Source organism: Medicago sativa, chromosome 3, assembly GCF_051527215.1.
Source record: "Medicago sativa cultivar Bolivia chromosome 3, Bolivia_mono, whole genome shotgun sequence".
Lineage (NCBI taxonomy): Eukaryota > Viridiplantae > Streptophyta > Magnoliopsida > Fabales > Fabaceae > Medicago > Medicago sativa.
Window position 1 is genome coordinate 33,273,767 of NC_140751.1, and position 71,628 is coordinate 33,345,394.

Below are 71,628 nucleotides of genomic sequence, written 5' to 3' on the forward strand. Positions count from 1 at the left end.
AGACTTCAATTTGCCCGGAAACAACCTCAGTCTTGAATTGAAAAGTAATACCATTTGTCCCGGCATGAATTGTCTCAGAATGATCTTCTTGTCATGATACTTCTTGGTCCTTTCTTTGTAGAGCTTTGAAGATTCATAAGCTTGATTTCGTAATTCTTCAAGCTCATGCATTTGAACTTTTCTTCTTTCACCGGCCTTCTCTTGATCAAAGTTTAGGAACTTCAATGCCCAAAATGCTTTATGTTCGAGCTCGACCGGTAAGTGACAAGATTTGCCATAGACCATTTGGAAAGGAGTGAGGCCTATAGGAGACTTGTATGCAGTCCTATATGCCCACAAAGCTTCATCAAGTTTAGCCGACCAATCCTTCCGAGATGTAGAGACCGTCTTCTCAAGTATGCGTTTGACCTCCCAGTTAGAAACTTCGGCTTGTCCATTCGTTTGCGGATGATACGGTGATGCTACTTTGTGCTTGACTCCATAATGATCTAGGGCCTTGGCAAGTTGTGTGTTGCAAAAGTGTGACCCCCCATCACTAATAAGAACTCTTGGTGTACCAAAACGGGTGAAAATATTCTTCTTTAGGAACTTCACTACCGTCTTGCTATCGGCTTTAGGCGATGCTACGGCTTCCACCCACTTTGAAACATAATCAACAGCTACCAAGATGTACTCATTTGAATATGATGAAGGAAAAGGGCCAACAAAATCTATCCCCCAACAATCAAACACTTCCACTTCAAGGATGAGTTGTAGAGGCATCTCATTTCTTTTTGACATTGATCCGGTTCTTTGGCATTCATCACAATACTTGCAATGTAAATTGGCATCTTTGAATAAAGTTGGCCAATAGAACCCGGATTGAAGTACCTTTGCGGCTGTTCTCTCCCCGTTGAAGTGACCTCCATAGGGCGAATTATGACATTGCCATAGGATCTTCTTTGCCTCTTCATCATCCACACACCTACGCAAGAGATTGTCCGCTCCAATTTTGAACAAATAAGGCTCATCCCACACAAAGTGGTTAGCATCATGAAGGAACTTCTTGCGTTGTTGCCATTCAAAATCTTCCGGAATGAACCCGGTTGCTTTGTAGTCACCATGTCGGCAAACCACGGTCTCACATTGATTGCTAGCAACCGTTCATCTGGAAATTCTTCACGAACCTCCGGTTCATTCTTGGTTACCTCATTGTTTGTCAACCTTGAAAGGTGATCAGCTACAAGATTCTCCGTGCCTTTCTTATCCTTGATCTCTAAGTCAAACTCTTGAAGCAACAACATCCAACGGATGAGCCTTGGCTTTGAGTCGGACTTAGTAAGGAGATACTTGATAGCTGCATGGTCAGTATAAACAACAATTTTGGAACCTACAAAGTAAGAACGAAATTTCTCCATTGCATAAACTATTGCAAGTAACTCTTTTTCAGTTGTGGCATAATTGATTTGTGCCTCATTTAAAACCTTACTTGCATAGTGAATAGCATGAAAATTTTTATCCTTACGTTGACCCAAGACCGCACCAACAGCATAATCACTTGCATCACACATTAATTCAAAATTTAAATCCCAATTAGGAGCAATGATTATTGGTGCGGTGGTCAACTTTTCTTTTAAAGATTCAAATGCATCAAGACATTCATTATCAAAAACAAAAGACTTATCTTTGTTGAGCAAGTTGCTCATAGGCTTTGCGATCTTTGAGAAGTCTTTGATGAACCTCCGGTAGAACCCGGCATGACCAAGAAAACTCCGAACACCTTTGACATTCACCGGTGGTGGAAGCTTTCCTATGACATCGACCTTTGCTTGGTCTACCTCAATACCCTTAGTAGAAATCTTATGACCAAGGACAATACCCTCGGTAACCATGAAGTGACATTTCTCCCAATTGAGCACCAAGCTAGTTTCAATACACCGCTTCAGTACGGTATCCAAGCTATTCAAACACATATCAAATGACGAACCGAAAACCGAGAAATCATCCATGAACACCTCCATGCATTTACCAATAAGTTTGGAGAAGATTGCTTGAACACACCGTTGAAAAGTTGCGGGTGCATTACACAAGCCAAATGGCATTCTTCGATAAGCAAAAATACCAAAGGGGCAAGTGAAAGCCGTCTTCTCGTGATCATCTGGGTTCATGGCGATTTGATTGTAACCGGAGTAACCATCTAGGAAGCAATAAAAGGATTGACCGGAGAGTCTTTCAAGCATTTGATCCATGAAGAGCAAGGGGAAATGATCCTTCCTTGTTGCTTGATTGAGTCTTCTATAATCTATACACATTCTCCATCCGGTGACGGTCCTAGTTGGGATCAACTCATCTTTATCATTAGTGATCACCGTCATTCCTCCTTTCTTGGGAACTACTTGAATCGGGCTTACCCAAGCACTATCCGAGATAGGATAAATCATGCCGGCTTCAAGCAACTTCACTACTTCCTTTCGCACCACCTCTTTCATGTTTGGATTTAAGCGGCGTTGTGGTTGTGCTACCGGCTTGAAGTTTTCCTCCATCATAATCTTGTGCATACAATAAGATGGACTTATCCCTTTCAAGTCGGATAACTTCCACCCTATCGCTTCCTTGTTGGCCTTGAGAACCTCTACCAACTTTGTTTCTTCATCGATGGACAAGGAGCTACTAATGATCACCGGTTTTGTACCATCTTTCTCAAGAAAAACATATTTCAAATTAGATGGTAAAACATTTAATTCTACCTTGGTGTCATCAACTTTTGCTTCTTCCTTGGATTCTTCTTTCAAATCTTCAAGTATAGCTTGATTAGGAAGAACCTCCTTCAAGGAATCTAGCTCCTAGATAGGTCTATCATAAACGAAACCAAAACAGAAGTTATACAACATAGATTCTAAAGTAGTTGTGTTTGATGGATTACAAAGTTAAATTTTCAAAACGGCCCCATCATCTTCAATTCCAAAAGTAACCACTACCTTTCGTTCTTAACTGGCCGCGGATGTGTCTGACATACATTTTGGTTGGTGGATCTTCCAAATCAAAGATCAATCTGTCACTCTCTTGTAAGTCGCGGTCTCTGACAAAGTTAGACCACTCACCACCCAAAGATTTCTCAGCATTCCCCCTGCCAGCAGTTGTTACCTTGCAATTATATGTCTTGTGTGTCTCTACATCCTCTAAAGTCATCCTTAGATACTTCCTCTTCAAGACTCTCTTGGATATTTGATTAGGAAAATGCTATATGAAATCAAAAATGAATTACTGTAAACTGACATAGATCGCTTGAGCAGAAACTACTTCTTTAAGGCTGATGCTATGAGACGTTAATATATTACTGCTATAACACCATCTAAATCTAATGTAACAGAGGATATGTGGTATGTTATCTCTTTTCAATTGCTTTATTCATTTGCTACATTTGTCTGCATTTTTTGATAGTCAGCAAGTTTGCATAGCTTTATTTTTTGCAGTACTGGTTTCGAATACGGACCCACTCCATGATGAAAAAGAGCAATGAGGATGTGCCATGGAAATCTCATATTTATAGCAAGAATGATTTATTTCTATAATCAATATATTGTTGATTTCCAATATTATTCAAGAAAATTAGATTCCTTTTTATGGAAAAATTGTTTTGCATAGTAGGAATTTTGGATTCTTCCATTGCATGTATATTGGTGAATAGTCTTTTTTAACAATAAAAATACATGCATTGGATTGCCATGTCCTGCCACATTGAAAGCAAAAAAAAAAGAATACTGAATTATGGAAAGAGACATGTGATTGTTAATCCAGCCACAACTCCTATGACCATTCACGTGATTTTTCTGCATAAAAAACCATTACCCCATGTATCTTAATGATACCTATATAGCCATTCATGTGAGTTTTTTTTAACAAAGAAACCATCATATTGCCAACAACATAAATTTTGTGACCTTTTTTTGCGTTCTTTCCTCTAGCACTTTTTACTTGCGTTAAAAAAAGGCAAAAAAGATATCAATGTTAAAACTTGCTTGTTTTGCAGAAATCAATTATACCCTTGCAAATTGGTAGCCATTTTCTTAGTTGCTGGTCGCTAAGAAAAACGTCGATAGTTGTAGAGAAGAAGCGACTCCCGTGCTATTGAAGGGGAGAATGGAATAGAAATTGGATCTTTTATTCCGTTTGTTTTTCTGTATAGTTAATGGGTCAGATTATTGGGCTTTGAACAAATTCAGAACAGTTGGAACAAACTGTCTCAAACGTGACATGCTAGCATTTGTATTGGTGTAAATAACAAAACTATATATTAGGCATGAGTAGTTAATTTAAATTTTGCTTAAATGTCATTTTTGATTTTAAATATCAATATTAACTACTTTTATTTATTAATTAAATTGTGAACGCGTAGCCAGTTTTTCTCGTTCTCAATTATATTCGCACGGGTTGAATTACGTATCTTGAAAAAAATTTGTTCTAAAGGAAAAAATTTGTATTAAAAAAAAAATGATATAAAAAAAAGGGAAATACAAATGCACAACTTGGTGTAAAGGAGAGATGTTCAAATTAAGAAATATAGAAAATATACCATGACTTAGCCAAATAGAAAATTATCTTAGACATTTTTAAAATTTATTATTACAAATAAAAATCAAACTTTTCAAAGGTATTAGTATTACTTAATGTGCAAAAAAGTAATTCCAGCATTTGACCCGATTGGATCATTAACTGTTTTTTTATTTTTTGACAAGAGGATCATCAACTTGTAAAGCCTAAATAATAACCAGATTGATTCTTTGAAAAAATCTTAAATAATATACTCCATACCCCCACATCTATTGACTCTTCCAATCAAACCCCAATATATACTAAATAAAACAGTTGAACTAATCAAAAAGGAAGGTAGAAGCATGAATGAAGAGAGAGATTATTGTCGAACCTGAAACACATATAACCATCTCTCCTTACTTTATTGTCGAACTCTATATTATTTTATAAGAGCCTCTTTCTTTAGGAACAGAGTTAACATAATTTTGTTTGCACATAATTGCCCCTAAAAAAATGAACATATTATAACCTTTGACATCGATGAAGTGCTAGTTACAAACCCGTGCTTCACACGGGTTGAATAACGTATATTTTGTAAAAAAAAATCGTTCTAAAGGAAAAAAGGAGATAGTTGCATTTTTCAAGAGATTGTTGTTGATTATAAATGTGAGAATTAAGTAAGCATATTGCACAAACATTAGAAATGTGCACCTTTCTAAAATATTTATCAAAGGAGCATATATTTTGTTCATGAGACCAGAAAAACAACATAATAATTAAGATGAAACTAATTGGAACCAATGAAGGAACCAATAATGTACAAATTACGATTACATATTAGCCAAAATTATAAAAGCACACTATATACTATTGTGTTATTTCTTTTGAACTACCTATCAAAATACTAAATCCAAAAACTTCATTGAACACCCTCCAAGGCTGCAGCAACCTAGGAAAATTAGGACAAAAATTCAGTCTTTAAAAATAGTAGTTGAACCAATAAAATGTAGTGACTAATTAGGCTTACATGATCTGCAATCTCTTGATAATCTCTAAAAATGAACGGCCTTGTGGAGTGCATCAGAGTGAACCATCTCTGGCTAAAATCAGACCAAATAGCATCAGCCTTGGGCCCAGTCTCTTTCAGTGCTTTCACTTTCTCTATGAATTCCAACAGAACTTCCTCACCTGATAGACCTCAAGTGTTGGTCATTCTAAATGACCTCAGATAAATAAGAAAAGGAAGTGTTTTTTATTACATACATATTTTCAAGTGAAGATTTGTAACCATTCCTATTGGAAGGTCTGGAGAGTCATAGCCCACCTCCATCAATCCATAAGTAAGGTAGTTGTGAAAATTCAGGTAAGGATCATTCAAAGTAGTTTGAGTTATTGTGCTTACTTATATATCTTCTCACTGCACATAACCTTCATAAAATTTGCAACCATATAGGCTCAAGTTTACAGTGTGTCGCTGCTATCCCCGGCAGCCGAAGACCTAACGCCCCATGAACTTACACACGTAGCCAAAGAATACACAGTATAATGCTGCCATGATTGGCAAAGGTATAGAAGCAAAAAATGCTCCAAATTTTCCTGGTTGAAAAGGAAAGGGTAAGGCATCAGATATCACTAAAAGAATAACAACATTAAAAATAGAAAATTAACCTTTAGAAATGTCAAATCTGAATTTATGTAAAAAACGAACATAAAGTTACATAGATTAGAAAATATGCTAAAATTATGAAATGATGCAGAGCCTGTTAGCCTATCATACCAAATACAGAAAAGAAAATCATAAAACCAGCTGATAAGCACCTTGCATCTACTAATTATGTTTGCATTAGTGACATATTGGCATTGCTTATCTGAAAAATTTGTGAGGTTGATCTGTTGAGATTTGATACTCCATCTTGTTAGCTTGATAAAATCCAATGATTCCTTAGCTACCTAATGTGTTACATTCCAAATTTTCTACAGAACTATGCAAAAGATTAGAGACCCCATAGACACACAAATATTTTTATATGCAAAATACAACATTTTGTTGATGAATATTTTTATAGTAGATATACCTCTGCATATATTTTTCCATTTAAAGATGCTTAATTCTGAAATCTGAATTAAGAGTTAGTGATAACTTACTTAGTTATTAATGATGGCCTCAACTTACGATCACCTCACTTTTACTAAAAGGGTATTGGGTAAAAATAGGCCACAAATGACTACAAACAAAAGAAATATCCATGTTCTTATGCTTACAACCATTTGTACTAATGTTAAAAAAAAACTTTTGTACTACATCACGTAAAAAAAAAATCCATTTGTACTACATATAATTAAATGTACTTCAGAAAAAAATGTTAACTCATAAATAGAAATCTCAGTTATTTGGATATATTAATTTTTGTACTTGATTGCTTGAAATACCTTCATTAACAAACTTTTTCTTAGGTAACACTCATTGTAATGTTTCTTGTACATACATAGAATCTTATGAGAAAGAGATATGAGGTAAACGTACACTGATGCTGCACTTCCGGTTACAGAACCAAACATGCCTCGAGCACAAGAAGTGTGAACATGATTGTTTGTGAATTTTGTCATAATGCTGAAGTGTGACATCAGTCCATCATCTCCACATAATACAATCAAGTTATCAGTTAAATTTTGCCTTATATAATTAGCGAGGTTTGTCGGTAATATCTGGAAAAAAAAATGAAGTTAAATTAAAGATAGTGTTAAAGGACAAAATTATAAGAAAAAGTTTGTGTGAAATACAAACCAATTGTGTTTGAGGTCATATGATGTCATGAGTTAGCTTTTTGCAATCAACTAAAGACAATTCACAAAATTATTGAAAACTGTGATCCTGCTCTGTTTATATATGACAAAATATTTTTGTGATAGTTCAATTTTTTTTGTATGAATTGATCATTTCATCTGCTGCACTTCTAATATTTATATGATATGAATGGTAATTAGATTCAGCTGTGTACTTATACAAGATTATTGGCAACAAAAATTTTGTATTTGTAGAAATAAACTACTTTATACATTCTACTTCTTTCCAAGGGTTATATTCTAAAATATCTATATATCTCTGAACATTTTCAGACAAAAATTCGTGTCTGCCATGAATTCTTTGAACACTACTTCAACAAGCTAAAGAAACATCCTTATGCATGGCTCATACATGAAAATGAAATAAGTATAAGAGTAAGGTTTGGACAATCAAAAAACCAAAATTTCATCACATCTGGTATAAATGTTGCAAGAGCATTCCAGTGGAACAAACCAACGAAAGTTAGATTCGAATTTACCGGTAAATTCAATAGGTTCAAGATAGCTGTGGTCAACGAGAACAATGCTTCTTCTCAAAACACAACTATTAAGCAGGAAGTCATTGAAATTGATTCAGATTCAGAAGACGATGAAGACTATTATGATCCTGATTTGTATCACTTCGCAAAAAAGGTCACTAAGCCTTGGGAAAACAGACTGACATCTCAGATGATGGTAAGTTACACCTACACTACTACTTTTATATTCAATTTTTTAAATTCTAACCATTAACTGATTCATATTATTATTCCCTCTTTAGCACTTCCCCAATAAAATTTCCATCAACGTGCTTCCAGATACACAACACAAGGCATCTAAGCTATGATAAAAGATCCAACCCATTTTCAAGCCATACAAAAAAATTCTTTTATCATTTTGTCTAGCATATATTCTTCTTTTTTGCAGGACCATTCATTCCAGGTGGAGAACATCAGACAGAGAGCACCAGCAATTCAATAGATAACGAATATCAAACTTATATCATTGATTTTGAAATCAAATCAGTTAGTAATTCTATGTTTTTAAATCATTATTATTTTCATAAAAATGAAACCATATTAATACTGTAAATTGACTATTTATCATTCACTGTAGGGTATTCTTATGCTGCCAATCTCCTTCACTAATGACTTCAACCATGAAATTGATGACTATGTGATACTAATTGATAATAACCAGAATTCTTTTGAAGTTAAAATCGTTAGAATGGCTGGATGTGTAATTCTAACAACAGGTTGCGGTGCTCTGCGTGACTTTTACAAGATCACTGGTGGAGTGTGGATAACTTTAGCCTACATGGGACTCAGAAAGTTCTGCATCACATTAGTTGAAGCAGATTAGGAAGCATTCTTGTCCTTCAGGTGATGCATCACAGAGAATGGCTCATTACTTTGCAAATGCGATTGAAGCGCGCATGGTTGGTGCTGGTAACGGTACACAAATATTATATATGAGCCAAAAGATGTTTAGTGCTGATTTTGATTGTGTAGGTATGAATTTGTGATTTTGATTGCAAAAGGCAGTTACTTTCTTGCCTCAGGGGGACGAGATTGTATGATCCATCTCTATGATGCTGAAAGGTGCAGTTATCAGTCTTATAAGCTAACTTTATTGGCTGCTTGTGCATTTTGATGACTGTATGAATGTACGACTGTGCAGGAATTTTGGTAATATTGGCAGCGTTGGTAATCATTCGGCTGCAGTGACTTCTATCAAAATTAGGAGTGGCAGTTGCAAGATCCTTAGTTGTAGTGCTGAAAGGTATGTTAGCATGGGTTCGGTATACAAAAAAAAATGAATGGACTGTGTAAGTTTTGCTGATCAATTGAATAATAGGAATAGAAGTTTTACATAGAGGTTCTGACTTTTTTGTGTAAAAAACTACAAATGAATTTGAACTTTAACAACCTCTTATGGCTCATTGTTACAATATATTGGTTTAGTTCTTTCATATATACATGTGTTACAATGATTGTGCATTCAACTTAAGATATTTGGAGCCTGCTTATAAAAAAAAATGGCTGTATAGAATATTTTGTGTTGGTTTGGCTGATTAGAATACCAAATTTGGATGCTTTATTAACAGGAAATTCATGATATGCTAAACTTTGAGAAAGTAGCTAGAATGAAAGTTGAATACATAACTTATTCCTTGCTGACTTATTTACTATGTTTTCCTTAATTTTGGTCTAAACTAACAGGAACCAGCTGCAAGGAGAAAAACATCAAGCCAATCAAACTACAGTGATGGTACATTTTGCACAACAGTGAGTTTATTAATCAAACACCAGTTATAATTATTTATGTTCATGAAACTGATTGCTTTTTGAAAATTTAGAAGTCACAAGTAACAACAATAGGTTATGGTCAACAGTGGAGGTATGGCTAAAGATTAGGAGTACAATATTTATGCATGTCAATATGAATGGTACAAAAAGGTATTTGAGAAAGTTCTAAATTTATATTCAAAATCATAAAATCATATGATATTTTAATTTTAATGAATGACGATGCATAGATTTTAAAATCTCTCGTGTCTTTGTGCAATGTACCCTTTTGATATTGATTAAGGATGTTAATTGTTTTTCAGACTCATGGAGTGCTGAATGCAGTGAGCAGGGGGATCTTGATGCCTTTGGGAGCTGTGATTGCAAGGTACTTGAAGGTGTTCAAATATGCAGACCTTGCTTGGTTTTACCTTATGTTACCTGCCAATCAGCTTCCTATATAGTTGGTGTTGCTGGATGGGAAGTGACTTGGCTGGTGTTACATATTCAACTCATAGAACACTCGGGATCATCCTCTTCTACCTTGGAACCCTTGAGGTATGACATTACATGTTCATGTTCATGAATTGTTTACATGTAATATTTTAAATTGTATACGCGGTAACTCTTACAGTTGTGTCGCGTTAATTGATATTGCAGAAAATCAGTCAAATATAGCTGACGCAACTTCAACAGTTGTTGACGAGTAGTTTCTTAAACTATAAACTACTAATATACAAGGTTTTGAATTGTGGCTGTGGAAACTGTTGCAATCATTGATATTGCAGAGAATCACAGTAAATGTGACTAATGCAACTTCAATTGTTGTTGTGAAAATATAAAAAAGCAATGATGCTGCAGCCAGATTGCAGTGTCAAACATTTGTTTGAAGCCTTGCTGATATGCCTCTTTTGAATGCTATGTTATGCTACTAATAATTGAAATGAAATTAACAGAAGACTTCTGTTATTGAATACAGGTTTTTGCTGTGTTATTGAGGCCAAACAAAGATCACAAAATCAGATTCTACTGGAGCCTTTACCATTGGGGTGTCGGATACACAACTATAATCATCAGCATCGTCAACATCTTTAAAGGGTTTGAGGCCTTGGAGGTGTCTGCAGCGGATCGCTATGAGCCTACGATAACTGGAAGCATGCATACACTGGCATTATTGCAGCACTGGGTGGCATTGCTGTACTTTTGGAAGCTTACACATGGATCATTGTGATCAAGAGGAAGAAATCAGAGAACAAGTTGAGGAATGAATGTAACAAATGGTAATGGATATATTGGTCTCTATAATCCAATCCAAACCTTCTTTAACTAGCTATCACTATGGCCACCATCATCAAAGGTACTCTCCAGACTCTCCTATCAGCTGGTGAGGTTGAGAACAGCCCATTAACCATGTCCGATGACCAGATTTTAGATCAAATTTGCTCCACACATGTCCACAGTGACATAAAACTTTATGCTGCTTCTCTTTTCACCCTTACTCAGAACACCCTTGCACGTTCAACACACATTGTTGACAGTGTTGTGCAGGTCTATATACATATAAATATACATTCTTATTTATTTAAATTAAATATTCTTTATATATTCATAATATTTAGAAATTTTGACAGGGTACCAAAGTAAGTTTGAAGCAAGCAGATGACAAGTCCCTTATCCCGAATTTTAGTTCACCACTGTGTACTTTGAAGTCAATTTCTTCCTAATCTAATGAATCAATTATAATTAATTAAATAGGACACATACTGAAGTACCAAAAATAACATCTACACATGATCACACTCACACACAACATACTCACATATATAATAGTTTTTTTTGAGTGTTATCTTCATCCTCAAATTCTTCAAATAATGCCATGTTATTTTTTATTGCTATGAGTTTTCAGTAGCATTGTTATCTTTAAACTTATTCCAGGTTTCATCCACGGGCTCTTGACAAGAAGTGGAGATCAAAGCCTCACAAGAGGGACTCAAGGAATTTCAAACCTGAGTTTGTTTATGGCTTGCGTATAACAGAAGAAACTTGATTATTGGTGTCTGCAAGATAATTATGTAGCATATTTCAAGGGGTTTTGATGTAAATTATATCTGATGAAAAGTTTCACTTGAATCCATAAGGATCATGGTATAGATGATGCAAGTAACCAATTACAATGTTTAAGAATAAAATTAATTAAAATCTCCCTTGGCTTGAAGCTTGAGAATCTTTTGTGCGGTCTTCCTTTTATCAGTCCTTTAGTCAGTGGACATTTTGCCAGTGATGATACTATGGTGATTTTTCTCATTAACTTCTTATGTTAGAGAAAATGTTATGTGCAAACCTGTAGCACTTCTCTTTTTTCTTTTTGGAAAGTTGTCAAATATAGCTCTATACCTACTTGGTCTTTTATTATAGATAGTCAAAACAGTTTGGTTTTGCTAGAGGTAGGTGGCTAAAGATTGTCTTTTTAATCATGAGTATTTTTGATATTGTCTCAAAACTGTATTTTCTTTAAAGATTTTTTTTTTACAGAATACATTATTCAACCCATGCGAAGCACATTTATCTAACGGGGCGGGGACGGGTATCATATTATCCGTACCCATGGGTATCCATTGACATCCCTAGCCTTTCCTGTAGATCATGTGAAAAGATTTATATACGTTGAAGCTAAAACACAAAATGATATAAATAAGGTAGAAAGACTTTCAACTATCTGTCTGATGCAGAAGTTTGTTCACCTGAAAGAATTGGATACTAAATTGCAGTTAATATCTGTCTTTGTTGTAGATCATGTGAAAGGATTTATATACGTTGAAGCTGAAAGTCAAAAATATAAATCAGGTAGCTTTGGTAATAGGGTTTTCATTGGTTTATAGATAGATATCAATTATTACTAGAAAAGTGTTTCTACCGCTAACTAAATATGTTTTCATTTGTCACTTGTGAGCTTTGGTAATCTTCAAGCCATTTTGAAGATTGAATTTTGTAATCCGTAATGCAAGAGTACTCTAAATATTGTATTATGAATGAATATTTTTTGAAATCATGAAGTTATCCTCCCCTAAAGTTGCAACAGGAGCTTTTGTAACTCAAGAAATTAAGTTATATGGGATGCAAAAGATCTAACAAAAAATATTATCTTTGATGGACTTGGTTCAAAAAGCAAACCTTTCATGCATTATAATTAATCTTGTAGATTAGCCGTTAACAACTTGCATATATTCTATAATGTCAAACACATAGCCCTATATAGTATAACTATAAAATAATTCATGTGGTTTAATCAAGTTGTATATTTAATTGTAACCAGCTAACTGCCTTCAAACAAAACATTCACAAACATAACATAAGTAATATAACTATACCATATACAGACCAAACAACAAATTTCTATCGGCTCATCTTGTTACAATTCATAGGAAAATGAAACACGCAAGGAAGGAAAGGAAAAAATTGCTTAATAAGAGAGGGAGAGTAAACTCAGAGTAGCTGCAATTTTGCAAACACAAGGGAACAAATTATAAAATTAACCATATAGGATATCTTTATACGGAAATAAACGCTACACTGTTTTTCAAAAATCATTTCATCAGACACACCACTATGTTTAGCCCAACAAAGCTAAAACAAATCCATGAAGGACATCACCAAAGGTTCTACCACAGCACATCTCCAAACTTATTACTGCTGAGCACACTGTACTCTTTGAGCACCACCAGGCATCTCATCATCTTCATCATATGCCTCTTGCTGAGCTTGCTGCCTTCTTCTTGTCTCTTCTTCAATGTTGACATCATGAAGTGTTGTCTCCTCACACTCATCCAGCTCCATGTCTGTCAACTGTGATACAGGCCTTGCTGGCAGAATTGTCTCCAAAGCCTTAACTTGATCAAGAGTTAGAGACTCAGGGAACTCCACAGTGAGATAGTTGAATATTAATCTACTTAATATTCATATTAATTAGCTAATTCATGAATATTAATTAGCCTTAACTGTGAAGATTTTCTTATTGTTTGTTTACGTAATTCATGAAAGGTCTCTGGTACATTGGCATTCCTTCATCATTGATTGCCTTGTAAGAATCTGCAATAACCAAAAATTGGAAGTTTTAGTACCAAAGCCAAACAAAATTTCAATCACTCAAGAATGTTTTGACAATGCAGTAAACCAGATGTCAGAGAGTAAAAAACACCTTAAATCTCAAATCCTGTAGAAGCATTTGATGTCGCCCTTGGTATTATCAAGTTGGGTTTAAGTCTCAATTTTGTTTCTTTTCAATAAGAATTTTCATATATTAACAGGACAACAATACCATAAAAAATTAAAAACACAATTATGTACAAACAGTATAACCAATCTGCAACAACATACACATAAAAGAGATTGCATAAACTAAGAATCGCTAAAAATTTAGAACTAAAGGAATGAAACAAAATTAACAAAACAAATTTAGAACCACAAAACTTACTTGCTAACAACTCCATGGCAGACAAATCAATCACTAAAGTAGCCGTTGGAGCACGTAAACTTCTTTCACTCGATTCTGCAAATAAATTTAAAGAGAAATCATTAAAAAATAAACATGAAGGGAGGATCCCATTGTCATAAGAAAAGAGCATATAATTAAATAAGTAAGCTCTTGTCATTTGAAACCACTTCTTGAAACTAAATGATACATGGTAGCAATCATATAAGCAAATGTAAATTTTGAACCAATATCAATAACATATTAAGAAACCACTTGTCATTATAGATGTGACTAACAACTATCTATTTCATTGTCTACTTTGAAGCAAATCTCTCTGCTAGTAACCTCCTTCACAGGGATTCCTCAGTATTCAAATTCAAACTCTCACTATAACCTTGTAGTTATAATCAGACTACAATAATTAACTATAATGTCACTATAATAAATTCCTTATGACGGATTAGAAATAGAAGCACTTGTTGTGCGTGCTTGCCTACCTAGTTTCTAAGATTGTTTCGGACAATCTCAACAAATAATGACTTCGGAGGATCCTCTAGTTCAAAGAACAATCTATCTCCTTCACATAATTTGCTGTCTTTTAGAAATTTGTTCCAATCCTCTCCTAGATATTTTTCATTAGGACCCCTGTTAGAAGTAATAAGCTTGCATTCATATTGTTTTCGGGTATTCCATTCCACTAATGTGATGTTGTGTTGTGTATCTGGAAGCACGTTGATGGAAATTTTATTGGGGAAGTGCTAAAGAGGGAATAATAATATGAATCAGTTAATGGTTAGAATTTAAAAAATTGAATATAAAAGTAGTAGTGTAGGTGTAACTTACCATCATCTGAGATGTCAGTCTGTTTTCCCAAGGCTTAGTGACCTTTTTTGCGAAGTGATACAAATCAGGATCATAATAGTCTTCATCGTCTTCTGAATCTGAATCAATTTCAATGACTTCCTGCTTAATAGTTGTGTTTTGAGAAGAAGCATTGTTCTCGTTGACCACAGCTATCTTGAACCTATTGAATTTACCGGTAAATTCGAATCTAACTTTCGTTGGTTTGTTCCACTGGAATGCTCTTGCAACATTTATACCAGATGTGATGAAATTTTGGTTTTTTGATTGTCCAAACCTTACTCTTATACTTATTTCATTTTCATGTATGAGCCATGCATAAGGATGTTTCTTTAGCTTGTTGAAGTAGTGTTCAAAGAATTCATGGCAGACACGAATTTTTGTCTGAAAATGTTCAGAGATATATAGATATTTTAGAATATAACCCTTGGAAAGAAGTAGAATGTATAAAGTAGTTTATTTCTACAAATACAAAATTTTTGTTGCCAATAATCTTGTATAAGTACACAGCTGAATCTAATTACCATTCATATCATATAAATATTAGAAGTGCAGCAGATGAAATGATCAATTCATACAAAAAAAATTGAACTATCACAAAAATATTTTGTCATATATAAACAGAGCAGGATCACAGTTTTCAATAATTTTGTGAATTGTCTTTAGTTGATTGCAAAAAGCTAACTCATGACATCATATGACCTCAAACACATGATAATTTTTCTTTTAAATGAGAAACTGATTTACTTAGAGATTCTATTGAGTACCTGGTATGGATAAACAATCGATTCAAAGCATCTCCTGAAAAGAAAGAGACAAAAACTTCTGGTTTTTATAAATCATATATAGTAACTTAAGAACAAATAATTTGTGTAATAATCATTTTTATGTAGAGGAATGTGTGTCATAAATGGGTAACAACTTTGAGGACTGAGGATCTTTTTAAACTCTCAAAAGTTAGAGAAAAATAGCAGTCTAACTATTATCTTTTAAGCAGTCATGTTGAAACAAAATCAACAAAGTTCAGGAAGTTTTGTCTTACCTTAGTGATGCATCAAAAGCTGATTGAAACAATAGAGAATAAATATAAATGCAATCATTAAAATCCAAATTTCAATTCATATGAAGGATTTATAAAGTGATTTCTCTACTACTCAAAATCAAAGTTATGTGATTATTTTAGGGCCAAAATTATGATTATAAAGGTTTTATTCTTAACTTTACTATGTAAAACCTTTTAGGTTATAAAACCCTAAGCATCAGATCTAAATTTTGAATCATATCTAAACTGAGAAAATTAATCTTTGAGATTTAAATAATAAAAATGACTTGCATGCATGAACATTGGGTCAGAAATAGCCATATGTAAAAAATTAAAATCTGAAGTATTGAAAATTATGAGATTGAAGTTAAGTGAGAGAAAAATCGAAAATTAGAATGAATAGCTACTTTGTTTCTGCACATATCGAACGTACCCTTCGATATCGGTCGTCATTTTTGCATTCGCTGCTTGCCAAGGAAAACGCTGCAAACGTGTTTCTGGAGAGGAATCGATTTTTCTGGTGCTGAAGTGGAGAATAATATGGAAGCCGATAGTTTTGCTTCTTTTGTCTTTCTCTTGAGTTAATGGGCTTAGTTATTGGGTTTTGCATAAATTCTTATTTGGGATAAACTTTCTCAAGTGTATCATGTTAGTATCTGCATAGGTGTGAATAAGAAAGTTATGAATTAGGCATGAGTAGGTAATTAAAATTTTCTTTAAATGGTGTTTTTGATTATAAATCACAATATTTTGCAACATAAGATTTACCATAAACATATTATACAGGACCCTGTAGTGAATAAGAAATTGTTAATTTACAATATTAACGTGCTTTCATTTTGACAAAGATAATATTTAGTAGGAATATTGATATAGCAACATGTTCAAAATATTACAAAATTAAAGTACAGAATAGGAAAATATAAAGGTTATTAATTATATTACATGATAATCGTTCAAATACTAAAATGCAAGAGGGAAGACGTGGCAGATTTTTTTGTTTGAAATGGAGAACTTGAATCTAATAGTTTGCCCAGGTATGAAATGATTTCCCTTGCAAAAATCTTTCCATCTAAGTCCCAAGTTCGTAGTAAAGTTCACACTATTCTGTGCGAAAAACTGAAAGAAGTGGTTTTGGCCATCGTCGCAGCAGAGTCTGATTGTTTTTAAACGATGATCCCTTACAAATTTTCCAAAGTTGTGGGGCAAAGTCTGCAAATTTGAAATGAGTAATTAATAATTATGAGTGTTAAAAAAATATGATAGCAAAAAAAAAGTTTTGAGAATTTAACCAATATTTCACTGGTGAAGTCATTTGGAGTAAGTGTAACATCAAAAAACTTAGTCTCATCTTCTTTTAAACTACGGCTATGAAAACTTGGAAATTCGGTGCAACAACCAACTTCTCTGAACATGATTACATTAAAGAGATTTCGATCATAGTATCCAAAAACGACTTCAACATTATCCGGAAAATGATGAAGTTCTTTTAATTGAGTCCATCCATCGGATAAGGTAGGATTGATTAAACTTTCATTAAACTTTAATGGATTAACTCCCCCATCCTCATTTATAATTGCCCATGGATCTCGGATTGTATGATAAAATTTTTCTACGAAAGTTGGATCAACCTCTGCATGAGACTGTTAATGTAAATGAATTAGTAGATATAATGTGTTAAGATAAAACATAATAAAATATTAGATAGAATCAAACCTGAAATGCCAAACGAATAGCTGAAAAGGTATGAATTGGATCCTTCTGGAGCAAAAGTTTGATAGACATGATAATAAATGTTAATGTTGCAGCTATTAATGTTCAAGTTTCTAAAAGCTTGGTGAAATTTGTTAAGTCTTTTGAGAGTTTATTTATACTACGATATAGATAAATAAGTGATAGGAAAATATTAAAAGCATAAGAACTATACAATTTTAGGTATGGACACGTGTAACATGCAATTTGATGTGTTTCTTTTTCTTAGCAACAGATGTGTTAACTTATTCATGCAAGCAACACGTCCCTGCACATGTAAGCTATATAATATAGATTGCTATATAAAATAATTTATAAAAACTATGTAAGATAATGTCTCTACATATTATATAAAATAATTGATTCCATATTTTTAGGTTATTACACATGTCACATGCAATGTAATGTATTTATTTCTCTCAACAACAAATGTCTAAATTTATGTATGTAATATAGTGATATTGAAACAAATGGTTTGAATGTTTGTAGTCCTTGTGCATGTTATCCAGGTGGAGAGGGAAAAAAAGTTATAGAATATATATATGATTTTTTAATCTCTCTACTATTTATTTAAAAACATTTGATTACATTAGTGATGGTTGGTTTGATTATATTACTTCAAAGAAATTTTTAGTTGAATCTAGCCGCATATTTGTCTATACAATTGAATCACGTATGTTGCATATAGAGCCTATTGAGCATATATAGAGATAGCTATGAATATATTAGAAAAATAAAAGTACAATGTGAAATTAAATCAATGAAATTGTACTCTTATTTTTAATGTAATGTTAAACTTTTGTTGTGTAATAATTAAATTTGCATCTTTTGAGAAGTACTCCTTAAGTTAACATGTGTATATAAGTTATAATTAATTATTTCTGAGTTGTAAATGCTTTAATAAAGTTATAATTTCATGATTATGAGCCTAAATTTTCATAAAATTTCAATTTCATGGATATATAACAGCAATATATTTTGACATTTTTCCAAATCCTGTTTAGCACTGATCTTGTTCTTTAATACTTAGCAAGTAACTCTAAACTTGATATAAATCTTAGATAGATGGAGACTAAGTGGTAGAAATAGAATATGAACATTGAGAGTTTCATTGATAGATATTTAGGAAGATAACAAAATATTTTAAATGCACAATAAACATAGATGTTTGATAGTTAAGTGAAATATAATTTTATTACTAAACAAAACATAAAAGATTAGATAACATTAATTTATGAAAATAATATGATCAATGATATTAATTGATAAATAGAAGTCTTTGTGTATATTTTTCGGGTGGAGGTGGAAAAAAGTTATGGAATTTGTACATAATTTTATAAATCAATTAATTATATAAATTTTTATTGATATTAATATTAATTATTTTGCAATTTTTTTTAAATCTTTCTAGCATCTATTTAAAGGCTTTTGAATGAGGTCTAGTGTGCATTTCCACCAAGTTATAGCAGAATAATATTGAGATGCAATCTATTTCTTGGACTCATAAGTTAACTCAAGGTTGTATTGATGGTACAACTGCCATGGTAATTTTTATTTTTAGTTGTACACCAATTCATTTATATCTTTTTATATAGTTATTGATAACGTTTAATGCATATGGTTAATTTTTTTACAGCATTTTCCCAAAAATGTTTCTGAACAACTAATTCTGAATAATCACACCAGCTTAACTTTAGTAGATGAAGAGATGGAGATGTTATATGAATGTGCTATTATGACCGATCGAAGAAATGGAACTTTAAAGTGCATTGGTGATGGTTGGTTTGACTACATTATGTCAAAAAAATTTGCAATTGGATCTAGTCTGAGGTTCATCTATACGATTGAATCACGCATGTTGTATGTGGAGCCTATTGAATATATGTAGAAATAGGTAGCAATATATTATAAGAATAAAGGTATAATGTGAAATCAATGAAATTCTACTTTTATTTTTAATGTAATACGTGTAGTTTGCAATATATTTAATATGTATATTATCTTTTTCTTTTTTTGTAGAATTAATGGCAGGAAAAAAATTTATTCTTGATAAATAAAAATAAATAAGCAATTTTTCATCGGAAAATGGGTAAAAAAAAGCAAAATTCAAATTAACAACTTATGTCTAATATTGGTTATCACATTTATTAATGCTTAAAAGTAAACTAATTGTAAAGATAGATACTACATACTTATAAATATAAAAAACTATGATCCATAGTATTCCAAGTCTTAGATAAATTTATTATAAAACATTCGAAAACAAAAGTTATACAACATAACAGCCTCATCATCTTCAATTCCAGAAGTACTATTCTAGATTAATCCCTAATTAAGTTTAAAGACGTGACATTTTTCAAATGGGCTAGTAAGATCGAACTTAAAACGGATTTTGTCTCTAGCTTCCATCTGGTTGGTCATGCAGTAATATTTCCAGCCCATTCCAATTGTAGTGTGAACATGATTGTTTGTGAATTTTGTCATAATGTTGAAGTGTGACATCAGTCCATCATCTCCACATAATACAATCAAGTTATCAGTTAAATTTTGCCTTATATAATTAGCGAGGTTTGTCGGTAATATCTGGAAAAAAAAATGAAGTTAAATTAAAGATAGTGTTAAAGGACAAAATTATAAGAAAAAGTTTGTGTGAAATACAAACCAATTGATCTTCTTTGTGACTATTTGGAGGTAGGGTAAATTCAAAGAAGATTGTTTTAGATGCATCTGTACTACGACTGTGGAAAGATGGAATTGAAGTTGAAATATTTATGAGGTTGTAAGTCTGAAGCTTGAAAGTGTGATTTCCATAATAAGATAGAATAACCTCGACATTATCCGGAATGTTATAGAATTCTTTGAATTCTGTCATACCCTTGGTTATTAGTGGATTGAGTAAATTTTTGTTGAATTGTAATATATGGAGATCACCATCTTCATTCCAGACACCCCATTTATCTTCTAAGAATATTAAAAAATTTAGCTATAAAATGAGGTTCCAATTCTGCATAATGCTGCAAAGATAAGAGTTATAACAATGAATTATCTAGTGAATAATAATTAAATGATTATATGAGTATTATGTAACAAACCTGAAAAGAGAGTTGAATAATTTGGACAAATCCTGGCGGAGTAGATTGAAAATGTTCCTTGAGCAGTTCCATAACTATACTTGAAAACTTGATTAGAAAAAATAATTAAAATCTTTTATTTATATGGAAAAGGATGTGTGAGTACGTGTAAGTTGCATGTATAGATTTATGCATTTGTCATTGCTGCAATTTGTAGGTTTACACTTATAAGTAAGGTGGCTGCTTTTTCACAAACATATACTTGTGTTGTTGCATGTGTCTCTTTCCTCTCATTTTCTGTGTGCATGTTTTTATACATATGTCATTGGTACAATTTGTAACTTTACAATTATGACTAAGGTGGCCTTTTTCTTCTAAGCATGTACTTGTGTTGTTACACGTGTCTTCGTCATTTCATTTTTTTGTGTGCATATTCTTGTTTCTTATTTTTGTTTCTTTTCACTATATAGTAGAACATTATGACTTTCTTGTTTTTTTATTTTTGGTTCTTATTTGTATATAAGAATATATTTTTTTATCAAATTATACACCTGTTATTACTACAATTTGTAGCTTTACACTTGTAATTAAAGTGGGGTTTTTTTTCTAGGCATAAACTTGTGTTGCTACATGTGTCTACTTTTTTTCCTTTTTTTTTTCTGCATGTTTTGATGTTGAGAAAAAAATAAAAATTAATGGAAACAAAATATATCCCTTTTTTATAAATAAAGACATATTATTTGGTATGTATAGATCCATACGCCTGTTATTACTACAATTTGTAGCTTTACACTTGTGACTGAGGTGGGGTTTTTTTTCTAGGCATAAACTTGTGTTGCTACATGTGTCTACTTTTTTTCCTTTTTTTTCTGCATGTTTTGATGTTGAGAAAAAAATAAAAATCAATGGAAACAAAATAAGTTTTATTTATTGAATTGCATAAAAAAAAAACAAAGATATGTATAATAATTTATCTATTTAAAGGTATTTGCTTCAAGTGTAATAGATGTCTATCAAACGATATCGAAATAACGTTGAGATGGAATCCATTCTGTGGACTTATAAGTTAACTCAAGGGTGCATCAATGGAACAACTGTTTTGGTAATTTTTATTTCTACTTTTATTTCTGCTTTTCTTTTGCTTAGATATTCATTTATAAAATTGATTATATATGGTTAATTTTTTTGCAGCACTTTCCACAAAATGTTTGTGAACAATTAAATTTGAATAATGATAACATCATAACTCTAATTGATGAAGAAACAGAAAAGTCATATGAAACTGGTCACTCCGTTTGAGGTCACTTGTTTCTTATTTTTGTTTCTTTTCACTATATAGTAGAACATTATGACTTTCTTGTTTTTTTATTTTTGGTTCTTATTTGTATATAAGAATATATTTTTTTATCAAATTATACACCTGTTATTACTACAATTTGTAGCTTTACACTTGTAATTAAAGTGGGGTTTTTTTTCTAGGCATAAACTTGTGTTGCTACATGTGTCTACTTTTTTTCCTTTTTTTTTTCTGCATGTTTTGATGTTGAGAAAAAAATAAAAATTAATGGAAACAAAATATATCCCTTTTTTATAAATAAAGACATATTATTTGGTGTGCCAGATCAAATAACTTCGCAAGATACAATGGCATATCTTCCAAAAAATACCCAAGGATGAAACTGGTCACTCCGTTTTAATTTCTTTGCCCAACTTGGCGGAAGAAAACTGTGTCAGGTTACAATCGGTAGATGCGATACTGTTACGATATTTTTCATCAGAAGAACGCTTTGCGGGGGTGCAGCTTCCAAACTGTTTCGAATCATTATCAGCACAGACAAAGAAAGATTGTTGTTGCAATGGGAATAAGGAAAAATCATACACAAAATAATTTCTAAGTGTCATTGAAGTTATAGTTTTCATATAGTGGTGTTGCTAAGATCATCAACAATGTGAATAATTAGTATCGAACATATAGGTGTAGGATAGGTTAGCAAACTTGTATCCTTAACATGACCACAGTAGAATTTTGACAAAAGTGAATAACTGCAATTTAGAAACTTTTGTAAATATAACTTGTATCCTCTATTATTGCTAATACGCAATATCCTTTAAGAATATAATGAAAACATCAATAAAATTGCAACCAAGATGATTGATGTTATGAAAGTTGGATCTAATGCTAATTGAACAATTTCCAGATAATAAGTTGCATCTTTTTCTGAAGTGTACAATTTTCTTTGGAAGATAAAGTAGGTAATGTCAACAGTCGATGAGAAGATCCATGAGACCATGACTGATATTCGGACACATTTATGATTTGGCATAAGCATATCAGTACATCAATAGCTAAATTTCTCATCAACAATTTAGATCATTTACTTTACCCTCCAAAGTGAATAGTTCACTTCCAAGGAGTTAAATCTGTATGATTAAGATCCTCACTTACATCCTTGGATAAGAGCCGCTCTGGTCCAGGGCAGTTCAACTATCAAACTGCTTACATTCTTAACGTCACTAAATAAATCACATCCATTCACAACATGAGGAGCTAAAATTTAAATCTCATTTGAGAGAGATATCTGCATTATGTGTGTGGCATGTCTCGAGTAAGATTACATTCAGCAAGGAAACCTATGGAAGGCAAAATTAAAATAACATTAACTTTATTTCAATAATAACATGCATATCCTTAATTTGATTGGGGTCATACTTTATTTGTATAATTTATTTCAAAAATAAAAATATTCCATTAACTAAATTGAAGTATTTATCTATCCAAAAAATAAATAAATTGAAGTATTTATGAGAATGTGAATCGCCCTAGGAGGTTGAGGGTTGAGAAAGAAAGATCAATATTACATCTGATAGAAAAGGAAGCAAAAAAGTCCCCATGAGCTTAGCTCATTTGGTAAGGGATAATGCACAATATGTGTAGGGGCCGGGTTCGAACCCCGGACGCCCCACATATTCATCTTACTGCAAAATAAGATGCATAGCCACAAAAAAAAAAAACAAAATTCATCTTACTGCAAAATAAGATGCATAGCCACAAAAAAAAAAAAACAAAATATAATGGAATTGAAGTCATGTAATTATCATAAAACAATCTCTTAATATTCATTATTAAGTGAAATGATTAAATCCTTTATATTATTTTATAGAAGTATTTCCCTTTTTTATTTCCGTTGGTGTTAAGCATGTGCACAGTGCAAAACAGGTCAAGTTTGAACCTTGAATAGTAGTAATAAATTAATACTTTAAAGATTGCAAGGCACTGATGTCTTACCTCAACCTGTTGTTGCAGTGATTGCACATAGTTTATTATCTCATCTAGCATTACTGCTTTGCCATTTATCTAATAAGAAAAGAAACCGAAGACATCAGAAAAATTAACAAATAAAGACAAAACTAAAAGAGATAGCAAATTAAGGAATCCTGGAAATGAGTCGGTATTTTGGGTTTTAAAAACACATCAAGGAGTATATGCTATATCTGCGCCAAGGCCGCAAAAATATCTTGCGCATTAACAAACCTCACTCCAAAAAAAAAAAAAAAACCAGAAATAAATATGTTGAAAATGTTGTAGGAGAATGCCACTAAACAGATTTTCCTGAATGTTGCTGGAAGAAAAAAAAAATTAGCAAATAATGGTAGTGTAAACGTGAGAAATGCGTAGAGATAACATACAAATCAATGAGTGGAAGCTCAGTCAGGTGTGACTGGTCGAATAAATATGTTATGCTGCAGGAACCTGCAATAAGTACCACATTATAGATCAAATCAACATGACCCGTAATTTAGTAAAATCTTTTCTTAGTATAAGACGGAATGAAAATCAAATAAAGGAAACAGGATGAGGGGCGTATGAAAGAAGATACTTACAATCTACCAAGGTTTATCAAGGAACCAAATGAACTTGGCAAATCTCCAGCAAAATTATTATAAGAAAGGTCCCTGATGAAAAGAATAAATCATCCCATGTGAGTTGAAAGACTAAGATCTGTAAACAATAATTGAACACCTAAACTTTGATGCCTCACTTTTTCCTGATTCAGTCTAATTTCATTATGTAGTCTAATTGGAGTGCTTCTCACCAGCTGACAGAGCATTTCTTTTCTTATCCAAAACAGCATCCTTTTTTGGCTTCTGAATTCTAAACTATCCCATGTATTTCCGACAAAAAATGACGATTATGTGGGCTATTCTATCTGGCTATTCTAAGGATTCTTAACACAAACACAGTTAATGAATTAACCTTCAGAATCCTATCACTTGAAAGAAGCCAACAACGTTGACACAACGAAATACATGAAAGTATGAACCACAATTGTGCTACCAGTTGTAACCATCTAGAACAATAGTGTGTGTGTGTGTGTGTGTGTGTGTGTGTGTGTGTGTGTGTATATATCACAGTTTCTAAAGCTAAATTAAAAATCTGCATAGTAAACTAACATAAGCAAAGAGCTGCTATATTGTTTGATTCTAATTAGCAACAGTTCTTATTTTGAAAAATTGAAAAGCCCATCCCTTATGCTTAATTAGGATAACAATGAAACTAATTGAATATAAGTTCTATGATTGCTCAGAAAGTGATTGAGCACACAGATTTGACAGAGGCCACTTGAATGAAATATCATCAAAGTGGAATTACTAAGACCGATGAGAGGTAGTTTTAGTCAAACTCATAATTCTTTTCAAAAAATATAAACAAAGTTGTTGTATTCTTTATAATTCATTTCATAATCAAAACCTATAATTGTTTACCTGCAGATGACATTGGGTAATATGAAGGAATGACATGGATCATGAAACTCTCATTCTGGAGCAAACTCCCTGACACGAACATATTTTAACAAATCTTTCTCATAACCTGCCAAGTGAAAGACACAACCAGAACTATCACTTGGTTCACCAAGAAGAAATATAGGAGACCAACAGCCAATAAATATAAATCCTTCACTCAGACTACTAAGGCAATGCATGCAAGCTAGGTTTGATTCTGATAATAAAAATTGTGCTTACCTGACCAGTAAGAAGAGGAGTATCGGCTGCAAGTTTTGATGCAACAGGCCTCGGTGTACGTACAGGCCAACTCTGAAAATTGGTACACCATGTATATTAAGTTATAATGAAGAATAAGGAAGACCAATACTTCAATCAAGCAACTAAAAAAGGGGTGGCCACAAACCTGAGGCATGGTGAACTTCTTTTTGACACCTTGAAACTCAAGTTCCAACACAATGCAAAACTTTCCTCTCTTACCATGCTCAAGGCCACCAAGAAAAGCCACAATTTTTTTCATTAAAACGGGAAATATCTAAAGAAAATGATTAACAAAGTAAGATATATTGACATTTGAAGTATGAGAAAAATATAAAAAGTTACTTTACAAAAAGAAAGAAAGTGGCTCAAGAGTGTTAGCACAAGCACTAAACCTTTCAATGAGAACTGTTATTACTCAAAAAAGTTGATGTCATGGCTGAAAAAGCATCTGCTTCAAGTCTTCCCACAACAGAGAGGTAATCGTTTTTTCCCTTTAATATTTTCTACAAATCCAAAAGTATAACTTAGACCTGAACATGTGATATAATAAATTCGTGAAGGATAATTGACAGTTAACCTTAAAAATTTCATAAACAAAGAGCTGGATGACTCTATAAGTTATGGCCCTAATACATAGCGATGCAAACCTATGGTACGTTACCCTTCAAGTAACCTCGAATGCCTTCTTCATTCCCTATCATTGTTATTGCCTGCATATCTTTTTTGACAAAATATATATGTAATGTTTTGACAAATCATCAGATTTTCCCTTTAATATTTTCTACAAATCCAAAAGTATAACTTAGACCTGAACATGTGATATAATAAATTCGTGAAGGATAATTGACAGTTAACCTTAAAAATTTCATAAACAAAGAGCTGGATGACTCTATAAGTTATGGCCCTAATACATAGCGATGCAAACCTATGGTACGTTACCCTTCAAGTAACCTCGAATGCCTTCTTCATTCCCTATCATTGTTATTGCCATAGTAGTCAATAGCGGCCGATAGCGGCGCTATAGCGGCCGCGCGTAGCGTAGCGGCGACAAACCGCTACGCTAATTGTCATAGCGGTGCGGTATGAGATAGCGGCGCTATAGCGGCCGCTTCAGCTGCTATAGCGGAGCAGATAGCGGCCGCTTCAGCCGCTATTTGATTTTAGTTCAAAATTTTCAAATTGACACTATTTTTAAAACATTTTGTATGGTTTTCAAATTTCTAAATTTATTTTAGGGCATTTTGGGGATTTTTAAAACCAAATTGACTCTGTTCTACGGTTTCTCTGTTCTTTTTTCTTCCTCTGTTTTATGATTTCTCTGTTTTTTTTTATTTGTTCCTCTATCTTTTGATTTTTGGCATTTTGATTTTATGAATGTCTCAAGAGATTTGAGTGTTATTATTAATTTTATATTAAATATAAGTTTTTTTTAGAAATATGTAAGTTTGTTTATATTTTATAACATTATTCATGTAATTTGTTAAAAAAATAATCAAATATCGGTGACCACTATTTGTCATACCACTATACGCTAACCCGCTATCCCCCTTTTGAGGTTGGCCTCTACGCACCACTATCCGAGATTGACTACTATGTTGAATTTTGATTAAGACTTTCGATACTATGTTGAAGACTTTAAAGCTTTCATAAGATTTGGGTGTTTTGTATATGATTTATGAATGATTCATGAGTAAAAGCTTTCATAAGATTTGGGTGTTTATTTATGAACGTGTCATGAGATTTGAATGTTATATTTAATTTTATATTATATATATGTTTGTTTATAATTTATAGTATTATTTACGTAATTTGTCAAAAAAAGTTATCAAATAGCGGTCATAGCGCTATGCGCTATCCCGCTATAGCATTTTTGGGGTCGGCCGCTACGCGCCGCAATCCGCAATTGACTACTATGGTTATTGCCTGCATATCTTTTTTGACAAAATATATATGTAATGTTTTGACAAATCATCAGATCCAAATCCATCTAATATGGGCAATAAATATCGAGTCAGATAGAAAGTTTCCAGCATGAGTTCAAATTTCCTATACACTTCAATCAACCAGTCAATAAGAATTGATCTCATCTTAGCATTTATATCTGGCTGTGAAACCATGTAATCATGCACACGAACATCATCCTGTGTCATTCATCAAAGTCAAAATATTAGAGAATGTTAAAAAAGTAGAGATATATATAGAGAAGAAACACAAAACAAAGCATAGAACATTACTTCAGAGAGTTTGTAATACTTGTAGATGTCATCAATATACTCAGTTGCAGTCAATTCATTATCCTTATAAGATGAATCAAAGTTCTCAACCAAATCCTTGGGCACAACTCTACAAGCAGCATGTGTTTGACAAATTATGTTCATTCTTATTATTAGTCTACATTGCTTCTGAGCATGTTCCACCCTTGCTGCAGGAACAATGTTCTACAACAACAAAAAGAGTTCCATCAAAACAAATTTAGTGATACAATGTATTAAGGAAACACAACCTTTGAAAATGGAACAAAGTAAACATGATAACAGCAAATACAAATGTACCTTGTTCTTCTCGGCTGCGGCTTGAGCAAGAGCCTCTAACTGAGCCCTGCAACAACAATAAAAACAAATAAAATCAGGCAAATTATAAAGATATACAACATGTGGTAATGATTTAATTTCAATTGTAAAGTTATGGAATCAGCACCTTGTGAGGCGTTTGGTGACATTAGCATTAGCACCAAGATCTGCCGGGTTGATCACAAGATTTTGGATATCTTGAAGTACTTTTCTGTTTCTTCCTTCAACCCCCATATTCCTTTGCTTATTCTCACCTAATTCCATTAACAAAAAGCATAAATCAGACATTATTTCACTGATCAAAAATTATAAATCACACCATAGCAGAAAAATGTACAACAAAGGTACCACCCGTGGATTCACTAAACATTTTCCAGATTATTACATAAACCCTAATACTTAACTAAACCACCCTCAGATTTCATTTCAAAATCTATGAAAATTTAATAGACCCATATACACAGAACAAATTAATCACAAAAAATTCAACGTGAGATGGAACTATACTTGTATACAATTCTTTATACAATTCTTGTATAAGGAACTATACTGTATTTGTGTAATAACCAGAAAATCAAATAAGCTCAAACTCTTATAGTTTTTGGATTCAGTGCAGGAAAAAAATTATGATACCTGTAAATGGCTTTTAAGATGTTCCAAAGTGAGTCCTGGAATCTCCACCACCCTCATCAAACGCTTTGGTGTTGCCTCTGCCACATATGCATAGTATGAAAAATACATTAAAAATTTAGATTCATCAACCAAATTCATTAAAAATCAATCAAACTTTCAAGTCTACACAAAGAAAACTTATCATCAACAAACCCAGGAAATCACTAATTTAAACCTGACCAACATACACATAAAACTTATCACCAGTTCAGCCCACAAATAAAAAACTTTTCATATCATAAATTGGTAACACAAAGTAATTTATAGCTGAAAAATTGATTTATTATATGCTTACATAGAAAAAAGTAATTTACCTTCAATTATGATTCTGCTAGCAGAAACTTTTACCCTTGCCAATTCCCACTCTAGTGTCCTCTCTCCTCCTGAAAATTTATGCTAAAACCATGTTACTGTATAGATAAACCAGTAGATACAAAAGTCATGCAAAAGTTAGTCCAAAATGCAAGTGGTCATAACATTATTAGCATATGCCTACTTGCAACTCAGAAATCTGTCACTGGATAACACCTCTTTTCTTTTTCACTGTGCATTTCAACATTTCTTTATCAAGACAATCTATTGAAATAAACAATTACAACATCAATATTTTGAGCCTACAATTTTTACATTCAATTTAAATATAAATTTACATAGAACATACCTTATGGGATGAAATTATCATAGATTAAAATCTAGAAGTGTCCTGGAAAAAAAATCAGTAAACAACTTAAAAACTAAAACTAATTAACTGAAAATAAATTAAAAAAATTGTAGCTAAACCTGTTTTTGATCAAAGATTAACAACAATTAAAGTCAACAACTATCTTCTCCAGCCCTCTTCATACCTACACAATCAAAATCACAAGATCAAATAAAAAACATCAATTAAATCAACAACATTAACAACATAATTAACAATTTCATTAACAATAACAAAAACACAGAAACCCAATTAAACAAAACTCACCATAAATCAGAATTGAGTGTGTGAAATAACAAAAACACAAAAACCCAATCAAACAAAACTCACCATAAATCAGAATTGAGTGGGTGAAATGAAGAATTAGAACTTGTTAGATCATTAGATTAGGCTGAAGATTACAAAATCATATTTGCATGTGTGAAATTTGATGGAAAGGAGAGAAGAGAAGTGAGGCCGTGTTTGAGAAGAGAGAAGGAGAAGAACACGTTTTTGTTTTTTTAGAGAGAGAAGGGAAAGAAATCTGTTTTGCAGTGAGAGAAAGTTGGTGGAGAAATGAGAGAAAGAAGGAAATTTAGCATATATACAGGGGAACACTCCCCCAATTACTAAATGACGAAAATACCCCTTCTGAGGGCAAAATTGTAAAATCAACGGACATTTATTTTCTTATTTAGTTTAGTAGATTTCATCTATATTTTCAACTAATTATTATTATTATTTTTATCATCAATAAAGTTGACTACTATCATTTTCCTAAAATGATTAAAATAATAAACCAATAACTAAAATATAACATTTTATATTCTTCTAAATTAAATAAAACCTATAAAATTATCACACCACAACAATTACACATATAAGAAAAAAAAATCCAAATATTACTAAGAGACCAAGATAATTATTTATAAAATAAATAATTAATTATGATGATAGTTGGAAATAATTAAAATAAAATATGCACGTAATTCTTATTAATTCACTCAATGTCACAATAATAAGCAACATGTACAAATAAAATCATTTAAAATAATAGTTAGAGATTTATACCATGAACATATATTTAGATATATAGAAAATATATTATAGAAAAGTTGGGGTGTTACACCTCTTACTTACATTACTTATCTTAACGATACTACGAATCCCTTATCTCTTTTCAGAGTCTTAAGAAATCTTCCGATCTTATTACAATCTCATTGCACCCGAATTCATGGGTAACTCATATAACTTGTCCAAGAGAAGCGTAATCAAACACGCCGATACACCTGACACCCATTAACCAGTCTTTTAGTTCGCATGCTCTTGAATCTTCCGTCTTAGACCGTTTGCACTTGAACAACCATAGCAAAAATCCGTACATTCCATACAATCTTTAAGCTAACATTGTTGTTCTCTTCATCAAACCTTAACTTCCATGGTGTCTCACATACTCTCAAGTGTCGCATCTTGTTAGATAATAATGATACTTGTTCTAACATCTTGCTTCAAGAAATTTTCTATACATTGGTATACGGGTCCTTGGAACGAATAGATGCATGACTTTTTTAAAAGAACATTGCAAAACCAAACCCATAATTGTACTGCAGAACCACGGGACGAGTCACTATATTTTGAAAAAGGTTTACAACTCATCCCAAACTCGCCAATGACGAGTTGGTCCTGAAGCCCGCATGTTTTAAGTGAGCTTACTCGCTTACGACGCGTGTCATTGGTTTCAGAATATAAAGAGACCATGTTTTCAAAATAAACTTCATTTCCAAGTCCCTTATTACCCATCTTAACTTTAAAAGTTAGAAAATCATGGTTTGACATTATTCTAGCAAGTATCGTTATCACTTACAAGTATGGCGTAAGAGGGTATGAATCTCATCATGCGTAACTCAAGAAGCATATTTCCTTCCATGATAAAATTCTTAAACTTCAAAAATAGATTCTTTCATATTCCTTCTTAACTTATATGTATATCTCAGAGACACACATTACTGCATAACATAAATCATGTAGGATCCTTGACTCACATAACCATATCTCGTTCCTTGTCCCAAGAACACTGGACTTAAATCTTCAGAACATCATATTCGGGTAATGCTCAAATGTTATTACATTCTCCCGTATGGCACCTCTTCTTCAAATACCGGTTATCTCACTTGATGACTTGATCATTACTTTGAGTCACAAAAAGGGACCTTTTGACTCTTACCCGTATTTCTCTTGTCATAGCACATACTCTTTCAACCAGCTAACAGTTCTTGCACGTATTCGACATCACCAATTAAGCAACCCAATTACTTCATTTGTAATGACTCCAGCCTTTCCTATCTTACTTAGGTGAAAACACATCCATTATATCTTTACCATAACCATTACTGACTGTATAAGTATCATTACTTACTTAACGTTTCAAGAACTCCTCGATCGTCTCATAATGCTTCCTACGAAGATTCTTACTATCAAATTCCATGTTCTGTGGTTACTGTCAACAACTTTACCGATTAACTTCCGTTGCGCTACTCTGATTCCCACCGGTTGGCTTTAACCAATACTCTAATTCATTGAGACGAGTGAAACTTCACATTCCTTTTTCCTATATGATTACCACCTTTTTGAACTCTTCTCAAGACCTTTCATGTGGTAACCAACACCGCAATCTTGCACTTCTCATTGCCTTGTAAGATTGAATCTCACGATAGACTTGTCATGTTACCATATTACTTTACTTGGGGATAGACCTTATATTCTCACTTGTTGGGTTTACCTCCAGACATATCCATATTGTAACGTCCCAAATTGCTTTCAGGGTTGCCGACTGACCCCACAAACCAACACAAGTCTTTTCAGCGTGTTTTGTCCTCACTCGCACGCTTACTGGGAAACTTCTCGGTAGGTCACCCATCCCAAAATTTCTCCAAGTCAAAAGCACGCTTAACTGTGGAGTTCTTATGGAATGAGCTACCGAAAAGAAGATGCATCTTGTTGATATAGGTAGTACCAAACAATTCTTATAAGCCTTCCTTCAACCATGCAGTCATATACCTGCTTGGCCTCAGGATCCCTCTCATTCCGTTGTGATTCAGTTTTGCCTAGAAGCATGCCAGGAGTCAGACCACCCCCCGCCCTCGTCATCCTCGAGCTTTCCATGCCCACCAAGCGGAGGCGTTACATGCCCACCAGCTTCCGCTTGGTTCATCCTCGAACCACATCGTACTGGGAGAGGTCTTCTCTGATACGTTATCCTCGGGCTTTACATGCCCACCAAGCAGAGGCGTTACATGCCCACCAGCTTCCGCTTGGTTCGTCCTCGAACCACATCGTACTGTGAGAGGTCTGCTCTAATACCATTTGTAACATCCCAAACTGCTTTCAGGATTGCCGACTAACCCCACAAACCAACACAAGTCTTTTCAGCGTGTTTTGTCCTCACTCGCACGCTTACCGGGAAACTTCCCGGTAGGTCACCCATCCCAAAATTTCTCCAAGTCAAGCACGCTTAAATGTGGAGTTCTTATGGAATGAGCTACCGAAAAGAAGATGCATCTTGTTGATATAGGTAGTACCAAACAATTCTTATAAGCCTTCCTTCAACCATGCAGTCTTATACCCGCATGGCCTTTACATGCCCACCAAGAGGAGGCGTTACAAGAGGCATGAGTCTCAAGGTATAATAAGGAAGATTAAGTGTGGACTATGTGTAAGCACGATAAGATGCCTTTGATGAGAATGAGTACTGCAGGGCAAACTTGGATTCCAGAAGAACCCCAGTTGCAAGGCAAATCCTGAGTGTTCCAGATAATGATAAGTCACTTATACGAATGGTTAATGTTAAGTGAATAAGATATGGATCCGATATAACCCGTCCACAAGTAGCAATGGTAAGATTCAACCACGATGTTTCTATAGAAAGTCAAATTCCGGAGAGGATATTAAGATTAAGAAGACTATATTCGGATATATGCGGATTAAGGAGCAGGATGAATTACATGTGTTGATAAAGAAAGTATACATTGAACCCTTTTGGAGAGTGTATGATTAGACTTTGTATGATTGTGACCAGAGATGGTATAATTTAGTCGCAACGATTGATAAGTAATCTCTAAATTTCGAGGAGGAAATTTTTTTAAGGGGGGTGGAGTGTAACATCCCGCTCGTCAGCTAATGGAATATTATCAGTCAAACGTGTCAGAGGACAAATGTTCATGGAAAGCGAGTATGACGGGGAATGTTTAGCAAACGATATCAGTCAAGTATGGACTTATGTATCAGTGTCAAGCTAAACACGTTTAAGCCAAAGGCATTTTGGGTATTCGCACGCAAGGGTATATAAGCATGTTTGGACACAAATTATTCATTTTTCATTGCTCTTTTTCTCTCTAGGTTTTGAGAAAGAATTTCTCTCCTCCTTCTCTCTAGATGTCGCCCCCTTCTCTCCCTCTCTAAGCCATCAAAGCTTCGAAATACATAAAATTGGTGATCAAGCATGGAACATAGAAGCTTCATGAGCAAGAAACAACCAAGAGAATGGATTGAAGCTTGGATTCATAAGCTAGGGTTTGATTTTTGGGAAACTTGGAGCTTGGAGAAATCACAAGAAACATGTTAGGTGAGTTCTTAGATAGATTAACCTTCCTTTGGGTTGTGCAATTTTAGCAAGAAAACATGATTTGTGTTAGTTTAGTTATGATGAGAACTTTAGTATCCCAAAGCAATTATTGTTGATTACATGTTAAATTGCCATGAAATATGTTTAGAAATGTCTCTATATGTTGCTGGATGTATATGGTGCATTGCAGGATCAATTTGGACGAGTTTTGGGTCAAAATTGCAAAATTGGCACCACAGACCCGAAGAAACTCGCTATTAGCGAAATATTTCGCTAATAGCGAAATTCCCCGAAAACCCAGGTCGCTAATAGCGACTTTCTCTGCCTTGCCAACTTTGTTTTGGCTCGTTGGCTCATTTGTGGGCCGGTGGTGCATTCCGAAGCTTTTCTTTCACCGTTTTACAACTTTATAACCCCAAAACAACATTCAGGCAATGCACATAACATCAAATGATTCTTTAAATGAAAATCATGGCAATCATAGCATGTATGGTGTAACGCCCTATTTCTATTAAAGCGATAAAACACACGAATAAAGCATATATTCAAGAAATAGACGCTACGTCTCAACAAAAACCCAAAACAACATGCATGTATAAAATCTTAACAGTCGCAGCGGATACAAATCATACATCTTTAAAGTATACATGCCATGATATCAAGATACATCATCGTATAAATCTTCCAAATCCCGACAAGTGGGTAACCCTCAATAATAAAATAAATCCAACAAAAGCATAAAGACACCGACAACCTAATAAGAGCCTAAACCTACGACTCCAAAACGATAACGGAGATTAGCTCCCGCTATCCAAGCACTCACCAAAAGCGAACTACTCCTGCACAGCGTCTACCCATCCATACAGATAGATAGGCGGTCAAAACCATTGGAGGTTAGCTTTACATCAATCATAATCAATATAAATAGTAGGACATGAATAAATTAAATCAAGTCTCAATTCATTCGCAAGAGCAGTTAACTTCCATATACCCATACAACCATTCCAAATATATCAAGCATGTACTCATTGAACACACTTATCACCAACAATCGTCATTCACATGTCACAAATACGACATCATGCCAATATGCAATGCACTTACTCGACACATATATGCATGTGGTACCATATCAACAACCATTAGATGCCGACAGAACATCTTAAGTAAGAGTATACCTCCTCTTACAACCAACTATGTAAAAGTACACCTCCTTTTACGTTTCTCATATGACTCAATATGATTATGATGCATGGACATACAACAACGACCCAATAATGCAACTTACAACATAAACAACTACCAACGACAATGTAAAAGTACACCTCCAATTACATTGACTAATTCAACAACAATTGCATTATCAAGTACTCATGTCCATACATTCAACAAATCACAATTCAAATAAGAGTCTTCACCATGTTATCAACAACACCAACATCGATTGCCAGATAAACATTAATCCACAACAACTACACAACTTAGTCCAACAATTCCATACACTTTCTCATAAACCAAGTAAAGTGGAAAATACAACACCTCATGATAAACATCATTTTCAACACCTAATAACCATTCACGTATCCCCATTTAGTTATATAAAACTATCCACGAAAGATTTATAAGGTAATCGGCTTTTAAAACCATTTTCAACAAAGTTCGTCTATCATTCCACAATTTTAAAATAATTGAAGAAATTGAACTAAACCAAGTAAACAAGATCCAACGCCTCAACTAACTATACCTCTAGGCCACATATAAGTGCAGTAGAGTACACATTTACGTTTCACCAGCTAAATACGACGAAATCATTAGAATCACAAGTTCGTCTCTCTTTATCACTTTTCCAAAAGAATACCAATTTCAAAGCAAAACAAGTTAAGACTCGATGAAACCAATCACAACCATTTTTAGAATTCATATAATCAGTGTACAACCTTAACCCTACTTCAATTCCATGGAAAAACAAGTTTCGGAAAAAATCGACGTTCTTGGACCATTTTTCAAAAGTTAAGTTTGATTCACAAAATCAAGTCCAATTCGATTCAAACGATGTTCCAGTAGGTTTAAGTGTGTAAACAGAGATTAAACAAGTCAAAAGAAACATTTTAGAAAGCACGAATTGGTCCCCAAATGCCCGAAACGGAAAATCAAAAGTTGCTGAAACTGGGCTGGTTCGCTTAAGCGACCAGCTGGTTCGCTTAAGCAAACAAGTTCCAGAACCTACTATGATAGTTCACTTATGCGTTCGCTTAAGCGAACAGTCATAGTTCTGCAGAAAAATGTTACGGGTTTCAACCCTTTTTCACCCAAAACTCCCAATTTTGATCATTCCAAACCCTAAAACTTAATCCAAAAGATGTTTACAGGTCATATACATTTCAAAACACTCAAACATGCATAAGTTTTGAGATTACAACTTCAATCCAACAAAATTCATCAATTCACCAAAACTCTCACAACTTTCAACAACAACAACAAATCTCATCATAATTCACCAATTCATGATACCCAATGCATCAATTCAACAACAACACATCTAATAACAACAACAGCAACAACAACAACATCTAATCATGAAATAATCCACAATTTAACAACCATAACTTCATTCTTCATCAATTTCACACAAAAACATATCATATTCATATATACCCATTTTGACATACAAATTCAACAACAACAACATAATTACCATTCAATTCATGTACATAATCATATCATCACAGTTAAGCACGAATTTCTACAACCAAATTCAAATCAACCACTTATTCAATTAAGCACATAAGAAAAAGATTAGGGAAGAAGCTACAACTAAAGATTATGATTGAATTCTAACCCCCTTACCTTAATTCTTCACAAACTCAAGCTAAGGCTTCACTTTAACTCCAATCCTTGAATCCTTTACCTTCCTCTAGCTCTCTCTAGCTTTCCTCTTCAAACCCTTATCTTCTCTTGTTCTTTCTCTCTCTATCTCTTCTCAAAAATGTGATAAATGATTATGGAACCCTATTTTCTCTAAAGACTAGAGTTTATATAGGCTCTACATAATTGGGCTCAACTCACAATGCCTTAATGGGCCTAACCCATTTACTAATCTAATTCAAAATGTTTCTACCCACTTAACAGTAAAATATAATAATAACGGTCACTTGCAGTTATAAAATAATTCACTACAACTCTCCAATGCTTAGTAAAATAATAACGGCTCTCACTAAGCACCAAAAATAATCCTCATCAAAATTACTAAATTACCCCTACTCACAAAATGACCAAAATAACCCTGAGTCCAAAATGACTAAAATACCCTTCTAACACCGAATTCTACAATTCCCGACCAAAAATACACACAGAGGAAATTAATCACATTAGAGCACATATAAACACACATAAATAAATAATAAAACAAATCTAGCGAAAAATCGGGATGTTACATATGGCAAGGATGGCACAAGAGTGTTTAAGCCGAGTTTTTCGGGTAGTGATGAACTAAGAAAGGGAATGAATGTAGAGCCTCAACATAGTTTGTCAAGAACTAGAATGCTATGCATGTGTCTTATGTATGATAAGACGGGAAGTGTTTCGTGTATTCTCTTCGCACACGAACTATAACGACCACGCAAGCATGTTAAGCCGTGAATAGATAAGCTAATCCCTTCACTATTAATGAGTATGACCATGTAGGTAGTTTATCGCTAAATGGGTAGATCATGGACCTGTGGTAAACGAGCAAGTATGAATAGGTTTAACCTTTATGTATGTATGATTAAGACTATGATGTATGTGTAGCGTACCACACATTGGATCACTTAAGGATTCGTGGTAAACGAGTATGTAAGACGTAGGTGTCGTGAGAACGGGATAAGCTCCGCAAGGGGGGCCCACATGTTACTGAGGGAGTCCGATGTGACTTAGCTAGGTTTTCATCGGTTATGTATGAGATTGTTCTCGGGGTAACTCCACCCGGGGCTCTCCGTAAAATGAACTTAGATAATATGTTTGTACAACGCTAACACCTATGTATGAATGATTATGTCTATGTATGATTATGATATGATGTTAGATATGTATAAGTTTATGAGATAAAGCATGTTACGAATGTTATACTGATGACGATCTTAGGTTTCCCTAATCGTCCGGTTTGGGACCGTGTCATAAATATGTTATGTTTAGGCCTCGATGCGTTTAGCGAATCTTGGCATAGCGGTATTAGGTTCCCTTAAACCGCCATGTCACATATGATGTTAGTAAGACCTATGATAATTAAGATGAACCTATGACGGATATAGTATGCACGACCGTCTAGGAGAGCATGACAACACACGTATAATCAACCACCAGGTTGTATTGTATACACGTGGTGACCGTAGGTTTCCCCCGAGGTTATCTATAGCCTAGGATTAGGTAGAACTCACTGAGACATTATGTCTCATCCCAATCCTTATTTGTTTCAGATAAACAGGTTGGTATGGCATGCAAGTAGCCGAATGGATATTTTAGCAATTGTTCGTTCGTACCCGCTGCAGGATGCTATGGATTTCAAGGATGTCCTTACTATGTTTTAGACAAAGTTATGTTATACTCTTGATGTACGAACGTTTATAATTGTATATGATATTCATTCGGAGTTTTATTGTTGTAAATTTTAATGTACCCAGTACTAAAGGATAACGAACTTGCTAAACTTTCTAGATACGTTTAGTATGGGCGTTACAAGACTTTACCCACGGAGAACCCACCTTTGGCCAATACATCAAGTATCATCAAAAAGTACTTGGCCCCATTCGATAAATGGCGGGTTGCTACAACCAAAACCAGTCTGACTTCCTCCACATCTGGATCTGGCTGCTGGAAAAGTTGAGAGGCCAAAGCAATACAAAATGTTGAGTGCCCGTGGCTGAAAGACGTTGCATGAAGCTATCTTTTCTGCGCAGGGTGTAGGATCAAAGAGGTAGAACAAACAACTCCTTAGTAAAGCCCTGAGAACCTCGGGATGTTCGAGAAGCTTCTAGTAGCGAGAAGAAATGACCCTAAATATGAAAAGGTTTTTGACACTAGATTTAGATACCTTAATGGCAAAAGGAAGCAAGAGGTGATCCGGTAAATCGTCCATATGATTCTTCAAACAAAGGTCACGAAAGAAGAGAAGAAGTGTTTAGGGAAACGAGCTTCTCAAAACTTTGGTTGGTATGGTTTCAACGAGCTATTTGAAGGATGTGATGATAGGTGCAATGGCTTCTAGAGATTCGGGAATGGGAATCTTAACGAAAAATTCCATGATTACAGCAGAGAGAAGTGAAATAAAGACTAAGTATTCCATTAACCTTGAAACTGTTTGAATCTTGCCACGTGTTTATCTTGGTGGATTTGATCAACGGCTGACAGGTGGTATGTATTTTACCAAGGTGTCCCACTAACTTTTCAACTGCAAAAGGTAGGCCCACTAAGGCGGTAAAATGGTGTTGACCATTCAGAAGAAAACACTGACCGGACATATGAAATACTCTAAAAAAATGCCAATGTTCTCCTCTTTTGAGTAGTGTCGTCAAAAATGGCATTTTTGGGGGGCATTTTGTTAGCATGTAATTTAAACATTTGTTTGATCTTTAACTTTGCAGGAATCGAAGGGCTTTCTCATTTTAATTGGGGAATTTCGACGAGACATCAAGCCTAGAGCACATAGTCAGAGTTTCGACAAAGCAAAGCTGAAAGAGTATTCGCGTCGAATTCAAGCATTCAAGGCGGGAAGACACAATTTCAAGCATAAAGACGGTTTTGTTTAGTGGAAACGTTGGGCAAGCAGTTGTCCAAAATGGAGGAAGTGCTGATCATGGGGTTAGTAGTTTGCCAATTAGGTTTTTTTAGTATAAATAAGTGTTTTCAAGCCGGAAAATGGGTTACAAATCATTTATTGAATTCTACAACACTCAAACTACTGACGTCTAGGGAAACGAGTTATACAGAATGTATGTAAACTGATTTGTAGACCACCATTATTTTAATGCATTGCATTTTACATTTCCTTTAAGTTTACGTACTTAAAGCCTTTATCTTTTCTTTTTACTTTGTATTGCTTTTTGTTTGCATTCTCAAACCTGTCGAGAGACAGTGCCTTTTCCTTACAAACCCGTCCTGCTCTCTAAGTAACCTGAGTGCATCTCGTGGCTCTTTTTCAAACCCTTTTTCCGATCAAAACCTTTGCACAACATGCTCCTGAGATCTCTAGTTCGGCCTCGCTTGTAATAATCAGAACTAGCCCATAGTTTGCCGAAAACACAGGCAAACAGACGTAGAAGCACCAAAATTGGCGGATTTATTTATTTTATTCAAACCTTTACCACTTCGTAATTACATGCACAAAAAATGGGGATTTTCCTTAGGAAAAGTTTTACTGAAAATAGTTGCTAAACTTCAGAAAGACCGTTTAGAAAGGTTTTAGAAAACAAGTTTTTTTTTTTTTTAGAAAATGTTTTGAAATTTTTTGGAAGATTATGGCAATCTCTTCCAAAGATTTATGTTTGAAAAAGCACAATGGAATTTCTTCCAAAGGTTTTGAAAACTACAATGGAAATTTCTTTCCAAGGTTTTGAAAAGGATTACAATGGAAATTTCTTTCCAAGATTTTTTTTTAAAAAAAATACAACAGAAATTTATTTTAAAGGTTTTGAAAAAGTTTTTGAAAAAAGATGCACAAACAGGGTCCCACTGGGCATTCCTATTTGTTTACCAGTATTTTTGGTAAACAATATCGACTGGTTTTGATTAAGATGAGCAAGACCAAGCCAGATATCCTAGGACATGTTGTGCATTTTGTTTTTGTTTGTTCATTAAGTTCGTAGGTTGTTTAACGAACATGATGAGACCGTGTGGCGTCTTTCGACAGAAAAAAGCGATGTAAATGCATTAAGTTTACATTGCAGAAATTTAAAGGAAAGGTAAAATGTTATGCACTAAAAATAAAGGTGGTTCGACAAATCCTTTACATACATTCTTTATGACTCTTTTCTCTCGCGCTGGTACTTGGAGTGTTTTAGAATTCTGTATAGGTGATTTGGGACCCGTTTTTCATATGGAAAACTACTATTTATACATAGGAGATAAGTGGAAAGAAACTATTCCACGATCAACATTCCTTCCATGTAGACAACCGCTTGTCTCCCACGTTCTCCTTTTGAGAAAACCGTTTCTCTTTTGAAATTCGAATCTTCCCGCTTCAAAGGCAATTGCTTGACTTCGACATAGTTCGCTTCTTGACTCGTATTTTGTCGAACTTCAGGGCTTCGAGACCTATTTATGTTAAATCCAACATCTTCAAGACTCCTTTTTTAAAAGTCAACTAATATTGACCACATTAAATGAGGCTGATGAAAATACCAGCTAACAACTATTTGAAATAGTGTTTGAAAAATAAAATATAAATGAAATCAGTTTTGAGCCGTTGAATTACAAAACGTTTTTTTTTTTGCCTACAAACATATATTATAGGCTATAAAATAGTTCATGTGTCTACCTTTATATCACCATCTTCGATAGAATATTTATTAGACGGAGGAAGGAGAAGCATACGTGTTACAAAATATGTAACATCGCGTTGACATACATGAATGCGGCATAGCAAACAAATTATGTCGAACAGTATACATTTGGATTTAATGAAAAAAGTTGAGATACATTGATGGGTCGTGGAAAAAAGTTGAGATACATTGACGGGTCGTGTACAATATTATTTGAATAGTTTTAGCAACCTTCTGTTTTAAACATTTTCTCTAACACACATTTTTTCATTTTTTTTATGGGTTAATTATGTTTTTGGTCCCTACAAAATTGCGACCTTGTAAGTTTAGTCCTTACTTAATTTTAATAGCATTTTTAATCCCTACAAAAAATTTCTGCACTCAATATTAGTCCTTACTCAATCCAAATTTGTTTAATTTATGCTTAAACTCTTAAATTTTACAACAATTTTTTACAGGCGTGTTAAAAATGTTATTAAAAGGTCCTCCGAAAAAAATATCGCAAAAATTTGAATTCTACGTCCATATTTTTGTTATTTATATCTTAAACTTTTGTTGTTTTAAAAAATTCATATTTAATTTATTTCATGTTAAAAAATTATAGATTTTAGTAAATGAACCTTTCATAGTGTTCTAAACTTGTATAAAAAGAATCGTTAAAAAATTTAAGAGTTTAAGGATAATTAAACAAAATTTATTTTAGCAGGGACTAAAATTATAAGTAAATTTTTTTTGTAGGGATTAAAAATGCTATTAAAATTAAGTAAGGACTAAACTTACAAGGTCGCCATTTTGTAGGGACCAAAAACATAATTAACCCTTTTTTTATCGAGTTAAATTAATCTGGGTTCTTCATCTAACACACATTTTTTCATTTTTTTATCGAGTTAAATTAATCTGGAACCGGTTGTGGCTGGAATGCGACTCTTCTAGTGCGGTGCACGCTTTTAAAAATGTTTCTCACATTCCTATCCGCCTAAGGAATCGTTGGCACAACTGTTTGCAGCACGGCATGACGGTAATTTGTTCTCATGTCTTCAGAGAAGGAAATTGTTGTGCGGATAAGCTTGCTTCTTTGGGTCATGCAGTGACGGATACCGTTTGGTACACCACGTTGCCTTCCACTTTGGCTGTTGATTTTACTAGGGACAGAAATGGTTTGCCTAATTACCGTTTCCCTTAGTTTTTATTATTTTTCTACTTCTCTGTTTTTACTGAGGGTTTTGGCCTAGTCCCCCCTCTTGTATATATTTTTTCCTTTTTTTTAATAATATTACGTATGGGAAAGGCGGTAGAGGATGGGGGTCTCTGTTGGGTGCCAACCTAGTTGGGATGCTTCAGTTTCCCTTTGATGCCTAACCTTTCTCTTGGCCTTATCAAAAAAAAAATCTGGGTTCTTCACATTGAAAAAAGAGTTTACATAAAATAGTGGAACATACAATACATCATTTAATAAAGGGTTAATTATGTTTTTGGTCCCTACAAAATTGCAACCTTGTAAGTTTAGTCCTTACTTTATTTTAATAGCATTTTTAATCCCTACAAAAAAAAATTTACTTATAATTTTAGTCCCTACTAAAATAAATTTTATTTAATTATCCTTAAACTCTTAAATTTTTTAACGATTCTTTTTATACAAGTTTATAACACTATGAACGGTTCATTTACTAAAATCTATAATTTTTTAACATGAAATAAATTAAATATGAGTTTTTTAAAACAACAAAAGTTTAAGATATAAGTAACAAAAATATGGACGTAGAAATCAAATTTTTGCGATATTTTTTTCGGAGTACCTTTTAATAACGTTCTTAACATGCCTGTAAAAAATTGTTGAAAAATTTAAGAGTTTAAGCATAAATTAAACAAATTTGGATTGAGTAAGGACTAATATTGAGTGTAGAAATTTTTTGTAGGGATTAAAAATGCTATTAAAATTAAGTAAAGACTAAACTTACAAGGTCGCCATTTTGTAGGGACCAAAAACATAATTAACCCTTTAATAAAAGAGTAAATGTTATAGAAAATATTGAAAAGATAGTGTTGCTATCGTTTCCCTTGTTATTTTGCTGTTATATATATTGTTGTTTGTGTGAAAGCTATTATAAGATGGAAAGAAAAAGGTGTGGTGACACAAAAAAGTTGATTATAAATCGATTTAACTGGAGTTACACAAAAAAGTTGCATCCTTCTTTCACATATCTGTTGTGACTTTGATATAAATATAAAATAGTCTGTTCATAAATTATGAATTATTGATAACTTTGATTATAAATCGATTTATAATGGTTGGTGATTCTTATTAGAAATTGTGGTTGGGCCTAACACAACCCCACAAAATCGGCTTAAACCGACTTGTGAGGTGAAGATTTCTAACCACGATTTCTAAGATGGTGTCAGAGTCTGGTTCATGATCCGTTGGGCCACCTGCTATCAGGTTTCCGTTATCGGACCACCCACCATTTATGTCCATGCTTTAGATGTCTAGTCCTGAGCGTGAGGAGGTGTGTTAAGAGTCCCACATCGGATAGGACATGGCATGACAATGTGTTTATAGAGGAGGCAATCCTCGCCTTATGAACTGGTTTTTTAAGGATGAGCTAGGCCTCCAATTTCATTATGGTATCAGAGCTTGTCGAATTCAAGGGCCACCTACTGATTCACGCACCAAGCCCAAAGAGTGTTGGGCGTGACGGGGGTGTATTGGGAAAAACCCAAGTCCCACATCGGATAGATAAGACTCTTGATAAGAGTTTATATAGAGGAGACAATTCTTACCTTACAAGCTGGTTTAAGCCGGTTTTGTAAGGATGAGTTAGGCCCCAAATTTCAACAATTCTCTTTAAATTTTGCATGCCTATAATTAATTTAAATTTAGAGTCTATTGACTCGGATTGAGATTCTCTCCATTTAAAATCTAAAATCTAAAATCCTCTCAAGTTTTCTCGTGTGGAATCTAAATCTAAATCCTTGAAATTGATAGTAACAAACGGAGCGGTGCGGAATATAAATAAATGGAATGGAATAGAACGGAATGAAACATTGATTTCTTTTTTTGATACAATAATGGAACGTTGATTCTATTCCATTTTTGGGATAAATTATTATTGAATAGTTTTAGCAACCTTCTGTTTTACACATTTTCTCTAACACATATTCTCTCATTTTCTTATTGAGTGAAATTAATCTGAATTCTTCACTTTAAAAATTGAACTTATATAAAATAATGAGACATACAATGACTTCATTTAATAAGGAAGTAAATATTATAAAGAGTGTTGCTATTAAAAAGATATTGTTGCTATCATTTCTCTTGTTATTTTGTTGTTACATATATTTTTTTTTTTTTATGAAGAGTAAAATGATTAGCGATTAGTTTGTTGTCACCCATGTCAGTCAGTGGATGTTGTCTGTGCGAAAGCTATTATGGGATGGAAAGAAAATAAATATAAAATTAACTGGAGTTGACACAAAAAGTTGCATCCTTTCTTTCACATCTGTTGCGACTTAGATATAAATATAAAGTTATTATGTTCATAAATTATGAATTATTGATAACTTTTATTTATAAATCGATTTATCTTGGTTAGTGATTCTCTTTAAACTTTGCATGACTATAATTCATTTAGTCTAGTTTTTGTCTTATAAATAATACTCCGTATTTTCTCTAGTTATATACAAGCAACAAAAATATTCATATCCTACAAAAATTAGCTGGTGTCGTTTATTTCTCTTAAGGTTATAAAAAATATAATTGTAATTTCTAAAATGCTCCATATGGGAACTTTGTTCCATGAGAGGAAAAAACATAAAATTACATTAATTAAAAGATAATATAGGAACACGGCATCCGTCTTGGTTGCAGTTACACAATCACCCTTGAGGCTTCTGGGTTATCTGCAAATAGGCTAAAGAATAAAAAATAAAGACAGGGCCAAAAATCTGATAGATGAAGTAGTACACATACAGTCCCAAAATACAAACAATTGCAGTTGTAAATAAAAATAATAATCAATCATCGAAAAGGCAAACCCTATCATCAGGTGATAGCAATGAATCAAACAGATTAAAAACATATGACCAAAATCAATAAACAAAAAACAGAAAAAACAAGATTCATCAGGTATATTATACGTGCAAAAACAATCAAATCGAGACAACAAGAATTCCTCACACAATCTGAACAACAAACGAATTGCTAGAAAAATGATGATCCAATGAATCTCTTTAATCATGGAAATACACTCGAAAAAAGATGAAGAGGATTGAGGATTAATCGTACTCAATCACTCAAGTGTAATTTCTTTGATTAAAAAAAAATGCAATGGATCAAACTGCACCACCACAACACTAATTCTCTTGGTATTCAGAACATACATAATGAGTTCTTTCTTGAAGCTGACACATGTATTTATAGGACAAGATTTAGGGCTTTGTCTCTAAAGATTGCAAGAAGGGTTAATGGGTATACTTTTGTTGGCCCAAACATTATTGTACGCACTCAAACAAAAAACATGTTTTAATATATAAGATATTTATTATAGTTTAATTTATAAAAATTAATATTGCATGAAATTATCTTTTATGCAGATATTAATTAATTTTCGAAAAAGGTACAAAAAAAAATTTGACACTCATTTAATACAGTCAAATTTTATTTTTCTTTATGATTATTGTTTTTCCATAAAGGCATAAAATATTTTTAATACTTATTTAATATAGACAAAATTTGTTTTTATTTATAATTATTATTTTTACCTTTTTAATTGTTAAATACTAGCGAAAAGACAAGAATTCACGTGGCAATCTTCCCTCTATTTTTATTGCGCGGTAGCATGTGTATATTACGAACAATATTTTATATGAAATATTGATTTTGATTAAAATTAAAAGTGCAATTATTAGTGACTTTTAAATTGTAACAAACCAAAAAAAACCAAGTTTCTCTTTTTCAATACAAGACCCTTAAAAAATAATATATTAAAATTTTAAATAGGGTTGACTAAAAAATCCGCAGTGTCTCCATGTGTGGTAGTTTAATCATGTTTGTATAGAACTCGAACCCATCTGATTAAAAACACTAACCCAAGTCTATAACTTGAAAATTTAGAGCTGGATAGGCACATGGTACAAGGGAAAGGATTATCAAAGGAAAATAATAGAAGGAGGTAAAATAGTAAATTGTGTTTTTAAAAAAAAGAATTGCAATCTACCTTTATTCTTCAGAAAACTTATCACAATGGAAATCATGATATTATTCTTGTCAGCTAAAGATTTAATCTTTGTTTTTTTTTCTTTCTGTATTTTGAGTATCTCTTGATTTTTTTTTTTCAGTCGCAACTCCCACACCTTCTCTTATAGTTTAATTTTCTTTTAATTCAGGTTTCCCTAGAATCATTTTTGCATAATGCTGAAACCAATATGTAAATAATTTAAACACATTTGAAATAACAATCATTGTAAATGAAATATGAAAATTCTAAGAGCAACACGAGGAAGGAACCTACACTCTAATACGGATTCGCGTCCTCTAAAAGGATTTGGATCGTCTAAAGTGTAAAACTCACATTAAAGAGTTAAATTTAATACAGTCAAATTTTATTTTTCTTTATGATTATTGTTTTTCCATAAAGGCATAAAATATTTTTAATACTTATTTAATATAGTCAAAATTTGTTTTTATTTATAATTATTATTTTTCCCTTTTTAATTATTAAATAATAGCGGAAAGACATGAATTCATGTAACGCCCAATTTGAAAGTGTCTAGAATACTCAAATGTGCGTAAAAAGTGATATTGGATACATTAATTATATGTTATACCCTAATTTTGGACCTAAAAATACTTGTTCAATTCTTCTTTTCTTGCATTATAAGTCATCTGATATGTCTCCGATCAATTGCATCTTTCTCTGCATTTTATTTCAATGTTATTTGCAAAATTTACATGCAAGGGTATTTTAGTCATTTCCTATGTCAAATGTCTCTCAGTCTTTCAAAATTTTGTTTGAGTCCTTTCAAGTAGTGTGAATAAGTCTCTGTTTCATTCTATGTCAAAATCCATTTTAAAAATTGCATTTAAAGTCATTTCGAGTCAATTTTGCCCCTAGGGGCATTTTAGTCTTTTCATGTGTTAAAACCCTGTTTAAATCCTAAAAATTGTCTCTGAGTCTTTTAATTTTTATTGTATGAGTCTTTGCTTCAAATTCTTGTAAAAAAATCCATTTTAAAATTTGTATCTGAGTCATTTTCAGTCGTTTTAGCCCTAGGGGCGTTTTGGTCATTTCACACGAAATTTCGGCAGAGAGAGGTTACTTTAAAGTACCTCATTCAGGCCATTAGTTCGTTTTAGTCCGTTTTGTCAATTTTAATCGTTTCACTGTACGTTATTTGCCGGTTACCAATTTTAGTTCATTTTATTTTATTTTTAAGTCTTAAAATTCTAAAAAATTGCATTTTAGTCCATTTTGTCCAAGTCATTGTCCAGTGCCACATGTCAAGTTCTCATTAGTCCACAGAAGTTTGTTACAAAGGCATGCCACATGTCAAAATTTCATTGGTCCAGTCCATACATGTGTCAGCCTATAAAAGGCCAACTCATCACAGATCCAATCACATTTTCTCTCTCTCCCTTCCACGAATCAAACACCACAAAAATCCAGAAAAAGCTCAAGAACATGATGAACAAATTCATCATCTTCAAACCCTAACCGAATTCGGTTATCACCAAATTCATCAATCCTCATCAAATTCAAGCCATAACCGAATCAAAAACATCACACAACACAGAATTCCTCATCAATTTCACAAAAAACCAGACGAATTCGCAAGGAAGAGAAAGAAGCTTTCAGAGATTCCAAAGAATCGTCATCACCAAGCTTACCTTCGCAATTCCAACGAAGACTCGTCAATAACGACGAAATCTTCGTGATCACGAAGGATTTGAAGAAGAAGAGGGAAAAAGTTCGAATTCGAAGCCGTAGCAGTGAAGGAGAAAGGATACGAAGTTCACCAGAAGAAGGACAATTGAAGAATTCGCAATCTTCTTCGTCCGTCACATCACCAGTCCAAAATACAGGTATCAAACGCTCTTCCCTTTCCTCTTCACGTTTTCTTTCGAAAATCCTGAACATTAGCTTCGTACATGCGCTGTGGCTACGAATCAAAGTAGATCGGAGCATTTTAAGAGTTTTCTTGCAAGAACCTTTCGAATAAGAGAAGAAGAAGAAGAGTTAACAAAAAGAAGCATCAGAACCGTGAAATAAAAGTCCGATCTACTTTGATTCGAGAGTTTCTTTGAGAAACGAGCCTCAGAATCGAAGAGAGGAGGTCATGAGCGTCAAGAATATGTGTTCAGGTCTCCGTTTAGGGTTCCGACGCGGCGGCGCCACCGCCGGCCACCGCGTCGGAAAGTTGGAGAAGATGACCGGCGCTAGGTCGGAGAAGAGAGAGTCTGCAGACTCTCTCTCTCTCTAAGAACTTTGTAGAGAGAGAAGCATGTGAGAGTTGTGAGGTTTCCCTTCACATTTTTGCTTATATATGCCATGCCTGATCCTGTGTGTGTGTATGCTACGTTTACCATGCTCCTCTTCTGTGTGAGCCGTCAGATCTTTGATCTGACGGCTACTGTGAACTCTCCTTTAGCCTGATGTATGGATCTGTGTGTTGGCGCATGATTGAGCGTTGGATTTTGGATCCAATCCAATTGGATCAATCCAACGGTCCTTGTGCCTTCATCAGATCCGTCTCCTTTGGGCCTGGGTCAGTTTGGCCTGTGGATTTCACTTCCTGGCATTTTTCTTGCTATTTCAACTCTACTCCTTGCTATTTACACACCTTCATGCTCAAAAACTTAGTTAAAAAATTCCAATTAATTTTTCATGTGTTTTTGACTAACTTCTTGACTTTCTTGTGATGTTGTTATGTGTTGAATTTGGAAAAAAAATAAGTAGCATTTTTTTTATGGTTTACTACATTTGTTAAAATTTGTGGAAATTTTCCATGTTCTTGTGATCAAAGATGCTTTAAAAAAAAATCCCAAAGGATTCGTGAATGTTTCTTGATAATTTTGTGACCTCTTAGTGGCAATTTTACATGATTAAAAATGATAAAAATAATGTGGTAATCTTCCTACTATTTTGTGATATTTTGTGCTAAAAATAAATGGAAATTTGTTTGATTTTAATCCCAATTGCTTGGTGAATATTGGTGACCTATACTACTTGATTCCATAGAGTTTAGCCACTGTTTGTATTTGATATTAATGCACGAGTATGAGTCTTGATTAGTTACTTAGCTTACAAGTTAGTTGTGAAGTTAAATAATGCAAATATGTTTAAAGTTTGTTTTAAAATGCCAAGCAAATCATGTTGCCTTAATTCCCATTCCAAGATTTGATTCTAAAACCTTTAAAGATGTATTGGGATGTGAGAATTATAGGTCACTTGGTTCTTGCATTCTATGAACAAATTTTAGCCATGTTTGCACTCATTTTGCCTTTATCTTGGTTTGTTTTCCATCCTTCATGTTATAGTGTCTTTCTTCCTTTATTTCTTTTGATATTGCCTTACGCTACTAACCTTTTCATTTCATGTTTCATATTCTCCATAAGCATTCCCATTTCATTCCATATCTCATCCCTTTCTCCACTTTAATTTCTTGCACTTTAAGTTTCAATTTCATGCAAAATTAGAATGTAGTAATTAGGAGCTCTTGTAATATTTTACTTTTATGCCACTTTTAATTTCTTGGCAAAGAGGCCATAGAATGTATCTAGGGTATGATGTAAAGGACAATGGACTCTAATAATGTACACCGACACAAGTACCGACACTTGCACACACATCACTTTAGGTATAGTTAGAATATGCATGTTTAGATGTATGTCTAGGATTGTATGTTTAGATGAATGCCTAGGGTTCATACTTAGAAAAAATCAATTTTTCAAACAAATATGAACAACATCACTCAAATCATTTTCAAAATAAACCTTGGGATCAAAATCCCATTGAATTTTCCTTTTTCATTTTCTTAATCAAATTTCAATGAAAAATAATCATGTTTAGACCATATTTTGCAAATAACTAATTCCACCTCACAATTTCATAATCTCATGCCCTTGAGGTCTCTCTCTCTTATTCTTCAAAATCCCATTTTCAAACTTAAAATCAACCAACAAAAACAAAAACATTTTTTGGAAGAGAACTACGGTGGATTTGATCCCTTAAACGGGTACGTAGGCAAGGAACAAAATTCCTTCAATTCAACTAAAATAAAAATCCAAAAACATTCTTCTCCCTCCAATTCTTCACTTAGAATACCATTAGGTTTTAATAAATACTTTCAAAATAGCATTTAAAAATAGAGCGCGCGCGTAGAAATTAAAGACGGTTCCTATAGGTTACTATAGTCGTTATGGGTGCCTAACACCTTCCCGTAGCGAAAACAACTCCCGAACCTCGATTCTCAAGGGTTTTGCTTACTTTTTCCCTTCCCAAGAAAAAAATAAGATATCACCGGTTAAAAAGGTTCAAAGGTAATCAATGTTTGACACCTGAAAACCAAGATAAAACAGCTGGCGACTTCACTGGGGAGATTCGAGAGTTACGCCTAGTCTTTATTTCCACGCCTGCGTTTGTATTTTTTACTTGCTTCTTTTACTTGCTTTCTTATGTGAATAAATGTTTAATTTCTTGCAAACGTGTGGGGTGAGAATATCAAAAGTCCTGCACCCGGGCTGAGTGAACTTAGGATTTAGGGGGGATATAATCGACAATTCATTCCGGGGGTTGCCTCGTGTTTTGGATTATGCGATCAATCCCACATAGCTGAGGCATTTTGGGGGTGATGTTGTCGGCGCGTGTTGTCGCGTTTAGGCACTTTACTTCTAATTGTTCTATGACGCTATGAACCGTAGATAACCGAACCCATCCATGGCCATTTTCTAGGACGTAGTGCGGAGGCTAAACCGAGTGTTGTCTCGAGTTTTAGTCGTCACGCGATACTACACTCAAGTTAGACCTTCCACGTATAATCATGGAGCGAGTGTTGTCTCGTGACACCATGAGATACGTCGGAGAGGTTGCAACTTGGGAACCTTTTTAGAACCCGGTTACTATTATCCTAAAGCCCTAGATTCACCGGACACCGTGTCCACCCATGACTCCTCGACTTTGAACTTCAACCCACCATGTTTTCTCCGAACTTGAACATAATCATGCATTCATGCATACATGCATACATGCATAAACTTTTTCCATGCATTGTTATCGAAGGGCTTAGACAAATTGAATTTGTAAACATTGTAGGAATGAAGATGACTAAGTCCTACAAGTTCAAGGAAGTGGATTTGGCTAGTTTGAGAGATTTGGCACTCAAGGTTGAGGATCCAACTGGTTTCCGACATCGTTACGGGGCTTTACTTCCTATTCTTCATACTAATGTGGATGAGAAGCTTGTGCACACTCTAGTGCAATTCTATGATCCGAAGAATCGGTGCTTTACTTTTCCAGACTTTCAGTTGATGCCTACTCTAGAGGCTTATTCTTCCTTGATGGGTCTATCTATTGCTAAGGAGGTGCCCTTTGCGGGACTTGAGATTCCCCCTACTCCATTGGTTATTGCTAAGGATCTCTATCTCGAGACCACCGATGTCTCCAAGAATCTTGTCACTAAGGCACGCATCCGAGGGTTCACTTCAGAGTATCTTCTTGGGAAAGCCAATCTCAAGACCACTTGTCAGGACACTCTCGAGGCTATTCTTGCACTTCTCATCTATGGGCTTATTCTCTTTCCGAATCTTGATGGCTTCGTGGACATGAATGCTATTATGATCTTCCACTCCAAGAATCCCGTTCCTACTTTGCTAGCTGACACATACCATGCTATTCACGATCGTTCCGGCAAGGGTCGTGGATATATTCTTTGTTGTGTGCCTCTCCTCTATAGGTGGTTTATTTCGCACCTTCCGAAGTCTTTCCATGACAATCCGGAGATTTGGTCTATCTCACAGAGGATTATGACCCTCACTCCTAATGAAGTGGTTTGGCTCACCCCCGCTTCTAGGGTTAAGGAAATCATCTTTGGTGGGGGAAAGTTTCTTAATGTACCTCTTCTTGGTACCTGGGGTGGAATCAACTATAACCCGGAGCTTGCTTTGCGACAATTTGGTTTCCCGATGAAAGATAAACCCATCAATCTTGCTACGGCTCCTTACTTCTTTCACTATTCCAATGCTCCCACCGGCATAAAAGAGGATTTCATGGAAGCTTGGTCTAAGCTTCGGAAGAAAGAGGTGAAGCATATGGGTGTAAGGTCCGGTATTGCTCATGAGGCCTATACACAGTGGGTGATAAACCAAGTTGAGGAGATTGGTATGCCTTACCCCTCTATGAGATATGTGTCTGCATCTATTCCTACCATGCCTCTGCCTCTACTCCCACCTACCCAGGAGATGTATCAGGAGCATCTAGCTATGGAGAGTAGGGAGAAGCATCAGTGGAGGGCTAGATACTATGAGGCTGAGAACTTGATCATGACTTTGGATGGAAAGGATGAGCAGCAGACTCATGAGGTCCTGACATTAAAGAAAAAGTTAGCTAAGGCTAGGAGAGAGATTGAAGAGAAGGATATGTTGCTTATGAGAGACTCCAAGAGGGCTAGGAGTGCCCGTGACTTCTATGCACGATACTGCGACTATGGGTCTGAGTCTGAGGATGATGCTTCCACTTCCTATGCTTGAGGATTGCATTTTCCTGTTATTTGTTGGATTTGTCTTGTAAAACTATATGTTGGTCGTTTGTTTCCCGTTTATGTTAATTGTTGTTTAGTAATGTTTACAAGTTTTTAATTTGTCTAAAACCCTTCGATAACACAAAAAAGAGTCTTTTTGCATATGCATTAACACATTTCATGCATCATATGCATTCATTGGTCACAAAAAAAACTTCTCTCGTGCTCATTGCCTCCTGGTTTTGTCCGCCGCAGTCTGAAAAGTGGCTCGTACTCGCAAAGTCTACCAACCAGATAGAGTGCATCAAACAAGATTTCACAAGAGAAGGATCATGGCTAACTTTGAAGAAGAAAATGCTCAGCTCCGTGCCGAATTGGCTGCTATGAAAGAAGACTTGGCTAAGGCTCATGACACTATGTCTACTTTGCTGGCTGCACAAGAACAACCAGCCACATCTGTCCCAGTTTCTACTGAAGCAATTCCGTCTATCCCACTATCTACTGTGGCTACTGATGCTCGTTTTGTTATGCCCAACGGGCGTCCTTATGGTCTCTCAGCTTACTATTCTCCTAATACTGCTACTGGTGTCTCTGGTTTTGCTGGTCAAGGACAGATTCCTGTGTCCACTACTATGCCTCAAGTGACTACTGTTGTTACCGACCCTATTGTACACACTGTACAACAGGTGATTGATGTTGACACTCCGCGTGGACAAGATCCCGCAATGGAAGCTATGATAAGACAGTTGATGGAGTTGGCTGGAGAACTCCGTGAGGTCAAGGCTAGCCGGGGAAACAATGGTGCTCCTGCTAAAGCTCGTGATCTATGCTTGGTATCCCGATTTGAGGTTCCTAAGAAATTCAAAGAGCCAGAATTTGACAAATACAATGGAACTTCTTGTCCACACAACCATGTTATCCGGTACGTCCGAAAGATGGCAAACTACGCGGGTAATGACGCTCTGATGATCCACTGCTTCCAGAGCAGCCTGGCAGATGATGCAGGAGATTGGTATACTAGTTTGAGCAAAGACAACATCCATACTTTTGAGGAACTCGCTGCCGCTTTTGAGAGTCAATATGAATTCAATACCCGTCTGAGACCAAATAGGGACTCTCTTAAAGCCCTGTCTCAGAAATCAGATGAAACCTTCCGTGAATATGCTCAGAGGTGGAGAGGGGCAGCTGCCCGTGTTTCTCCTCGACTTGATGAGGAAGAGTTAACACAGACATTCCTGAAGACTCTGAAGAAGGAATATAAGGAGAGGATGATAGTCTCTGCCCCAAACAACTTCTCTGATATGGTTACCATGGGAACTCGCCTAGAGGAGGCCGTCCGAGATGGTATTATTGTTCTTAAGAAAGGTGAATCTTCAACCAGTGCACCAAAGAAGTATGGTAATGGTCATCATAAGAAGAAAGAATCTGATGTAGGGATGGTGTCTGGTAACCCATCTGCAGCTGCTACACAATTACCTATGCCATATCACTACATGCAGTACTCTCAGCATCCTTTCTTCCCACCATTCTACCAGCAATATCCTCTGCCACCGGGTCAACCACCAGTGCCCGTTAACGCCATTGCCCAACAAGTACAACAACAGCCTCCTGCTCAACAGCAACAGCAGCAACAACAGGGTCCCCGACCCAGACCTTCTTTTCCACCAATACCAATGCGGTATGGCGAGCTGCTCCCAACTCTATTGGCCAAGGGACACTGTGTCACTAGACCAGGCAGGCCTCCGCCTAATCCATTGCCTCCCAGGTTCCGACAGGATCTAACATGTGAATTCCATCAGGGTGCTCAAGGCCATGATGTTGAGGGTTGCCTTGCTCTGAAATATATTGTGAAAGACCTAATAGAAAAGGGACGGTTGACTTTTGAGAATAATGTTCCTCATGTTCTTGACAATCCACTCCCAAACCATGCTGCTGTTAATATGATTGAGGCTTTTGAAAGGGTCCCTGTTCCTCAAGAGGATCACGTGTTGGATGTCCGCAATATTGTTACTCCCTTGGTACCGCTACATGTCAAGCTCTGCCAGGCTTCTTTGTTCAAACATGATCATAATTCTTGTTCAGAATGCCTGCAAAATCCCATGGGCTGTTGTGTGGTGCAGGATGATATCCAGAATCTGATGGATGACAAGTACTTGATTGCCAGCGACGTATGTGTGATTGTGCCAGTGTTCCATGATTCTCCCGCTGAAAGTGTATCTAATACAAGGAATGTTGAGCCTTTGGTGATCAGGTTACCTGGTCCGGTATCGTATACCTCTACAAAAGCAATCCCTTACAAATACAATGCAACTATGATTGAGAACGGAGTGGAGGTGCCTCTGGTATCCCCAGCTACAGTTGATAATGTTGCCGGTGAAGTTACAACTCTGAGAAGCGGAAAAGTCCGTCCACACTTGTTTCAAAAGAGGGTGGTGACACCTATTGCCATGGTAACTCCACCAGTTGCTCCTCCTATTGATAAGAACCCCGGCCCAGCAGGCCAATCTATTGAAGAGTCTAATCTGGATGAGATTCTGAGACTCATTAAGAAGAGTGACTACAAGATTGTTGACCAGCTACTGCAAACCCCGTCAAAGATATCCATCCTGTCTCTGCTCATGAGCTCAGAGGCTCATAGGAAAGTGTTAATGAAGATATTGGAGCAAGCTTATGTCGACCACGAAGTCTCTGTGGATCAGTTCGATGGGATAGTGAGTAATATTACTGCCTGCAACAACTTGGGGTTTGGTGACGATGAACTCCCCGAAGCAGGGAAACACCACAACTTGGCTCTGCATATCTCAGTACATTGTGGATCTGACATGATATCCAATGTGTTGGTGGACACTGGATCGTCTCTGAGTGTAATGCCTGAATCCACACTGAGGCAATTGAGCCGTCATGGAATTTCCCTGAGGGGAAGCAGCTATCTGGTTAAAGCTTTTGATGGATCCCGCAAGGATGTTCTCGGGGAGGTAGACTTGCCAATTACCATTGGTCCAGAGACGTTCCAAATCACTTTCCAAGTCATGGACATCAACGCTTCTTACAGCTGTCTCCTCGGAAGACCATGGATTCATGACGCTGGAGCAGTAACTTCTACTTTGCACCAGAAGCTCAAGTTCGTGAGGAATGGTAAGATTGTCACTGTGCATGGTGAGGAAGCATAACTGGTTAGCCAAGTGTCATCTTTCTCTTGTGTTGAAGCAGGGTCCGCTGAAGGGACGTCGTTTCAAGGCTTGACTGTGGAGGGTACAGAACCCCGAAAGGCTGGTACTAGCATGGCTTCACTGAAAGACGCCCAGAAGGCCGTTCAAGCAGGGCAGGCTGCTGGCTGGGGCAAAGTGATTCAGATCTTGGAAAACAAGCGTAAAGAGGGCCTTGGATTCTCCCCAACCTCTGGTGTTTCAAAGGGAACTTTCTACAGTGCCGGGTTCATCAATGCTATTACTGAAGGTGCTGCTGAAAGAGGTCATGTGCCTACATTTGTTGTACCAGGAGGCACTGTGAGAAATTGGGAGGCCATTGATGTTCCCTTAGTCATGCATGCTTCCATGTAATGTGTCTTGTTGCTCATGTTTTCTTGTTTTCAAAATAACAATCCTTTCGCTCTGCCCAAGGCGAAAGTGATATCATTGTAAGGGCGTGTTTGTTTCGGCATTGCCGTTATCAATAAAAATTGTCGTCTTTCTCACGACTCTTTGTTTTTTTACTTTTTAGTGCCTTTTTCTTGGAAATAATGGTAATGCCAGAAAAAACCAAAACATCTGTATTTTTCTTATTAATTTCAAAAATCTGCATGAAAAACTTTTTCTAAAAATCATCCCAATCATATTATGCAGATTGAACCACAATAAACCCGTTGAACACAGTGACCCTATGGTTCCTCCAAATTTTGAATTCCCTGTATATGAAGCTGAAGATGAGGAAGATGATGAAGAGATACCGTATGAGATCACTCGACTGCTTGAGCAAGAAAGAAGAGCCATTCAGCCTCACCAGGAAGAAATTGAGCTTATCAACCTGGGTACTGAAGAGAACAAGCGAGAGATCAAGATTGGTGCAGCACTTGAGCCAGAGGTGAAAAAGAAGATTATTCAGCTTCTCCATGATTATCCAGATGTCTTTGCATGGTCTTATGAAGATATGCCGGGTCTAGATCCCCAGATTGTGGAACATCGGATACCGACAAGACCTGAATGTCCTCCTGTCAAACAGAAATTGAGAAGGTCTCGTCCAGACATGGCTCTTAAGATCGAGGCTGAAGTGCAAAAGCAAATTGATGCGGGTTTCCTCATGACAGCTGAATATCCTGAGTGGATTGCCAACATTGTACCAGTACCAAAGAAAGATGGGAAAGTTCGGATGTGTGTTGATTACAGAGACCTGAACAAAGCCAGTCCAAAAGATAACTTCCCATTGCCTCATATTGATGTGCTTGTTGACAGTACTGCCCAATCCAAAGTGTTCTCCTTTATGGATGGTTTCTCTGGCTATAACCAGATACGGATGTCACCTGAAGATAGAGAAAAGACGTCCTTCATCACTCCGTGGGGAACGTTCTGTTATAAAGTGATGCCGTTCGGCTTGATAAATGCTGGTGCTACCTATCAAAGAGGTATGACAACTCTATTTCATGACATGATTCACAAAGAGATTGAAGTATATGTTGATGATATGATTGTGAAGTCAAGCGATGAAGAGCAGCATGTTGTGTACTTGAAAAAGATGTTTGAAAGATTGAGAAAATACAAGCTGCGGTTGAATCCTAACAAGTGTACCTTCGGTGTACGATCTGGGAAGTTGCTAGGCTTCATTGTCAGCCAAAGAGGCATTGAAGTTGATCCTGACAAAGTCCGAGCCATTAGAGAAATGCCGGCCCCTCAAACTGAGAAGCAAGTCAGAGGTTTCCTCGGACGTCTGAATTATATTTCAAGATTCATATCTCACATGACCACTACCTGTGGACCAATTTTCAAATTACTCAGAAAGAATCAGCCTGTTGTATGGAATGACGAATGCCAGGAAGCTTTTGATAGCATTAAAGAATACCTATTGGAGCCACCTATCCTTGTCCCACCGGTGGAAGGAAGGCCTTTGATTATGTATCTGTCAGTGTTAGATGATTCAGTGGGTTGTGTTCTCGGTCAACAAGATGAGACTGGTAAGAAAGAGCATGCTATCTACTATCTGAGCAAGAAGTTCACCGACTGTGAGACTCGGTATACAATGCTTGAAAAGACCTGTTGTGCTTTAGCTTGGGCTGCCAAACGCCTGCGTCATTATATGGTGAATCATACAACTTGGTTGATATCCCGAATGGATCCAATCAAGTACATCTTTGAAAAGCCTGCTGTTACTGGAAAGATTGCGCGTTGGCAAATGTTGTTGTCTGAATATGATATTGTGTACAAAGCTCAGAAAGCAATCAAAGGAAGTGTCCTTGCTGAGCATCTTGCTTGTCAACCTCTTGATGATTACCAGCCAATTAAGTTTGATTTCCCTGATGAAGAGATTATGTATCTAAAAGCGAAAGACTGTGAAGAACCACTGATCAATGAAGGGCCGGACCCCAATAGCAAATGGGGATTGGTGTTTGATGGTGCTGTTAATGCTTACGGTAAAGGAATTGGAGCCATCATTGTAACACCGCAGGGGCACCATATTCCTTTCACCGCTCGAATAACTTTTGAATGCACAACCAATATAGCTGAATATGAAGCATGCATCTTAAGCATTGAAGAAGCCCTTGATCTGAGAATTAAGCACTTTGACATCTATGGAGATTCTGCACTTGTTATTAATCAGATAAAAGGTGAATGGGAGACTCATCATGAGAAGCTGATCCCGTACCGTGATTATGCAAGACGTCTGTTGACATACTTTACCAAAGTTGAACTGCACCACATCCCTCGGGATGAAAATCAGATGGCTGATGCTCTTGCTACTTTGTCTTCTATGTTTCGTGTGAATCATTGGAATGATGTACCTGTGATCAAGGTGCAACGTCTTGATAGACCCGCTCATGTGTTTACTATTGAAAATATGCCAGATCAAGCTGATAAAGATGTGAATGATAAAAAGCCTTGGTACTACAACATCAAACAATTCTTGCAGAATCATGAATATCCACCCGGTGCTTCCAACAGGGATAAAAAGACTTTGAGACGATGGGCTAATAAATTCCTTCTGGACGGAGAAGTCCTATACAAAAGGAACTATGACATGGTCTTGCTGAGATGTGTTGACAAACAAGAAGCCGAGAAATTGATGCATGATGTACATGATGGTACTTTTGGGACCCATGCTTCGGGTCACACCATGTCAAGGAAACTGTTAAGAGCCGGCTATTACTGGATAACTATGGAGCGTGACTGCCACAAACATGCTAAGAGATGCCACAAATGTCAAATCTATGCTGACAAGATTCATGTGCCTCCACACGCTCTCAATGTTATCTCTTCCCCATGGCCTTTCTCTATATGGGGCATTGACATGATCAGAAGAATTGAACCAAAAGCTTCCAACGGACATCGTTTCATTCTAGTGGCAATTGACTATTTCACCAAGTGGGTCGAAGCTGCTTCCTATGCAAATGTGACGAAGCAAGTGGTAGTGAAATTTATCAAGAATAACATCATCTGTCGATATGGTGTTCCCAACCAGATCATCACTGACAATGGTTCCAATCTGAACAATAGCATGATGCAAGCTTTATGTGAAGAATTCAAAATTGAACATCACAACTCTTCTCCTTATAGACCTCAGATGAATGGTGCAGTTGAGACCGCTAACAAGAACATCAAGAAGATTATTCAGAAGATGGTCACTACTTACAAAGACTGGCATGAAATGCTACCTTTTGCCCTGCATGGTTACCATACTACAGTGCGCAGCTCAACCGGGGCAACTCCTTTCTCTCTGGTGTATCGTATGGAAGCAGTTCTCCCTCTTGAAGTGGAGATTCCATCTCTTCGAGTGATCATGGAAGCAAAATTAACAGAGGCTGAATGGTGCCAAAGTCGGTATGACCAATTGAATTTGATTGAAGAGAAACGCATGGATGCTATGGCTCATGGACAGTTGTATCAAGTGCGAATGAAGAATGCTTTTGACAAGAAAGTCCGACCTCGAGAATTCAAGGAAGGCGAACTTGTATTGAAAAGAAGGATAAGTCAACAACCCGACCCAAGGGGCAAGTGGACACCTAACTACGAAGGTCCTTATGTTGTCAAGAAGGCTTTCTCTGGTGGTGCTTTGATTCTTACACACATGGATGGTGTTGAACTCCCAAATCCTGTTAATGCCGATATAGTCAAGAAATACTTTGTCTAAAAAGAAAAGAACAGGGTGGTAGGTCGAAAACCCGAAAGGGCGGCCTAGGCAAAAATGCGCTTCCCGGTGGATTGAAAACCCGAAAGGGCGATCCAGGCAAAAGTTAGGGACAAAAAAAATGAATATGAAAGAGCTCGCTGAGATTGTACGCAACTCAGGCAAGAATGAGCGCCTCGATGAGCCGAAAACCCGAAAGGGCGGTTCATGCAAAAATGAGGTTGACAATAAAAGACAAGTAACTATATCCGGCCAATCACCATCACCCCATGGGGCATCTACAACTGTCAAGGATCATCTTCATCAGAGGCTTCTGTACTTGCGAATTCAAAATTTCTATGAAATGTAGTGGTCATCGTGTTCAATGTATCACCAACCAATAAAATTGCCATTTTCCAAGCTTTGTAAATCCGTGAAGTCATGCTTTTGGCTCATTCTCACTCTTCTACATCAATTTGAGCCTGTGCTTTTGTTTGAAACTCTGTTTTCTTTCTACTTTCAATGCTTTATACAAAATATTCCTTTTCCATTTGATAATGTCAATGTCTGAAACAAACATCTTTTGAAAACTTAAAAATCTTTTTCTGTCTATTTTGAAAGCAAACCTGAGCAACAGGGTACATTTCAATGAAACGTGCATGAATAAATGAATGTCAATGTCTATTTCAATACATGTCACAAGCAGGTTACCCCCCAGGATGATCTGTAGTCAATGGCAAGAATGAAAAACAGAATGAAAATGAAAAGAAAAATTGAAAAATGAAAATGAAAAGCTCGCTAAGTTGAAAACCCGAAAGGGCGGCTTAGGCAAAAATGAGCACCCCGCTGATTGACAACCTATGAAGGCAATTCAGGCAAAAATGGGGCAATGAAAAGAATATTTATTCCCCGGTGAATCGAAAACCCGAAAGGGCGGTTCAGGCAAAAGTGGGATTGAAAAATGAAAAGAATGAAAAGAATATGAAAGCATTGACCACAGATGTGAACATCCAATGTTTACCCAGCACTGACACGCCTAGCAATGGCGACCTGTATCCAAGAACCTTCCAAGGGTCCTCCTTTACAAGTTTTATTGCCCTCAGCCATGGTTTTGATACGTCTCGCAACGACGGTCTCTCCAAAGAGGTTTTTCCCCTGTGAATATGTCGCAGCACGAGCCACTACGTGCCCAATCTTCCAATGTCTTGTCTGCCTTTGTGAAACCTCTCTGCCAAATTGCCAATCAATCATGCATTTCAAGCATTCATACATGCATAATCATGCATTTTATGTGCTCATACATCCAATAACCTTGCTATACCATACATACATGTTGCATATCCAACTGTCAGCTGTCAGATTCAATGCCAATTTCAATGTCAATGTCAATGTCAACGTCAATATCCAATGTCAATTTCAATGTCAATGTCAATATCTAATGTCAATGTAAATATCAATGTCAATGTCAATGTCAATTTCAATGTCAATGTAAATGTCAATGTCAATGTCAATGTCAATTCCAATGTCAATGTCAATATCTAATGTCAATGTCAATGTCGATGTCAATTTTCAATTCAAATCAATGTCAATTTACTCTCAATTTACTCTTGGGCCAACAAAAATGGTCATGTCTACTTCCAAATCAAGTCAATGACAATTTACCCTCAATTGGTATCTTGTTAAACCAGACTTTCAATTTGTATCTTGATTACTGGTCAAGTGCAAGGTTCAATCCAAAAAGAACCACTTGTACCTGCTTATATGTCTATGTTTCCGGTCAAACGGCAAGTTCGATCCAAAGAACAGTTTGTACCCTCTGCTTATGTTTTGTTTCCGGTCAAACGGAAAGTTCGATCCAAAGAACAGTTTGCACCTACTTACATGTTGTGGTATTGATCAAGTGGCAAGTTCGATCCAAAGAACAGCTTGTATTCATTTCCTGTTTGTATTTCCTTGGTCAAGTGGCAAGTTCGATCCAAAGAATAGCTTGTACCTATCTTTTGTTTGTGTTCTCTCGGTCAAGTGGCAAGTTCGATCCAAAGAACAGCTTGTACCCATCTCCTGTTTGTATCTCTCGGTCAAGTGGCAAGTTCGATCCAAAGAACAGCTTGTACCTGTCTATTTGTTGCCCGTTCTTTCTACCTTGATGTCTATAAATCCCTTGGTGGTGTGACACAGCCCGTAGATTCCGGTTCGATTGTCTTGCATTCATAAATGAAATGTTGCATGGCATTCATGTTTTTGAAAATCTGAAAACGTATTTTTATGTCCAAAAGCAGTGCAAATGTTAATATTTAAGTATCTTCGTCCCGTCAATTCTAAGACTTCGTCTCTTGACTCCCCGGACAAAGAAACTTAAATAGGGGCAGCTGTTATACCCTAATTTTGGACCTAAAAATACTTGTTCAATTCTTCTTTTCTTGCATTATAAGTCATCTGATATGTCTCTGATCAATTGCATCTTTCTCTGCATTTTATTTCAATGTTATTTGCAAAATTTACATGCAAGGGTATTTTAGTCATTTCCTATGTCAAATGTCTCTCAGTCTTTCAAAATTTTGTTTGAGTCCTTTCAAGTAGTGTGAATAAGTCTCTGTTTCATTCTATGTCAAAATCCATTTTAAAAATTGCATTTAAAGTCATTTCGAGTCAATTTTGCCCCTAGGGGCATTTTAGTCTTTTCATGTGTTAAAACCCTGTTTAAATCCTAAAAATTGTCTCTGAGTCTTTTAATTTTTATTGTATGAGTCTTTGCTTCAAATTCTTGTAAAAAAATCCATTTTAAAATTTGTATCTGAGTCATTTTCAGTCGTTTTAGCCCTAGGGGCGTTTTGGTCAGTTCACACGAAATTTCGGCAGAGAGAGGTTACTTTAAAGTACCTCATTCAGGCCATTAGTTCGTTTTAGTCCGTTTTGTCAATTTTAATCGTTTCACTGTACGTTATTTGCCGGTTACCAATTTTAGTTCATTTTATTTTATTTTTAAGTCTTAAAATTCTAAAAAATTGCATTTTAGTCCATTTTGTCCAAGTCATTGTCCAGTGCCACATGTCAAGTTCTCATTAGTCCGCAGAAGTTTGTTACAAAGGCATGCCACATGTCAAAATTTCATTGGTCCAGTCCATACATGTGTCAGCCTATAAAAGGCCAACTCATCACAGATCCAATCACATTTTCTCTCTCTCCCTTCCACGAATCAAACACCACAAAAATCCAGAAAAAGCTCAAGAACATGATGAACAAATTCATCATCTTCAAACCCTAACCGAATTCGGTTATCACCAAATTCATCAATCCTCATCAAATTCAAGCCATAACCGAATCAAAAACATCACACAACACAGAATTCCTCATCAATTTCACAAAAAACCAGACGAATTCGCAAGGAAGAGAAAGAAGCTTTCAGAGATTCCAAAGAATCGTCATCACCAAGCTTACCTTCGCAATTCCAACGAAGACTCGTCAATAACGACGAAATCTTCGTGATCACGAAGGATTTGAAGAAGAAGAGGGAAAAAGTTCGAATTCGAAGCCGTAGCAGTGAAGGAGAAAGGATACGAAGTTCACCAGAAGAAGGACAATCGAAGAATTCGCAATCTTCTTCGTCCGTCACATCACCAGTCCAAAATACAGGTATCAAACGCTCTTCCCTTTCCTCTTCACGTTTTCTTTCGAAAATCCTGAACATTAGCTTCGTACATGCGCTGTGGCTACGAATCAAAGTAGATCGGAGCATTTTAAGAGTTTTCTTGCAAGAACCTTTCGAATAAGAGAAGAAGAAGAAGAGTTAACAAAAAGAAGCATCAGAACCGTGAAATAAAAGTCCGATCTACTTTGATTCGAGAGTTTCTTTGAGAAACGAGCCTCAGAATCGAAGAGAGGAGGTCATGAGCGTCAAGAATATGTGTTCAGGTCTCCGTTTAGGGTTCCGACGCGGCGGCGCCACCGCCGGCCACCGCGTCGGAAAGTTGGAGAAGATGACCGGCGCTAGGTCGGAGAAGAGAGAGTCTGCAGACTCTCTCTCTCTAAGAACTTTGTAGAGAGAGAAGCATGTGAGAGTTGTGAGGTTTCCCTTCACATTTTTGCTTATATATGCCATGCCTGATCCTGTGTGTGTGTATGCTACGTTTACCATGCTCCTCTTCTGTGTGAGCCGTCAAATCTTTGATCTGACGGCTACTGTGAACTCTCCTTTAGCCTGATGTATGGATCTGTGTGTTGGCGCATGATTGAGCGTTGGATTTTGGATCCAATCCAATTGGATCAATCCAACGGTCCTTGTGCCTTCATCAGATCCGTCTCCTTTGGGCCTGGGTCAGTTTGGCCTGTGGATTTCACTTCCTGGCATTTTTCTTGCTATTTCAACTCTACTCCTTGCTATTTACACACCTTCATGCTCAAAAACTTAGTTAAAAAATTCCAATTAATTTTTCATGTGTTTTTGACTAACTTCTTGACTTTCTTGTGATGTTGTTATGTGTTGAATTTGGAAAAAAAATAAGTAGCATTTTTTTTATGGTTTACTACATTTGTTAAAATTTGTGGAAATTTTCCATGTTCTTGTGATCAAAGATGCTTTAAAAAAAAAAAAAATCCCAAAGGATTCGTGAATGTTTCTTGATAATTTTGTGACCTCTTAGTGGCAATTTTACATGATTAAAAATGATAAAAATAATGTGGTAATCTTCCTACTATTTTGTGATATTTTGTGCTAAAAATAAATGGAAATTTGTTTGATTTTAATCCCAATTGCTTGGTGAATATTGGTGACCTATACTACTTGATTCCATAGAGTTTAGCCACTGTTTGTATTTGATATTAATGTACGAGTATGAGTCTTGATTAGTTACTTAGCTTACAAGTTAGTTGTGAAGTTAAATAATGCAAATATGTTTAAAGTTTGTTTTAAAATGCCAAGCAAATCATGTTGCCTTAATTCCCATTCCAAGATTTGATTCTAAAACCTTTAAAGATGTATTGGGATGTGAGAATTATAGGTCACTTGGTTCTTGCATTCTATGAACAAATTTTAGCCATGTTTGCACTCATTTTGCCTTTATCTTGGTTTGTTTTCCATCCTTCATGTTATAGTGTCTTTCTTCCTTTATTTCATTTGATATTGCCTTACGCTACTAACCTTTTCATTTCATGTTTCATATTCTCCATAAGCATTCCCATTTCATTCCATATCTCATCCCTTTCTCCACTTTAATTTCTTGCACTTTAAGTTTCAATTTCATGCAAAATTAGAATGTAGTAATTAGGAGCTCTTGTAATATTTTACTTTTATGCCACTTTTAATTTCTTGGCAAAGAGGCCATAGAATGTATCTAGGGTATGATGTAAAGGACAATGGACTCTAATAATGTACACCGACACAAGCACCGACACTTGCACACACATCACTTTAGGTATAGTTAGAATATGCATGTTTAGATGTATGTCTAGGATTGTATGTTTAGATGAATGCCTAGGGTTCATACTTAGAAAAAATCAATTTTTCAAACAAATATGAACAACATCACTCAAATCATTTTCAAAATAAACCTTGGGATCAAAATCCCATTGAATTTTCCTTTTTCATTTTCTTAATCAAATTTCAATGAAAAATAATCATGTTTAGACCATATTTTGCAAATAACTAATTCCACCTCACAATTTCATAATCTCATGCCCTTGAGGTCTCTCTCTCTTATTCTTCAAAATCCCATTTTCAAACTTAAAATCAACCAACAAAAACAAAAACATTTTTTGGAAGAGAACTACGGTGGATTTGATCCCTTAAACGGGTACGTAGGCAAGGAACAAAATTCCTTCAATTCAACTAAAATAAAAATCCAAAAACATTCTTCTCCCTCCAATTCTTCACTTAGAATACCATTAGGTTTTAATAAATACTTTCAAAATAGCATTTAAAAATAGAGCGCGCGCGTAGAAATTAAAGACGGTTCATATAGGTTACTATAGTCGTTATGGGTGCCTAACACCTTCCCGTAGCGAAAACAACTCCCGGACCTCGATTCTCAAGGGTTTTGCTTACTTTTTCCCTTCCCAAGAAAAAAATAAGATATCACCGGTTAAAAAGGTTCAAACGTAATCAATGTTTGACACCCGAAAACCAAGATAAAACATTATACAATACAGAAACGACTTCAAGTCGAGAATTTTGATACAAAACATATGAAGTCTTGTGTTACATAATCTTCACTTAGATATCCAAAATAAACTTGATTACAATAAGTCAATACAACACGTCTTAATTAAACATATGCATCCATAAGTCCAACTCCAAATATGTTTCCACGATCACACGATCAATCCAAAGCTTTTTCCTTACCTTCTCCTCGAGTAACCTGTGAACATGAACAAATAATGAGAGGGATGAGACATAATGCCTCAGTGAGTTCTTCCTAATCCTAGGCTAATGATAACCTCGGGGTAAAACATACGGTTATCATGTGTCTAAGATACAACCTGCCGGTTGATTATACGTGTGTGGTCTTGCCCTTCTAGACGGTAGTGCTTACTAAATCCCTCATAGGTTCTTCTTAACTTACTAAAGGTCTTGCTTCGCTATACGTGTCATGGCGTTCAAGGGGAAAGTCTAAGACCGCTACATCAAGATACACTCTACGCATCGAGATCTATAATACAAGACACGACTTTAAGTCGGACGATTAAGTGAAACCCTACTCGTCATCGACGTATCTTTCTTTATTTACTTCACTTCCTATACTTAAACATATCTAACATCAATTAATAACCCAAAAACATGATTAAGTTAGAAGTTAGCGTCGAACAAACAAATAATAAGTCTGAGTTCATTTTACGGATTAATTCCGAGTGGAGTATTCCCGAAAGTTAATCCCTTACTACCGGTGAAAAAAATACCTAGCTAAGGCACACCGGACTCCCTCAGTTGCGTGCGGGTCCCTTACGGCTTATCATGTTCCCCTTGGAGAACCTATTGTATCCACCCGTGGAAGGAATACAAAAGACACGACACCTACTCTTACTCAATTGTCTTGACCATATAAAATTCTTGTCTTAAAACTTGCTTGCTTAAACTTTCTTTGTTAATAGATTAGCTAATCACTTCACATATTAGCATAAATAAATTCATGCATATCTTTCTAATTCTTGGCAAGCTAGGCCAAGGCTCTATGTTCTTTCCCTTTCTTAGTTCATCGCTACCCCAACGTAATACTTGCCATCTTATCCTCATGTGTCATGCCTCACCAATCTATCTTAATACTTGTTTCCTGTTTTTCAGCTTGTCACCGTGGCGACACATTTCCCGCCATCGCGACAAAATGGTAGAAAGGTATGTTTTCTATTTTCAGCTTGTCGCCGTGGCGACAAATGGCATGCCCAGCAGGCCATGACAGAACAGAACGTGTAAAACAGCCATTTTCTTCAAAAACCTCCAATTTTTATGACCCAATGCATATTTCAACTCTAAAAATCATATAGACTCTTAAAATGTAATATCCCGCTTTTCAGAAATAAAGAATTTTACCCGTTGGATGCATCAGAGGACTGTTACTAATGGAAAACGAGTATGATGAAGATTGTTAAGTACGACGGAAGATAATATTATGTAATATCCGTCAAGCATGGACTTATGTATCAGTGTCAAGTAAACACGACTAAGGTGAAGGACGAAGTGGTAAAAGCCGCAAGTGGCTATATAAGGCGACAAGGGCCATTTTCCTTCATTTTCCTCATCACTTTCTCTCTCTAGGTTTGGAGAGAAAGGATTTCTCTCCTCCTTCTCTCTAAGGCCGCCCCCATTCTTCCTTCCTCTAGGCATCAAAGTCTTCCAAAATCATGCAATTGGTGTCTTAGCAAGCAAGAAACAAGTGGAGGAAAAGATTAAAGTGTGGAAAGGATAAGAAATCATGGATGAAGTGAAAGCAAGGGTGGATGCTCGATGCTTGGGAAATTGCAAGAAACATGTTTAGGTGAGTTCCATAGATAGTTTACCAACCTTTGGTTGTGTAAATTCATGTTAGAAAGTATTGATTTGTGTTAATGAGGGGTTTTAAACCCTAATGTCCCTTTTATCAATTCTTGTTGATAACATGTTAGTTTGCCATGAAATATGTTATTTAAAGTCAATATATGTTGCTGGATGATTATGGTGCATTGCAGGATCGAATTGGACGAGTTTTGGGTCAAAATTGCAAGTTTGGTACCACAGACCCGAAGAAACTCGCTAATAGCGAAATTTTCGCTATTAGCGAATTTCTTCATACAGGACATGCCCCAAGGTCGCTAATAGCAACTTCCTCTAGACCAGCCAACATGATTTTGGCTTGTTGGTTCATTGTGGGATCGGTGGTGCATTCCGAAGCTTTTCTTTCAACGTTTTACAACTTTATAACCCCAAAACAACATCTAGGCAATGCACATAACATCAAACGATTCTTGAAATGAAAATCATGGCAAACTTAACAAGAATGGCAAGAGTGATTCAAGAGAGTTTAAGCCTATTTTACTCGGATAGCAATGAATTAAGAAAGGGAATGAATGTAGAGCCTCGACATAGTTGTTGAGAACTAGCATGATAGCATGAATCCCTAAGTATGTCAAGTATAGTATGAATGCAGATGTAAGTAAGACGCGAAGTGTAATCTCTTCGCATATGAGCTAGAATGACTTAGCAAGTATGCAAGTTATGGATTGATGGGTTTTTCTCTCCACTATGATTAGAATGTACAAGTATGAACATTTACCGCTAATCAGATCGATCAAGGTTCCGAGGTAAACATGTAAGCATGGATAGGTTTAACCTTCATGAACGACAAGACTATGACTATTATAATGTAGGTGGCATGTCTCTTGCTATCCACATCAGGGGGATACAAGGAGTTCTCATGATGAGAATGATTCAAGCCGTAAGGGACCCGCATGTCACTCAGTAAACAAGACGTAGGTGTTCGTGTCTCTTGTTATCCACGCTAGGGGGATATAGGAGGTTCTCGATCTAAGTGTAACGGTTCAAGCCATAAGGGACCCACACGACACCGAGGGAGTCCGATGTACGTACATCGGTCATGTATGGGACTGTTCTCGGGGTTACTCCACCCCGGGCTATCCGTAAAATGAATCAAGATAATGACTGTTTGTTCAATGCTAACCTAATGAATGAACTTATGTACGACCATGCATGTTATGAATATGATTATGTTATGTTTATGCAAGGAGCATTAGATGCTAAAGACAAGTGCAAGTCATGTATAGAACAAGTAAAGATTATGAAACTGATGACGATCTTAGGTTTCCCCTAATCGTCCGGTTTAGATTCGTGTCATGACATGTTATGCTTAGGTCTTAATACGTAGAGCATATTCTTGGCAATGCGGTCCTAGATTGCCCCTTGACCGCCATGACACGTATAGGAAGTATGCACTACCGTCTAGGAAAGCATGACCACACACATATAATCAACCGTCAGGTTGTATGGTAGACACGTGGTGACCGTAGGTTTCCAATGAGGTTACCTATAGCCTAGGATTTAGGGGAACTCACTGAGACATTATGTCTCATCCCAATCCTTATTTGTTTCAGATAAACAAGATGATATGCAAGCTTGGAGCTGGATGGATGATTCAGCAAGAGTATGTTCATACCTCCGCATGATATTATGTTGGAACAAAATGTGTTTAACAATGAACCTTAAAGAGTTTTAATGATAACAAGGTATTAAAAATTGTAAATTGGACTAGCTAATATTTGTTCAAGTGTACAGGACCATAGTTAATTTTTACATCATTAATTGGATCTGTATGAGCAAATAAAGAGCAAAAGAAATCAACGAAATTGATGCTTAGACGCTCCTGAAGGCAATATGCTCCTGAAGACAAAAAGCGCTCCTGAAGTCAAGCTGCTCCTGAAGAGAGTAAAGTGCTCATGAAGACTAAAGCGCTCCTGAAGAATAGTGCTCCTGAAGACTAGTGCTCCTGAAGACTGGAAGTCCTGAAGTGCCACGTCATCATCAGAAGCTACAACATCAGAAGCTGCCTCATCAGAAGCCATTTCACCAGAAGCTGAAGATCAACTGGATTTGCAAAATTCAAAGATTCAAGAGTTGTTTCATGGATCGAAATTCACCAAAGGACAGCAGAAGATTAGTGGAACTTTGTAACGGTCATTTCAAAGGTGTTTGAAGGCATGGGCTTGCAATTTGGACGAAAGCGTTGACATTGTACTATTGTACGAACTGTACAACCACCTTCTCGATTACTCTATTTTGTGTCCACGCTACAAGACAAGAAAAAAACTCCAGAATACGGCTTCGCCTGCAAAGATGTTCCTTTGGATAAGGAATGGATTTCAAATTTTTTCTTCATAGGACAACAACCAAATCAGGCAAAAGATCATTGGTGAAAGATCAAGCTTGAACAACGACTCTTTGATGTGTTGGCAACTTCACAACGTCTCTTTCACACCTCTATATAAAGGAGTGAAGACTTAGAGATTTGGCAATGTTGAACGAAAGACTCACAACAATTTTACAAGTGCCAAACCTCTGCTGAAATTGTTCTGCATTCACTTAGAATTTCTGGTCCTCAAGTTTCATCTTAGAAATTCTTAAGTTATTGAGTCTGTATCTGATTTCTATTGTGAGCACCTTTGATTGTATATCAAGTGTTCAACTTCAAA

General features: G+C 35.5%; 4 protein-coding genes, 2 long non-coding RNA genes and 1 pseudogene across 38 annotated transcripts; 1 reads left to right on the plus strand and 6 right to left on the minus strand.

Annotated features, from left to right (window-relative positions):
* Positions 1-5,254: 5,254 nt before the first annotated feature.
* Positions 5,255-7,088, minus strand: LOC146937241 (protein ADP-ribosyltransferase PARP3-like). 4 transcript variants are annotated; one of them, XM_085751642.1, is made up of 5 exons: positions 7,037-7,088; positions 6,331-6,486; positions 5,776-6,108; positions 5,540-5,700; positions 5,255-5,461 (listed from the first exon to the last, which is right to left on the minus strand). In XM_085751642.1, the coding sequence occupies exons 3-5, from the start codon at positions 5,840-5,842 to the stop codon at positions 5,432-5,434; spliced, it is 258 nt and encodes an 85-aa protein (XP_085607768.1). In that variant the 5' UTR covers positions 5,843-6,108; positions 6,331-6,486; positions 7,037-7,088; the 3' UTR covers positions 5,255-5,431. The 4 variants fall into 4 exon arrangements, with proteins under 4 accessions (XP_085607768.1, XP_085607767.1, XP_085607770.1 ...); XM_085751641.1 differs by having other exon boundaries at positions 6,331-6,494; positions 7,037-7,074; XM_085751644.1 differs by lacking the exon at positions 6,331-6,486.
* A 1,594-nt stretch (positions 7,089-8,682) lies between these two features.
* On the plus strand, positions 8,683-11,838 carry LOC146937242 (cytochrome b561 and DOMON domain-containing protein At3g25290-like; annotated as a pseudogene). Its single transcript, XR_015030871.1, has 7 exons — positions 8,683-8,717; positions 8,847-8,936; positions 9,016-9,117; positions 9,558-9,623; positions 9,947-10,181; positions 10,603-11,171; positions 11,255-11,838. The product of XR_015030871.1 is annotated as a cytochrome b561 and DOMON domain-containing protein At3g25290-like (transcript).
* A 1,306-nt stretch (positions 11,839-13,144) lies between these two features.
* On the minus strand, positions 13,145-18,011 carry LOC146937243 (uncharacterized). Of its 9 annotated transcripts, XM_085751649.1 has the most exons (10): positions 17,290-17,476; positions 16,943-17,209; positions 16,431-16,653; positions 15,723-15,756; positions 14,938-15,339; positions 14,592-14,852; positions 14,095-14,169; positions 13,819-13,896; positions 13,620-13,709; positions 13,145-13,505 (listed from the first exon to the last, which is right to left on the minus strand). In XM_085751649.1, exons 3-6 carry the CDS (start codon positions 16,448-16,450, stop codon positions 14,592-14,594), a joined length of 717 nt encoding a protein of 238 aa, XP_085607775.1. In that variant the 5' UTR covers positions 16,451-16,653; positions 16,943-17,209; positions 17,290-17,476; the 3' UTR covers positions 13,145-13,505; positions 13,620-13,709; positions 13,819-13,896; positions 14,095-14,169. The 9 variants fall into 9 exon arrangements, with proteins under 9 accessions (XP_085607775.1, XP_085607773.1, XP_085607772.1 ...); XM_085751647.1 differs by having other exon boundaries at positions 13,145-13,709; XM_085751646.1 differs by lacking the exon at positions 13,819-13,896 and adding an exon at positions 16,766-16,787 and having other exon boundaries at positions 13,145-13,709.
* Positions 13,308-14,110, minus strand: LOC146937244 (dnaJ protein homolog 2-like). Its single transcript, XM_085749373.1, has 4 exons — positions 14,095-14,110; positions 13,972-13,983; positions 13,648-13,709; positions 13,308-13,538 (listed from the first exon to the last, which is right to left on the minus strand). The coding sequence occupies exons 1-4, from the start codon at positions 14,108-14,110 to the stop codon at positions 13,308-13,310; spliced, it is 321 nt and encodes a 106-aa protein (XP_085605499.1).
* A 1,993-nt stretch (positions 18,012-20,004) lies between the features above and the next one.
* Positions 20,005-20,981, minus strand: LOC146937245 (uncharacterized). Its single transcript, XR_015033258.1, has 3 exons — positions 20,842-20,981; positions 20,412-20,763; positions 20,005-20,332 (listed from the first exon to the last, which is right to left on the minus strand). It is a non-coding gene; the product is annotated as an uncharacterized LOC146937245 (long non-coding RNA).
* A 1,470-nt stretch (positions 20,982-22,451) lies between these two features.
* On the minus strand, positions 22,452-26,830 carry LOC146937246 (uncharacterized). Of its 11 annotated transcripts, none has more exons than XR_015030883.1 (10): positions 26,511-26,662; positions 26,256-26,366; positions 26,009-26,137; positions 25,843-25,914; positions 25,585-25,690; positions 24,861-24,973; positions 24,703-24,774; positions 24,508-24,571; positions 24,107-24,175; positions 22,861-23,451 (listed from the first exon to the last, which is right to left on the minus strand). It is a non-coding gene; the product is annotated as an uncharacterized LOC146937246 (long non-coding RNA). The 11 variants fall into 11 exon arrangements; XR_015030882.1 differs by having other exon boundaries at positions 24,861-24,978; XR_015030875.1 differs by lacking the exons at positions 24,861-24,973; positions 25,585-25,690 and adding an exon at positions 22,452-22,629 and having other exon boundaries at positions 23,267-23,451.
* Positions 26,831-26,844: 14 nt separating this feature from the next.
* Positions 26,845-30,370, minus strand: LOC146937247 (G2/mitotic-specific cyclin S13-6-like). 11 transcript variants are annotated; one of them, XM_085751657.1, is made up of 10 exons: positions 30,136-30,370; positions 29,886-29,950; positions 29,767-29,797; positions 29,602-29,681; positions 29,420-29,488; positions 29,067-29,143; positions 28,561-28,687; positions 28,416-28,461; positions 28,098-28,301; positions 26,845-28,004 (listed from the first exon to the last, which is right to left on the minus strand). In XM_085751657.1, the coding sequence occupies exons 7-10, from the start codon at positions 28,665-28,667 to the stop codon at positions 27,780-27,782; spliced, it is 582 nt and encodes a 193-aa protein (XP_085607783.1). In that variant the 5' UTR covers positions 28,668-28,687; positions 29,067-29,143; positions 29,420-29,488; positions 29,602-29,681; positions 29,767-29,797; positions 29,886-29,950; positions 30,136-30,370; the 3' UTR covers positions 26,845-27,779. The 11 variants fall into 11 exon arrangements, with proteins under 11 accessions (XP_085607783.1, XP_085607787.1, XP_085607780.1 ...); XM_085751661.1 differs by having other exon boundaries at positions 29,420-29,501; XM_085751654.1 differs by having other exon boundaries at positions 29,767-29,808.
* Between the last annotated feature and the right edge of the window lie 41,258 nt (positions 30,371-71,628).

Coding starts and splice junctions, on each gene's coding strand:
- LOC146937241 (XM_085751644.1), bottom strand. CDS start 5,842: ATGGAGGTGGGCTATGACTCTCCAGACCTTCCAATAGGAATGGTTACA. Junction 5,701..5,775: donor AAATCTTCACTTGAAAATAT/GTATGTAATAAA, acceptor GAGGTCTATCAG/GTGAGGAAGTTCTGTTGGAA. Junction 5,462..5,539: donor ATCAAGAGATTGCAGATCAT/GTAAGCCTAATT, acceptor TAATTTTCCTAG/GTTGCTGCAGCCTTGGAGGG.
- LOC146937247 (XM_085751663.1), bottom strand. CDS start 28,667: ATGGGGGTTGAAGGAAGAAACAGAAAAGTACTTCAAGATATCCAAAAT. Junction 28,462..28,560: donor GTCACCAAACGCCTCACAAG/GTGCTGATTCCA, acceptor TTGTTGTTGCAG/GGCTCAGTTAGAGGCTCTTG. Junction 28,005..28,097: donor AGTATTACAAACTCTCTGAA/GTAATGTTCTAT, acceptor TGAATGACACAG/GATGATGTTCGTGTGCATGA.
- LOC146937243 (XM_085751648.1), bottom strand. CDS start 16,450: ATGACGACCGATATCGAAGG. Junction 15,757..16,430: donor ATGACGACCGATATCGAAGG/GTACGTTCGATA, acceptor CTTTCTTTTCAG/GAGATGCTTTGAATCGATTG. Junction 14,853..14,937: donor GACTGACATCTCAGATGATG/GTAAGTTACACC, acceptor TTCCCTCTTTAG/CACTTCCCCAATAAAATTTC.
- LOC146937244 (XM_085749373.1), bottom strand. Junction 13,539..13,647: donor AGAGACCTTTCATGAATTAC/GTAAACAAACAA, acceptor CTCACTGTGGAG/TTCCCTGAGTCTCTAACTCT.